General features: G+C 34.7%; 1 non-coding gene across 1 annotated transcript; it reads left to right on the forward strand.

Annotated features, from left to right (window-relative positions):
• Positions 1-20,507: 20,507 nt before the first annotated feature.
• Positions 20,508-20,614, forward strand: LOC126804559 (small nucleolar RNA R71). The gene has a single exon (XR_007673456.1). It is a non-coding gene; the product is annotated as a small nucleolar RNA R71 (small nucleolar RNA).
• The last annotated feature ends 51,475 nt before the right edge of the window (positions 20,615-72,089 follow it).

The raw sequence follows: 72,089 nt of genomic DNA on the forward strand, positions 1-72,089 counted from the left end.
ACTTGCAAAACTCTCAAATTCAATAGAAACTCGCATCAGAAAGCCTTACAGAAAGATACTCAAACGAGAAATGAAAAGATACTCAATTGAAATTGTAAAGATACGCAAATGATGTAAAGATACACAATTGGAATAGTAAAGATACGCAAACGATGTAAAGATACTCAGTTTGAAAGAAACACACTCCCACACTTGCAAAACTCTCAAATACAATAGAAACTCGCATCAGAAGCCTTACATAAAGATACTCAAACGAGAAATCAAAAGATACACAATTGGAATAGTAAAGATACGCAAACGATGTAAAGATACACAATTGGAATAGTAAAGATACGCAAACGATGTAAAGATACTCAGTTTGAAAGAAACACACTCCCACACTTGCAAAACTCTCAAATTCAATAGAAACTCGCATCAGAAAGCCTTACAGAAAGATACTCAAACAAGAAATGAAAAGATACACAATTGGAATAGTAAAGATACGCAAACGATGTAAAGATACAAAATTGGAATAGTAAACATACGCAAACGATGTAAAGATACTCAGTTTGAAAGAAACACACTCCCACACTTGCAAAACTCTCAAATTCAATAGAAACTCGCATCAGAAAGCCTTACAGAAAGATACTCAAACGAGAAATGAAAAGATACTCAATTGAAATTGTAAAGATACGCAAATGATGTAAAGATACACAATTGGAATAGTAAAGATACGCAAACGATGTAAAGATACTCAGTTTGAAAGAAACACACTCCCACACTTGCAAAACTCTCAAATATAATAGAAACTCGCATCAGAAGCCTTACATAAAGATACTCAAACGAGAAATCAAAAGATACACAATTGGAATAGTAAAGATACGCAAACGATGTAAAGATACACAATTGGAATAGTAAAGATACGCAAACGATGTAAAGATACTCAGTTTGAAAGAAACACACTCCCACACTTGCAAAACTCTCAAATACAATAGAAACTCGCATCAGAAGCCTTACATAAAGATACTCAAACGAGAAATGAAAAGATACACAATTGGAATAGTAACGATACGCAAACGATGTAAAGATACACAATTGGAATAGTAAACATACGCAAACGATGTAAAGATACTCAGTTTGAAAGAAACACACTCCCACACTTGCAAAACTCTCAAATTCAATAGAAACTCGCATCAGAAAGCCTTACAGAAAGATACTCAAACGAGAAATGAAAAGATACACAGTTGGAATAGTAAAGATACGCAACCGATGTAAAGATACACAATTGGAATAGTAAAGATACGCAAACGATGTAAAGATACTCAGTTTGAAAGAAACACACTCGCCCACTTGCAAAACTCTCAAATACAATAGAAACTCGCATCAGAAGCCTTACAGAAAGATACTCAAACGAGAAATGAAAAGATACACAATTGGACTAGTAAAGATACGCAAAGGATGTAAAGATACACAATTGGAATAGTAAACATACGCAAACGATGTAAAGATACTCAGTTTGAAAGAAACACACTCCCACACTTGCAAAACTCTCAAATTCAATAGAAACTCGCATCAGAAGCCTTACAGAAAGATACTTAAACGAGAAATGAAAAGATACACAATTGGAATAGTAAAGATACGCAAACGATGTAAAGATACTCAGTTTGAAAGAAACACACTCCCACACTTGCAAAACTCTCAAATTCAATAGAAACTCGCATCAGAAAGCCTTACAGAAAGATACTCAAACAAGAAATGAAAAGATACACAATTGGAATAGTAAAGATACGCAAACGATGTAAAGATACAAAATTGGAATAGTAAACATACGCAAACGATGTAAAGATACTCAGTTTGAAAGAAACACACTCCCACACTTGCAAAACTCTCAAATTCAATAGAAACTCGCATCAGAAAGCCTTACAGAAAGATACTCAAACGAGAAATGAAAAGATACTCAATTGAAATTGTAAAGATACGCAAATGATGTAAAGATACACAATTGGAATAGTAAAGATACGCAAACGATGTAAAGATACTCAGTTTGAAAGAAACACACTCCCACACTTGCAAAACTCTCAAATACAATAGAAACTCGCATCAGAAGCCTTACATAAAGATACTCAAACGAGAAATCAAAAGATACACAATTGGAATAGTAAAGATACGCAAACGATGTAAAGATACACAATTGGAATAGTAAAGATACGCAAACGATGTAAAGATACTCAGTTTGAAAGAAACACACTCCCACACTTGCAAAACTCTCAAATTCAATAGAAACTCGCATCAGAAAGCTTTACAGAAAGATACTCAAACGAGAAATGAAAAGATACTCAATTGAAATTGTAAAGATACGCAAATGATGTAAAGATACACAATTGGAATAGTAAAGATACGCAAACGATGTAAAGATACTCAGTTTGAAAGAAACACACTCCCACACTTGCAAAACTCTCAAATATAATAGAAACTCGCATCAGAAGCCTTACATAAAGATACTCAAACGAGAAATCAAAAGATACACAATTGGAATAGTAAAGATACGCAAACGATGTAAAGATACACAATTGGAATAGTAAAGATACGCAAACGATGTAAAGATACTCAGTTTGAAAGAAACACACTCCCACACTTGCAAAACTCTCAAATACAATAGAAACTCGCATCAGAAGCCTTACAGAAAGATACTCAAACGAGAAATGAAAAGATACACAGTTGGAATAGTAAAGATACGCAACCGATGTAAAGATACACAATTGGAATAGTAAAGATACGCAAACGATGTAAAGATACTTAGTTTGAAAGAAACACACTCGCCCACTTGCAAAACTCTCAAATACAATAGAAACTCGCATCAGAAGCCTTACAGAAAGATACTCAAACGAGAAATGAAAAGATACACAATTGGACTAGTAAAGATACGCAAAGGATGTAAAGATACACAATTGGAATAGTAAACATACGCAAACGATGTAAAGATACTCAGTTTGAAAGAAACACACTCCCACACTTGCAAAACTCTCAAATTCAATAGAAACTCGCATCAGAAGCCTTACAGAAAGATACTTAAACGAGAAATGAAAAGATACACAATTGGAATAGTAAAGATACGCAAACGATGTAAAGATACTCAGTTTGAAAGAAACACACTCCCACACTTGCAAAACTCTCAAATTCAATAGAAACTCGCATCAGAAAGCCTTACAGAAAGATACTCAAACAAGAAATGAAAAGATACACAATTGGAATAGTAAAGATACGCAAACGATGTAAAGATACAAAATTGGAATAGTAAACATACGCAAACGATGTAAAGATACTCAGTTTGAAAGAAACACACTCCCACACTTGCAAAACTCTCAAATTCAATAGAAACTCGCATCAGAAAGCCTTACAGAAAGATACTCAAACGAGAAATGAAAAGATACTCAATTGGAATAGTAAAGATACGCAAACGATGTAAAGATACACAATTGGAATAGTAAAGATACGCAAACGATGTAAAGATACTCAGTTTGAAAGAAACACACTCCCACACTTGCAAAACTCTCAAAATACAATAGAAACTCGCATCAGAAGCCTTACAGAAAGATACTCAAACGAGAAATGAAAAGATACACAATTGGAATAGTAAAGATACGCACACGATGTAAAGATACACAATTGGAATAGTAAACATACGCAAACGATGTAAAGATACTCAGTTTGAAAGAAACACACTCCCACACTTGCAAAACTCTCAAATTCAATAGAAACTCGCATCAGAAAGCCTTACAGAAAGATACTCAAACGAGAAATGAAAAGATACTCAATTGGAATTGTAAAGATACGCAAATGATGTAAAGATACACAATTGGAATAGTAAAGATACGCAAACGATGTAAAGATACTCAGTTTGAAAGAAACACACTCCTACACTTGCAAAACTCTCAAATACAATAGAAACTCGCATCAGAAGCCTTACATAAAGATACTCAAACGAGAAATGAAAAGATACACAATTGGAATAGTAAAGATACGCAAACGATGTAAAGATACACAATTGGAATAGTAAAGATACGCAAACGATGTAAAGATACTCAGTTTGAAAGAAACACACTCCCACACTTGCAAAACTCTCAAATTCAATAGAAACTCGCATCAGAAAGCCTTACAGAAAGATACTCAAACAAGAAATGAAAAGATACACAATTGGAATAGTAAAGATACGCAAACGATGTAAAGATACAAAATTGGAATAGTAAACATACGCAAACGATGTAAAGATACTCAGTTTGAAAGAAACACACTCCCACACTTGCAAAACTCTCAAATTCAATAGAAACTCGCATCAGAAAGCCTTACAGAAAGATACTCAAACGAGAAATGAAAAGATACTCAATTGGAATAGTAAAGATACGCAAACGATGTAATGATACACAATTAGAATAGTAAAGATACGCAAACGATGTAAAGATACTCAGTTTGAAAGAAACACACTCCCACACTTGCAACACTCTTAAATACAATAGAAACTCGCATCAGAAGCCTTACAGAAAGATACTCAAACGAGAAATGAAAAGATACACAATTGGAATAGTAAAGATACGCAAACGATGTAAAGATACACAATTGGAATAGTAAACATACGCAAACGATGTAAAGATACTCAGTTTGAAAGAAACACACTCCCACACTTGCAAAAGTCTCAAATTCAATAGAAACTCGCATCAGAACCCTTACAGAAAGATACTCAAACGAGAAATGAAAAGATACACAATTGGAATAGTAAAGATACGCAAACGATGTAAAGATACAAAATTGGAATAGTAAACATACGCAAACGATGTAAAGATACTCAGTTTGAAAGAAACACACTCCCACACTTGCAAAACTCTCAAATTCAATAGAAACTCGCATCAGAAAGCCTTACAGAAAGATACTCAAACGAGAAATGAAAAGATAGTCAATTGGAATTGTAAAGATACGCAAATGATGTAAAGATACACAATTGGAATAGTAAAGATACGCAAACGATGTAAAGATACTCAGTTTGAAAGAAACACACTCCTACACTTGCAAAACTCTCAAATACAATAGAAACTCGCATCAGAAGCCTTACATAAAGATACTCAAACGAGAAATGAAAAGATACACAATTGGAATAGTAAAGATACGCAAACGATGTAAAGATACACAATTGGAATAGTAAAGATACGCAAACGATGTAAAGATACTCAGTTTGAAAGAAACACACTCCCACACTTGCAAAACTCTCAAATTCAATAGAAACTCGCATCAGAAAGCCTTACAGAAAGATACTCAAACAAGAAATGAAAAGATACACAATTGGAATAGTAAAGATACGCAAACGATGTAAAGATACAAAATTGGAATAGTAAACATACGCAAACGATGTAAAGATACTCAGTTTGAAAGAAACACACTCCCACACTTGCAAAACTCTCAAATTCAATAGAAACTCGCATCAGAAAGCCTTACAGAAAGATACTCAAACGAGAAATGAAAAGATACTCAATTGGAATAGTAAAGATACGCAAACGATGTAATGATACACAATTAGAATAGTAAAGATACGCAAACGATGTAAAGATACTCAGTTTGAAAGAAACACACTCCCACACTTGCAACACTCTTAAATACAATAGAAACTCGCATCAGAAGCCTTACAGAAAGATACTCAAACGAGAAATGAAAAGATACACAATTGGAATAGTAAAGATACGCAAACGATGTAAAGATACACAATTGGAATAGTAAACATACGCAAACGATGTAAAGATACTCAGTTTGAAAGAAACACACTCCCACACTTGCAAAAGTCTCAAATTCAATAGAAACTCGCATCAGAAGCCTTACAGAAAGATACTCAAACGAGAAATGAAAAGATACACAATTGGAATAGTAAAGATACGCAAACGATGTAAAGATACAAAATTGGAATAGTAAACATACGCAAACGATGTAAAGATACTCAGTTTGAAAGAAACACACTCCCACACTTGCAAAACTCTCAAATTCAATAGAAACTCGCATCAGAAGCCTTACAGAAAGATACTCAAACGAGAAATGAAAAGATACTGAATTGGAATAGTAAAGATACGCAAACGATTTAAAGATACACAATTGGAATAGTAAAGATACGCAAACGATGTAAAGATACTCAGTTTGAAAGAAACACACTCCCACACTTGCAAAACTCTCAAATTCAATAGAAACTCGCATCAGAAGACTTACAGAAAGATACTGAAACGAGAAATGAAAAGATACACAATTGGAATAGTAAAGATACGCAAACGATGTAAAGATACACAATTGGAATAGTAAAGATACGCAAACGATGTAAAGATACTCAGTTTGAAAGAAACACACTCCCACACTTGCAAAACTCTCAAATTCAATAGAAACTCGCATCAGAAGACTTACAGAAAGATACTGAAACGAGAAATGAAAAGATACACAATTGGAATAGTAAAGATACGCAAACGATGTAAAGATACACAATTGGAATAGTAAAGATACGCAAACGATGTAAAGATACTCAGTTTGAAAGAAACACACTCCCACACTTGCAAAACTCTCAAATTCAATAGAAACTCGCATCAGAAGACTTACAGAAAGATACTGAAACGAGAAATGAAAAGATACACAATTGGAATAGTAAAGATACGCAAACGATGTAAAGATACACAATTGGAATAGTAAAGATACGCAAACGATGTAAAGATACAAAATTGGAATAGTAAACATACGCAAACGATGTAAAGATACTCAGTTTGAAAGAAACACACTCCCACACTTGCAAAACTCTCAAATTCAATAGAAACTCGCATCAGAAAGCCTTACAGAAAGATACTCAAACGAGAAATGAAAAGATACTCAATTGGAATAGTAAAGATGCGCAAACGATGTAAAGATACACAATTGGAATAGTAAACATACGCAAACGATGTAAAGATACTCAGTTTGAAAGAAACACACTCCCACACTTGCAAAACTCTCAAATACAATAGAAACTCGCATCAGAAGCCTTACAGAAAGATACTCAAACGAGAAATGAAAAGATACACAATTGGAATAGTAAAGATACGCACACGATGTAAAGATACACAATTGGAATAGTAAACATACGCAAACGATGTAAAGATACTCAGTTTGAAAGAAACACACTCCCACACTTGCAAAACTCTCAAATTCAATAGAAACTCGCATCAGAAAGCCTTACAGAAAGATACTCAAACGAGAAATGAAAAGATACTCAATTGGAATTGTAAAGATACGCAAATGATGTAAAGATACACAATTGGAATAGTAAAGATACGCAAACGATGTAAAGATACTCAGTTTGAAAGAAACACACTCCTACACTTGCAAAACTCTCAAATACAATAGAAACTCGCATCAGAAGCCTTACATAAAGATACTCAAACGAGAAATGAAAAGATACACAATTGGAATAGTAAAGATACGCAAACGATGTAAAGATACACAATTGGAATAGTAAAGATACGCAAACGATGTAAAGATACTCAGTTTGAAAGAAACACACTCCCACACTTGCAAAACTCTCAAATTCAATAGAAACTCGCATCAGAAAGCCTTACAGAAAGATACTCAAACAAGAAATGAAAAGATACACAATTGGAATAGTAAAGATACGCAAACGATGTAAAGATACAAAATTGGAATAGTAAACATACGCAAACGATGTAAAGATACTCAGTTTGAAAGAAACACACTCCCACACTTGCAAAACTCTCAAATTCAATAGAAACTCGCATCAGAAAGCCTTACAGAAAGATACTCAAACGAGAAATGAAAAGATACTCAATTGGAATAGTAAAGATACGCAAACGATGTAAAGATACACAATTGGAATAGTAAAGATACGCAAACGATGTAAAGATACACAATTGGAATAGTAAAGATACGCAAACGATGTAAAGATACTCAGTTTGAAAGAAACACACTCCCACACTTGCAACACTCTTAAATACAATAGAAACTCGCATCAGAAGCCTTACAGAAAGATACTCAAACGAGAAATGAAAAGATACACAATTGGAATAGTAAAGATACGCAAACGATGTAAAGATACACAATTGGAATAGTAAACATACGCAAACGATGTAAAGATACTCAGTTTGAAAGAAACACACTCCCACACTTGCAAAACTCTCAAATTCAATAGAAACTCGCATCAGAAGCCTTACAGAAAGATACTTAAACGAGAAATGAAAAGATACACAATTGGAATAGTAAAGATACGCAAACGATGTAAAGATACTCAGTTTGAAAGAAACACACTCCCACACTTGCAAAACTCTCAAATTCAATAGAAACTCGCATCAGAAAGCCTTACAGAAAGATACTCAAACAAGAAATGAAAAGATACACAATTGGAATAGTAAAGATACGCAAACGATGTAAAGATACAAAATTGGAATAGTAAACATACGCAAACGATGTAAAGATACTCAGTTTGAAAGAAACACACTCCCACACTTGCAAAACTCTCAAATTCAATAGAAACTCGCATCAGAAAGCCTTACAGAAAGATACTCAAACGAGAAATGAAAAGATACTCAATTGAAATTGTAAAGATACGCAAATGATGTAAAGATACACAATTGGAATAGTAAAGATACGCAAACGATGTAAAGATACTCAGTTTGAAAGAAACACACTCCCACACTTGCAAAACTCTCAAATACAATAGAAACTCGCATCAGAAGCCTTACATAAAGATACTCAAACGAGAAATCAAAAGATACACAATTGGAATAGTAAAGATACGCAAACGATGTAAAGATACACAATTGGAATAGTAAAGATACGCAAACGATGTAAAGATACTCAGTTTGAAAGAAACACACTCCCACACTTGCAAAACTCTCAAATTCAATAGAAACTCGCATCAGAAAGCCTTACAGAAAGATACTCAAACGAGAAATGAAAAGATACTCAATTGGAATAGTACAGATACGCAAACGATGTAAAGATACACAATTGGAATAGTAAAGATACGCAAACGATGTAAAGATACACAATTGGAATAGTAAAGATACGCAAACGATGTAAAGATACTCAGTTTGAAAGAAACACACTCCCACACTTGCAAAACTCTCAAATACAATAGAAACTCGCATCAGAAGCCTTACAGAAAGATACTCAAACGAGAAATGAAAAGATACACAATTGGAATAGTAACGATACGCAAACGATGTAAAGATACACAATTGGAATAGTAAACATACGCAAACGATGTAAAGATACTCAGTTTGAAAGAAACACACTCCCACACTTGCAAAACTCTCAAATTCAATAGAAACTCGCATCAGAAAGCCTTACAGAAAGATACTCAAACGAGAAATGAAAAGATACACAGTTGGAATAGTAAAGATACGCAACCGATGTAAAGATACACAATTGGAATAGTAAAGATACGCAAACGATGTAAAGATACTTAGTTTGAAAGAAACACACTCGCCCACTTGCAAAACTCTCAAATACAATAGAAACTCGCATCAGAAGCCTTACAGAAAGATACTCAAACGAGAAATGAAAAGATACACAATTGGACTAGTAAAGATACGCAAAGGATGTAAAGATACACAATTGGAATAGTAAACATACGCAAACGATGTAAAGATACTCAGTTTGAAAGAAACACACTCCCACACTTGCAAAACTCTCAAATTCAATAGAAACTCGCATCAGAAGCCTTACAGAAAGATACTTAAACGAGAAATGAAAAGATACACAATTGGAATAGTAAAGATACGCAAACGATGTAAAGATACTCAGTTTGAAAGAAACACACTCCCACACTTGCAAAACTCTCAAATTCAATAGAAACTCGCATCAGAAAGCCTTACAGAAAGATACTCAAACAAGAAATGAAAAGATACACAATTGGAATAGTAAAGATACGCAAACGATGTAAAGATACAAAATTGGAATAGTAAACATACGCAAACGATGTAAAGATACTCAGTTTGAAAGAAACACACTCCCACACTTGCAAAACTCTCAAATTCAATAGAAACTCGCATCAGAAAGCCTTACAGAAAGATACTCAAACGAGAAATGAAAAGATACTCAATTGGAATAGTAAAGATACGCAAACGATGTAAAGATACACAATTGGAATAGTAAAGATACGCAAACGATGTAAAGATACTCAGTATGAAAGAAACACACTCCCACACTTGCAAAACTCTCAAAATACAATAGAAACTCGCATCAGAAGCCTTACAGAAAGATACTCAAACGAGAAATGAAAAGATACACAATTGGAATAGTAAAGATACGCACACGATGTAAAGATACACAATTGGAATAGTAAACATACGCAAACGATGTAAAGATACTCAGTTTGAAAGAAACACACTCCCACACTTGCAAAACTCTCAAATTCAATAGAAACTCGCATCAGAAAGCCTTACAGAAAGATACTCAAACGAGAAATGAAAAGATACTCAATTGGAATTGTAAAGATACGCAAATGATGTAAAGATACACAATTGGAATAGTAAAGATACGCAAACGATGTAAAGATACTCAGTTTGAAAGAAACACACTCCTACACTTGCAAAACTCTCAAATACAATAGAAACTCGCATCAGAAGCCTTACATAAAGATACTCAAACGAGAAATGAAAAGATACACAATTGGAATAGTAAAGATACGCAAACGATGTAAAGATACACAATTGGAATAGTAAAGATACGCAAACGATGTAAAGATACTCAGTTTGAAAGAAACACACTCCCACACTTGCAAAACTCTCAAATTCAATAGAAACTCGCATCAGAAAGCCTTACAGAAAGATACTCAAACAAGAAATGAAAAGATACACAATTGGAATAGTAAAGATACGCAAACGATGTAAAGATACAAAATTGGAATAGTAAACATACGCAAACGATGTAAAGATACTCAGTTTGAAAGAAACACACTCCCACACTTGCAAAACTCTCAAATTCAATAGAAACTCGCATCAGAAAGCCTTACAGAAAGATACTCAAACGAGAAATGAAAAGATACTCAATTGGAATAGTAAAGATACGCAAACGATGTAATGATACACAATTAGAATAGTAAAGATACGCAAACGATGTAAAGATACTCAGTTTGAAAGAAACACACTCCCACACTTGCAACACTCTTAAATACAATAGAAACTCGCATCAGAAGCCTTACATAAAGATACTCAAACGAGAAATGAAAAGATACACAATTGGAATAGTAACGATACGCAAACGATGTAAAGATACACAATTGGAATAGTAAAGATACGCAAACGATGTAAAGATACTCAGTTTGAAAGAAACACACTCCCACACTTGCAAAACTCTCAAATTCAATAGAAACTCGCATCAGAAGCCTTACAGAAAGATACTTAAACGAGAAATGAAAAGATACACAATTGGAATAGTAAAGATACGCAAACGATGTAAAGATACTCAGTTTGAAAGAAACACACTCCCACACTTGCAAAACTCTCAAATTCAATAGAAACTCGCATCAGAAAGCCTTACAGAAAGATACTCAAACAAGAAATGAAAAGATACACAATTGGAATAGTAAAGATACGCAAACGATGTAAAGATACAAAATTGGAATAGTAAACATACGCAAACGATGTAAAGATACTCAGTTTGAAAGAAACACACTCCCACACTTGCAAAACTCTCAAATTCAATAGAAACTCGCATCAGAAAGCCTTACAGAAAGATACTCAAACGAGAAATGAAAAGATACTCAATTGAAATTGTAAAGATACGCAAATGATGTAAAGATACACAATTGGAATAGTAAAGATACGCAAACGATGTAAAGATACTCAGTTTGAAAGAAACACACTCCCACACTTGCAAAACTCTCAAATACAATAGAAACTCGCATCAGAAGCCTTACATAAAGATACTCAAACGAGAAATCAAAAGATACACAATTGGAATAGTAAAGATACGCAAACGATGTAAAGATACACAATTGGAATAGTAAAGATACGCAAACGATGTAAAGATACTCAGTTTGAAAGAAACACACTCCCACACTTGCAAAACTCTCAAATTCAATAGAAACTCGCATCAGAAAGCCTTACAGAAAGATACTCAAACGAGAAATGAAAAGATACACAATTGGAATAGTACAGATACGCAAACGATGTAAAGATACACAATTGGAATAGTAAAGATACGCAAACGATGTAAAGATACACAATTGGAAAAGTAAAGATACGCAAACGATGTAAAGATACTCAGTTTGAAAGAAACACACTCCCACACTTGCAAAACTCTCAAATACAATAGAAACTCGCATCAGAAGCCTTACAGAAAGATACTCAAACGAGAAATGAAAAGATACACAATTGGAATAGTAACGATACGCAAACGATGTAAAGATACACAATTGGAATAGTAAACATACGCAAACGATGTAAAGATACTCAGTTTGAAAGAAACACACTCCCACACTTGCAAAACTCTCAAATTCAATAGAAACTCGCATCAGAAAGCCTTACAGAAAGATACTCAAACGAGAAATGAAAAGATACACAGTTGGAATAGTAAAGATACGCAACCGATGTAAAGATACACAATTGGAATAGTAAAGATACGCAAACGATGTAAAGATACTTAGTTTGAAAGAAACACACTCGCCCACTTGCAAAACTCTCAAATACAATAGAAACTCGCATCAGAAGCCTTACAGAAAGATACTCAAACGAGAAATGAAAAGATACACAATTGGACTAGTAAAGATACGCAAAGGATGTAAAGATACACAATTGGAATAGTAAACATACGCAAACGATGTAAAGATACTCAGTTTGAAAGAAACACACTCCCACACTTGCAAAACTCTCAAATTCAATAGAAACTCGCATCAGAAGCCTTACAGAAAGATACTTAAACGAGAAATGAAAAGATACACAATTGGAATAGTAAAGATACGCAAACGATGTAAAGATACTCAGTTTGAAAGAAACACACTCCCACACTTGCAAAACTCTCAAATTCAATAGAAACTCGCATCAGAAAGCCTTACAGAAAGATACTCAAACAAGAAATGAAAAGATACACAATTGGAATAGTAAAGATACGCAAACGATGTAAAGATACAAAATTGGAATAGTAAACATACGCAAACGATGTAAAGATACTCAGTTTGAAAGAAACACACTCCCACACTTGCAAAACTCTCAAATTCAATAGAAACTCGCATCAGAAAGCCTTACAGAAAGATACTCAAACGAGAAATGAAAAGATACTCAATTGGAATAGTAAAGATACGCAAACGATGTAAAGATACACAATTGGAATAGTAAAGATACGTAAACGATGTAAAGATACTCAGTTTGAAAGAAACACACTCCCACACTTGCAAAACTCTCAAAATACAATAGAAACTCGCATCAGAAGCCTTACAGAAAGATACTCAAACGAGAAATGAAAAGATACACAATTGGAATAGTAAAGATACGCACACGATGTAAAGATACACAATTGGAATAGTAAACATACGCAAACGATGTAAAGATACTCAGTTTGAAAGAAACACACTCCCACACTTGCAAAACTCTCAAATTCAATAGAAACTCGCATCAGAAAGCCTTACAGAAAGATACTCAAACGAGAAATGAAAAGATACTCAATTGGAATTGTAAAGATACGCAAATGATGTAAAGATACACAATTGGAATAGTAAAGATACGCAAACGATGTAAAGATACTCAGTTTGAAAGAAACACACTCCTACACTTGCAAAACTCTCAAATACAATAGAAACTCGCATCAGAAGCCTTACATAAAGATACTCAAACGAGAAATGAAAAGATACACAATTGGAATAGTAAAGATACGCAAACGATGTAAAGATACACAATTGGAATAGTAAAGATACGCAAACGATGTAAAGATACTCAGTTTGAAAGAAACACACTCCCACACTTGCAAAACTCTCAAATTCAATAGAAACTCGCATCAGAAAGCCTTACAGAAAGATACTCAAACAAGAAATGAAAAGATACACAATTGGAATAGTAAAGATACGCAAACGATGTAAAGATACAAAATTGGAATAGTAAACATACGCAAACGATGTAAAGATACTCAGTTTGAAAGAAACACACTCCCACACTTGCAAAACTCTCAAATTCAATAGAAACTCGCATCAGAAAGCCTTACAGAAAGATACTCAAACGAGAAATGAAAAGATACTCAATTGGAATAGTAAAGATACGCAAACGATGTAATGATACACAATTAGAATAGTAAAGATACGCAAACGATGTAAAGATACTCAGTTTGAAAGAAACACACTCCCACACTTGCAACACTCTTAAATACAATAGAAACTCGCATCAGAAGCCTTACAGAAAGATACTCAAACGAGAAATGAAAAGATACACAATTGGAATAGTAAAGATACGCAAACGATGTAAAGATACACAATTGGAATAGTAAACATACGCAAACGATGTAAAGATACTCAGTTTGAAAGAAACACACTCCCACACTTGCAAAACTCTCAAATTCAATAGAAACTCGCATCAGAAAGCCTTACAGAAAGATACTCAAACAAGAAATGAAAAGATACACAATTGGAATAGTAAAGATACGCAAACGATGTAAAGATACAAAATTGGAATAGTAAACATACGCAAACGATGTAAAGATACTCAGTTTGAAAGAAACACACTCCCACACTTGCAAAACTCTCAAATTCAATAGAAACTCGCATCAGAAAGCCTTACAGAAAGATACTCAAACGAGAAATGAAAAGATACTCAATTGGAATAGTAAAGATACGCAAACGATGTAATGATACACAATTAGAATAGTAAAGATACGCAAACGATGTAAAGATACTCAGTTTGAAAGAAACACACTCCCACACTTGCAACACTCTTAAATACAATAGAAACTCGCATCAGAAGCCTTACAGAAAGATACTCAAACGAGAAATGAAAAGATACACAATTGGAATAGTAAAGATACGCAAACGATGTAAAGATACACAATTGGAATAGTAAACATACGCAAACGATGTAAAGATACTCAGTTTGAAAGAAACACACTCCCACACTTGCAAAAGTCTCAAATTCAATAGAAACTCGCATCAGAAGCCTTACAGAAAGATACTCAAACGAGAAATGAAAAGATACACAATTGGAATAGTAAAGATACGCAAACGATGTAAAGATACAAAATTGGAATAGTAAACATACGCAAACGATGTAAAGATACTCAGTTTGAAAGAAACACACTCCCACACTTGCAAAACTCTCAAATTCAATAGAAACTCGCATCAGAAGCCTTACAGAAAGATACTCAAACGAGAAATGAAAAGATACTGAATTGGAATAGTAAAGATACGCAAACGATTTAAAGATACACAATTGGAATAGTAAAGATACGCAAACGATGTAAAGATACTCAGTTTGAAAGAAACACACTCCCACACTTGCAAAACTCTCAAATTCAATAGAAACTCGCATCAGAAGACTTACAGAAAGATACTGAAACGAGAAATGAAAAGATACACAATTGGAATAGTAAAGATACGCAAACGATGTAAAGATACACAATTGGAATAGTAAAGATACGCAAACGATGTAAAGATACTCAGTTTGAAAGAAACACACTCCCACACTTGCAAAACTCTCAAATTCAATAGAAACTCGCATCAGAAGACTTACAGAAAGATACTGAAACGAGAAATGAAAAGATACACAATTGGAATAGTAAAGATACGCAAACGATGTAAAGATACACAATTGGAATAGTAAAGATACGCAAACGATGTAAAGATACTCAGTTTGAAAGAAACACACTCCCACACTTGCAAAACTCTCAAATTCAATAGAAACTCGCATCAGAAGACTTACAGAAAGATACTGAAACGAGAAATGAAAAGATACACAATTGGAATAGTAAAGATACGCAAACGATGTAAAGATACACAATTGGAATAGTAAAGATACGCAAACGATGTAAAGATACAAAATTGGAATAGTAAACATACGCAAACGATGTAAAGATACTCAGTTTGAAAGAAACACACTCCCACACTTGCAAAACTCTCAAATTCAATAGAAACTCGCATCAGAAAGCCTTACAGAAAGATACTCAAACGAGAAATGAAAAGATACTCAATTGGAATAGTAAAGATGCGCAAACGATGTAAAGATACACAATTGGAATAGTAAACATACGCAAACGATGTAAAGATACTCAGTTTGAAAGAAACACACTCCCACACTTGCAAAACTCTCAAATACAATAGAAACTCGCATCAGAAGCCTTACAGAAAGATACTCAAACGAGAAATGAAAAGATACACAATTGGAATAGTAAAGATACGCACACGATGTAAAGATACACAATTGGAATAGTAAACATACGCAAACGATGTAAAGATACTCAGTTTGAAAGAAACACACTCCCACACTTGCAAAACTCTCAAATTCAATAGAAACTCGCATCAGAAAGCCTTACAGAAAGATACTCAAACGAGAAATGAAAAGATACTCAATTGGAATTGTAAAGATACGCAAATGATGTAAAGATACACAATTGGAATAGTAAAGATACGCAAACGATGTAAAGATACTCAGTTTGAAAGAAACACACTCCCACACTTGCAAAACTCTCAAATACAATAGAAACTCGCATCAGAAGCCTTACATAAAGATACTCAAACGAGAAATGAAAAGATACACAATTGGAATAGTAAAGATACGCAAACGATGTAAAGATACACAATTGGAATAGTAAAGATACGCAAACGATGTAAAGATACTCAGTTTGAAAGAAACACACTCCCACACTTGCAAAACTCTCAAATTCAATAGAAACTCGCATCAGAAAGCCTTACAGAAAGATACTCAAACAAGAAATGAAAAGATACACAATTGGAATAGTAAAGATACGCAAACGATGTAAAGATACAAAATTGGAATAGTAAACATACGCAAACGATGTAAAGATACTCAGTTTGAAAGAAACACACTCCCACACTTGCAAAACTCTCAAATTCAATAGAAACTCGCATCAGAAAGCCTTACAGAAAGATACTCAAACGAGAAATGAAAAGATACTCAATTGGAATAGTAAAGATACGCAAACGATGTAAAGATACACAATTGGAATAGTAAAGATACGCAAACGATGTAAAGATACACAATTGGAATAGTAAAGATACGCAAACGATGTAAAGATACTCAGTTTGAAAGAAACACACTCCCACACTTGCAACACTCTTAAATACAATAGAAACTCGCATCAGAAGCCTTACAGAAAGATACTCAAACGAGAAATGAAAAGATACACAATTGGAATAGTAAAGATACGCAAACGATGTAAAGATACACAATTGGAATAGTAAACATACGCAAACGATGTAAAGATACTCAGTTTGAAAGAAACACACTCCCACACTTGCAAAAGTCTCAAATTCAATAGAAACTCGCATCAGAAGCCTTACAGAAAGATACTCAAACGAGAAATGAAAAGATACACAATTGGAATAGTAAAGATACGCAAACGATGTAAAGATACTCAGTTTGAAAGAAACACACTCCCACACTTGCAAAACTCTCAAATACAATAGAAACTCGCATCAGAAGCCTTACAGAAAGATACTCAAACGAGAAATGAAAAGATACACAATTGGAATAGTAAAGATACGCAAACGATGTAAAGATACACAATTGGAATAGTAAACATACGCAAACGATGTAAAGATACTCAGTTTGAAAGAAACACACTCCCACACTTGCAAAACTCTCAAATTCAATAGAAACTCGCATCAGAAAGCCTTACAGAAAGATACTCAAACGAGAAATGAAAAGATACTCAATTGAAATTGTAAAGATACGCAAATGATGTAAAGATACACAATTGGAATAGTAAAGATACGCAAACGATGTAAAGATACTCAGTTTGAAAGAAACACACTCCCACTAATTTGATTGTATCCACTATATCCATCAAGGAAACAATAGAAAGAATGACCAGCTAACCTCTCAAGCATTTGATCAATGAATGGCAATGGCATATGGTCCTTCCTTGTTGTAGCATTGAGCTTCCTATAGTCGATACACACTCTATAACCGGTCACTGTCCTTTGAGGCACCAACTCGTTCTCTTTGTTCTTTACCACCGTGATTCCTGACTTCTTTGGCACAACTTGAATGGGAGAGATCCACCTACTATCCGAGATGGGGTAGATCACGCCACAATCGTGCAACTTAGTGATTTCATCCTTTACAACTTGCATCATTGGTGGGTGAAGGCGTCTTTGACATTCCTTGGTTGGTTTGGCACCATCTTCAAGCAAAATTCGGTGCACACACATGGTAGGGCTGATTCCTTTGATGTCGGCTAGGGTCCATCCTATTGCCGTCTTGTGTTTCTTTAACACTTCAATCAATCTCTCCTCTTGTTCCTCGTTGAGTGCAGATGAAATGATCACGGGCAATGTATCCTCATCTCCCAAAAATGCATACTTCAAGTGGTCCGGAAGAACCTTAAGATCAAGCTTTGGGGCTTGCACCACAGAAGGAAGATTCTTGTTAGTAGTTAAGAGAATTGGACTAGGAGAGACATAACTTACCTCACGTGGTGAAACCTCAAGAGAGGCCACATTCTCTAGTACAAATGATGGCACGGCATCATTGGCTTCCAACTCAGAAACGTTGGAGCCGTCACTTGCAAATCCGGCCCCTTGGGCAATGGTGAGTGCCAACTCGTCATGTGCCAAGGTATCTAGATAGTTATCTGCAAGGGAATCAAGAATGTCAACTGAAAAAGAATCACTTAATTCCGAAAGGGGATACCTCATAGCTTCAAAGATGTTGAAGCTAATCACTTCACCGTCGAACTCAAAGGTGAGTGATCCACTAAACACATCAATCTTCGTTCTTGCAGTCCTCATAAAGGGACGCCCCAACAGAATAGGGACCTCCTTGTCATCTCCTTCAGTTGGCTCCATGTCAAGGACATAGAAGTCCGCAGGGAATATCAAGCTCGAAACCTGCACAAGAACATCTTCAACATAGCCCAAAGGGACTTTGTTGGAACAATCTGCCAATCGAATCACAACATTATCTCGTTTCAAATCACCTAGACCTAGATCCTCATAAATATAGTAAGGCATTACATTTATCGATGCACCTAAGTCTAACATTATCTTTTCAAATGTCATGTTTCCGATTGTACAAGGGATAGAAAAACTCCCTGGATCCTTAAGCTTTGGTGGTAGCTTCCGTTGGAGCACGGCAGAAACCGTCTTACTCATTGTAACAACCTCCTTCTCTCGAGTCATCCTCTTATTGGTGCACAACTCCTTTAGAAACTTAGCGTACTTCGGGATTTGTTGAATGCATTCAATGAGAGGCATGTTCACTTCTACCCTTTTAAAGATGTCGAGCATGGCTTGATCAGAGTCATCCTTCTTCTTCTTTGCGAATCTATTGGGGAAGGGGACACGAGGAAGAGCATTAGTTGAAACTAAACCTCTAGAGTTAGGATCCTTACCTTTGTCATGCGCGTCATGATCACTTGTGGGAAGAGGAACGACATCATTAGCTTTAGAGGAGGCAGGGTCTTTCTCTATGTCATTAGCATTGAAACTCTCGGCCTCTTTTCCTTTAGAAGGCACGGCCTTCTTGTTTTGCTGCAATTGAGCATCCAAGATCCTCCCACTTCTTGTCATCATGGCCTTCACGTTAGGATTTGGCTCAGTTTGGCTCGGCAACTTACCTCCTTCATGAATCTTGCCCATGAAGTCGATCACTTGTCCCATTTGCTTCTTAAGCTCGGTTATGTCTTTAGAATGAGCTTGTTGACCTGTAACTAAAGCTTGAGTAGCAGAGTTTAAATTTTGTTGCCCTTGAGCAAGAGACTTCAAAAGTTCATCATAGTTAGGTGCAGGTGCATTATTTGAACCATGAACGTTAGAGTTAAAGGGAACAGAACCTTGAGGTACCTGAGGCCTCACAAACAAACCTGAAGGACGAGGTCCTTGACCTTGAGCATTGGACGGTTGAGCATTGTTGTTCCAACGAAAATTTGGATGATCTCTAAGTCCAGGGTTGTATGTGTTCGAGTATGGATCGTACCTAGGCCTTTGTTGCCCCATGAAGTTCAACTCCTCTTCAGTTATTGCACCATTTGGACAATTCTCGGTGGTGTGGTCCTTGAATGAACAAATGCCACACGCTTGAGTGTTGATGGTCGAACCATTGAATGCCTTAACTAGAACATCAAGCTTTCTTTCTAAAGTAGCCATTTGATTCCTTGTATCAACGTCATACACTCCACGGCTCTTGCTTCCTCTCTTTTCCTTAGAACTAAATTGGCGATTGTTGTCTGCCAAGTCATCAATCAAGGTGTAAGCTTCTTGACTGGTCTTGTTCATGAATGTGCAGCCACATGCCGAATCCACCATACTCTTGTTAATGGTGTCGAGTCCTTCATAGAAGAATTGCACCAAGTCATCCAACGAAATACCATGGTGAGGGCACTTTCTTTGTAGTTCTTGAAATTCCTCCCATGCCTCGTAGAGTGAATCACCATCCTTTTGAGTGAAGTTCTGAATCTCCCTCCTTAGTCTTTTCGTGAGTTGAGCAGGGAAGAATTGTTTCAAGAACTTCCTAGTCATTTCATCCCATGTGGTGATGATTCCCGGAGGCAGAGAGTACAACCAACGTTTAGCATCGTCCTTAAGGGTAAATGGAAACAAAAGCAACCTCAAGCCTTCTTGAGACAGATGATGAATCGATTGGAGCTTGCAAATGTCCAAGAACTCCCTAAGGTGAACATTAGGGTCTTCCATTGAGGAACCAGAATACTTAGGCAGCTGCCCAAGCAATTGAACCGGAATGGAGAAGTTGGCTTCATTAGGTGGAGTGAAAGCAATGCATGAAGGTGATTCAGGGGTGGTGGGGATGAAAGCATTCTTGAGTGCCATTGGAGCACCAACAGGAACTATATCACGGTCCGCAATTGTGTCTGTCTCTGAATTGAAGATGAAAGGAAAGAAAGGATCCTCCTCTTCTTCTGATCTAGGTGAAGAGTTCAAGATTGAATTGCTTGGAGATGATTCGAAATCTAAGGGTCCACTCCTGAAAGAGTTGTTTAAATCTCGAAGTGCTTGAATTCGATCTTTGAGCTCTTGTGTTCTCTTAGATATTTCGGACATGCATAATTCCTGTAATACAAAAGTTAAAGGGTTAGTATTGAAGGATACAAAATGAAGACATGAATCGTGCCCTTCCTTGGTCATATACGCAGCACACTTATGGAAGAGGCACGACAACTATGTTGTCATGTTACAAAGTTAGTTCTTTACGTTTACAAAGTTCATACAATTCAAAAGTTCTTTTTGCTATTTCAATGATTGAATGATCAATTGATTCTAAGTTGTAAACCGAGGTGGACGTGCGGCCTAAGTATGGATGTCTAGACACAAGATCAAGTCTTTGTTTCAGAAGGCCGTATAGCTCAATTAGAGATAGTGAACATGGTAGGACTCATTTGTTGAACTACGGAGAGCGAACTCCCTATCGACTCCATCACCGAGATGTATGTCAGTCAATAGTTCTCTGAGATCCAATTTTGGTCCCATGCACCAGGGTAATAAAAGAGCGTGCCCCTTACTCAGCTGGATTGAAACTTGGGTGTTAGACAAATCTCCAAGTGTTAATAAAAGCCGCCCTCATCCTCATGCAAAAACTTTGGAAGAAAACATGGGGGGTTAAGGCTAATATTAACAAAAGGGACTTTACCTATTCCGTTCGATTTACAACCTACAACAATCATTCACTCAATCACCAAAACAACAACCTAAGATATATTTACTATATGTTACAAAAAGAAAAAAAAATATATATAAATATATATATATACAAATTTACAATATGAACAGTGAATTCGAAATTAAAAGATTAGAGATCCATAAAGATGGATCCCCGGCAACGGCGCCATTTGATCGCTTCGATTACTCGAGATCAATATTAACCCTGTAAGCATCGTTAGTAGTATAAAGCAAGAGGGTATCGTTCACAAACCGGGGATCCAACCAGGGTAAAGAATCACAAACATTTAACAACGAATTCATAAGAGTTTGAGGATTTTGGAATATATTTCGGATCAAACATAAAATAAACCTAAACTAATATATACATGTGATCAACCAACCAACACATAAGAAATTACCAAACAAATAACATAAGAACAAAGGTAACAAAATCTACTCTCAATCTTGTTCATGCCGTAAGTATCATAGTTCATCTTAAATTCGATCATGCATCAAGTTCCTACTTGGTTCCTAATACATAGATATTATTGAGCTCAACTACTTGTCTTGCTACGAAATCTAACATACCAATTCATCATGCAATTACGTATCACAAAGAGAAATCAATATGTTTAAAGCACTTATCCAATGTCGAACTTAAGATCATAATCGGTGGAGAAACACAAAGGGGACAAACAATTAATCAACTACTTGTATCAAAATTGTTTTTAACTTTGAATGATTAACATATGCGACATCAACTACTTGTCTTAATCACACATGCAATGTAAGAACACACCGAAAATGAATTAAGAACATAAATAAACAGAAACTCATGGCATAAAACCTAAAATCATTGAATAAAAATCGAAAACCTTAATTCATCATGTCATTCGAAAATTACAAATATCTCATAGACAAGAATAAAAATAACTTTAACAAAACCTAAACATAAATCATCCAAGAACAAGAACATAAAAACCCGAAAACTTAACATGAAGATCAAAGAGTTACACTTTATAATTCTCCTCCCAAGGTTCCTTAGAGATGTAGCAAGAGATCTTCAAGAGTATGGTATCCTAGGCTCCCAAGCTTTGGACAGAAAATATGGTGAAGGGTGGTGAATTCGGATTCAATGATGCTTGGTGAATGAAAGTGTTTGGGCAGAGCTTTGGCAAGTCTTGTGAGCAAGGTTGATGATATGTTTCTGTGGAATTGAGGTGCTATATATAGAGGAAGAAACCCAAGGGAGGATGGCCACAAAGTCCACAAAGTTGAAACCAAATTGGTTGAGGTTTCCTAGATTCGGCAGATTTGACCTTTGTCCCTTGTTGTGGCCATAACTTTCTCTAGAAAATAGATATTGAGATGATTCCAACTGGCAATTTCAACTAGACTTCCGTGGCTTTTCATCCATATAAGGTACATTTTCTCAATCATTTTGAGCTGTCCAGGGGAGCCCGTCAAAGATGGATGATCTGCACTGCCAGAATTCTGATTTCTATAAGGATTGCATATCTTTTGCATTAATTACATATCTTCTTCCTCCTTTATTGCTGATTTCTTTTGCACAAATTTCTTCCTTTGAATTAGGGAGGCAGCAAAAGTCTTAATTGTTGCAGCCATGTTTGATTTTTCTTACCTCTCCTCATTAAATTTGCTGCATGCCTTCTTTGACTTTCTTGCCTCTTCTCATTTAATTTGCTGCATGCCTTCTTTGACATTCTTTGGTGCTGGGATTTATGGACATTCTGATACATATTTGTGCTCTATTTGCAGGAGGAATAAAGTCCCAAGTTTCCCTCATAGCCCTTGGATCAAAAGCAAATCAATGGCTGAGATAATTCCGCCGAGTTCACTGGACCTCCGATCAATGATTCAGTCATATCTCTCTGTAGGAATAAGATATTGATTTGATTCCAAATCCTACAGAAACTAGACTCAAATACCTTTATTTCCATATAAAGTAGGTATTCTAACTCGATCGGAGCTATCCAGGGGAGCCCGTCGAAGTTGGACTACGAATATTGACAGCATTTTGATTCTTGAATGGATTGGGCTTTTAAGTGTATTTTCTTCTCTTTCCTTGTGGAACTAGGATTGCTTTCCTTCTCCAACATGGATTTGTATTTCCTAATAAGAATAAGTATGTTAGAAACAAAGAAATACACAAGGATGAATCCTACTCGAACAAGGAAGCATATCTCAACAAGGATTCTTAACACTTAGCACGATTTGATCATCAATTCATTCATAATTGATATAAGCTCTACCTAGACACTTATTCATACAAAAGAAACTAAAATATACTATATAAGCGGTAACAAAGAGTAAGAATAGGGCATAAACACATTAAGAACGTCACACTTTGTGCTCCTATCAGAAACACACTCCCACACTTGCAAAACTCTCAAATACAATAGAAACTCGCATCACAAGCCTTACAGAAAGATACTCAAACGAGAAATGAAAAGATACACAATTGGAATAGTAAAGATACGCAAACGATGTAAAGATACACAATTGGAATAGTAAAGATACGCAAACGATGTAAAGATACTCAGTTTGAAAGAAACACACTCCCACACTTGCAAAACTCTCAAATTCAATAGAAACTCGCATCAGAAGACTTACAGAAAGATACTGAAACGAGAAATGAAAAGATACACAATTGGAATAGTAAAGATACGCAAACGATGTAAAGATACACAATTGGAATAGTAAAGATACGCAAACGATGTAAAGATACACAATTGGAATAGTAAAGATACGCAAACGATGTAAAGATACTCAGTTTGAAAGAAACACACTCCCACACTTGCAAAACTCTTAAATTCAATAGAAACTCGCATCAGAAAGCCTTACAGAAAGATACTCAAACGGGAAATGAAAAGATACTGAATTGGAATAGTAAAGATACGCAAACGATGTAAAGATACACAATTGGAATAGTAAAGATACGCAAACGATGTAAAGATACACAATTGGAATAGTAAAGATACGGAAACGATGTAAAGATACACAATTGGAATAGTAAAGATACGCAAACGATGTAAAGATACTCAGTTTGAAAGAAACACACTCCCACACTTGCAAAACTCTCAAATTCAATAGAAACTCGCATCAGAAGCCTTACAGAAAGATACTCAAACGAGAAATGAAAAGATACTGAATTGGAATAGTAAAGATACGCAAACGATTTAAAGATACACAATTGGAATAGTAAAGATACGCAAACGATGTAAAGATACTCAGTTTGAAAGAAACACACTCCCACACTTGCAAAACTCTCAAATTCAATAGAAACTCGCATCAGAAGACTTACAGAAAGATACTGAAACGAGAAATGAAAAGATACACAATTGGAATAGTAAAGATACGCAAACGATGTAAAGATACACAATTGGAATAGTAAAGATACGCAAACGATGTAAAGATACTCAGTTTGAAAGAAACACACTCCCACACTTGCAAAACTCTTAAATTCAATAGAAACTCGCATCAGAAAGCCTTACAGAAAGATACTCAAACGAGAAATGAAAAGATACTGAATTGGAATAGTAAAGATACGCAAACGATGTAAAGATACACAATTGGAATAGTAAAGATACGGAAACGATGTAAAGATACACAATTGGAATAGTAAAGATACGCAAACGATGTAAAGATACTCAGTTTGAAAGAAACACACTCCCACACTTGCAAAACTCTCAAATTCAATAGAAACTCGCATCAGAAGCCTTACAGAAAGATACTCAAACGAGAAATGAAAAGATACTGAATTGGAATAGTAAAGATACGCAAACGATTTAAAGATACACAATTGGAATAGTAAAGATACGCAAACGATGTAAAGATACTCAGTTTGAAAGAAACACACTCCCACACTTGCAAAACTCTCAAATACAATAGAAACTCGCATAACAAGCCTTACAGAAAGATACTCAAACGAGAAATGAAAAGATACACAATTGGAATAGTAAAGATACGCAAACGATGTAAAGATACACAATTGGAATAGTAAACATACGCAAACGATGTAAAGATACTCAGTTTGAAAGAAACACACTCCCACACTTGCAAAACTCTCAAATACAATAGAAACTCGCATCAGAAAGCCTTACAGAAAGATACTCAAACGAGAAATGAAAAGATACACAATTGGAATAGTAACGATACGCAAACGATGTAAAGATACACAATTGGAATAGTAAAGATACGCAAACGATGTAAAGATACTCAGTTTGAAAGAAACACACTCCCACACTTGCAAAACTCTCAAATTCAATAGAAACTCTCATCAGAAGCCTTACAGAAAGATACTCAAACGAGAAATGAAAAGATACATGATCGGTTCGATTACTCGAGATCAATATTAACCCTGTAAGCATCGTTAGTAGTATAAAGCAATAGGGTATCGTTCACAAACCGGGGATCCAACCAGGGTAAAGAATCACAAACATTTATCAACGAATTCATGAGTGTTTCAAAGATTTGAGATATATTTCGGATCAAACATAAAATAAACCTAAACTAATATATACATGTGATCAACCAACCAACACATAAGAAATTACCAAACAAATAACATAAGAACAAAGGTAACAAAATCTACTCTCAATCTTGTTCATGCCGTAAGTATCATAGTTCATCTTAAATTCGATCATGCATCAAGTTCCTACTTGGTTCCTAATACATAGATATTATTGAGCTCAACTACTTGTCTTGCTACGAAATCTAACATACCAATTCATCATGCAATTACGTATCACAAAGAGAAATCAATATGTTTAAAGCACTTATCCAATGTCGAACTTAAGATCATAATCGGTGGAGGAACACAAAGGGGACAAACAATTAATCAACTACTTGTATTAAAATCGTTTTTAACTTTGAATGATTAACATATGCGACATCAACTACTTGTCTTAATCACACATGCAATATAAGAACACACCGAAAATGAATTAAGAACATAAATAAACAGAAACTCATGGCATAAAACCTAAAATCATTGAATTAAAATCGAAAACCTTAATTCATCATGTCATTCAAAAGTTACAAATATCTCATAGACAAGAATAAAAATAACTTTAACAAAACCTAAACATAAATCATCCAAGAACAAGAACATAAAAACCCGAAAACTTAACATGAAGATCAAAGAGTTACACTTTATAATTCTCCTCCCAAGGTTCCTTACAGAGGTAGCACGAGATCTTCAAGAGTATGGTATCCTAGGCTCCCAAGCTTTGGACAGAAAATATGATGAAGGGTGGTGAATTCGGATTCTATGATGCTTGGTGAATGAAAGTGTTTGGGCAGAGCTTTGGCAAGTCTTGTGAGCAAGGTTGATGATCATTTTATGTGGAAATGAGGTGCTATATATAGAGGAAGAAACCCAAGGGAGGATGGCCACAAAGTCCACAAAGTTGAAACCAAATTGGTTGAGGTTTCCTAGATTCGGCAGATCTGACCTTTGTCCCTTGTTGTGGCCATAACTTTCTCTAGAAAATAGATATTGAGATGATTCCAACTGGTAATTTCAACTAGACTTTCGTGGCTTTTCATCCATATATCATGAATTTTCTCAATCATTCTGAGCTGTCCAGGGGAGCTCGTCAAAGTTGCTGATCTGCAGTGCCAAAATTCTGATTTCTATAAGGATTGCATATCTTTTGCATTAATTGCATATCTTCTTCCTCCTTTAATGCTGATTTCTTTTGCACAAATTTCTTCCTTTGAATTAGGGAGGCAGCAAAAGTCTTAATTGTTGCAGCCATGTTTGATTTTTCTTAGCTCTCCTCATTAAATTTGCTGCATGCCTTCTTTGACTTTCTTGCCTCTTCTCATTTAATTTGCTGCATGTCTTCTTTGACATTCTTTGGTGCAGGGATTTATGGAGATTCTGATCATATTTGTGCTCTATATGCAGGAAAAACAAGGTCCCAAGTTTCCCTCATAACCCTTGGATCAAAAGCAAATCAATGGCTGAGATAATTCCGCCGAGCTCACCTGACCTCCGAGTAATGATTTGGTCATATCTCCCTGTATGAATAAGATATTGATTTGATTCCAAATCCTACAGAAACTAGACTCAAAATCCTTTTTATCCATATAAGGTACATCTTCTAATGCAATCGGAGCTATCCAGGAGAGCCCGTCGAAGTTGGACTACAAATCTTGACAGCATTTTCATTCTTGCATGGATTGGGCTTTTAAGTGTATATTCTTCTCTTTCCTTGTGGAACTAGGATTGCTTTCCTTCTCCAACATGGATTTGTATTTCCTAATAAGAATAAGTATATTAGAAATAAAGAAATACGAAAGGATGAATCCTACTCGAACAAGGAATCATATCTCAACAAGGATTATTAACACTTAGCACGATTTCATCATCAATTTACTTATAATTGATATAAACTCTACATAAACAATTATTCATACAAAAGAAACTAAAACATACTAAATAAGAGGTAACAAAGAGTAAGAATAGGGCATAAACGCATTAAGAACGTCACAATTTGTGCTCCTATCAATACACAATTGGAATAGTAAAGATACGCAAACGATGTAAAGATACACAATTGGAATAGTAAACATACGCAAACGATGTAAAGATACTCAGTTTGAAAGAAACACACTCCCACACTTGCAAAACTCTCAAATTCAATAGAAACTCGCATCAGAAAGCCTTACAGAAAGATACTCAAACGAGAAATGAAAAGATACACAGTTGGAATAGTAAAGATACGCAAACGATGTAAAGATACACAATTGGAATAGTAAAGATACGCAAACGATGTAAAGATACACAATTGGAATAGTAAAGATACGGAAACGATGTAAAGATACACAATTGGAATAGTAAAGATACGCAAACGATGTAAAGATACTCAGTTTGAAAGAAACACACTCCCACACTTGCAAAACTCTCAAATACAATAGAAACTCGCATCAGAAGCCTTACAGAAAGATACTCAAACGAGAAATGAAAAGATACACAATTGGAATAGTAAAGATACGCAAACGATGTAAAGATACTCAGTTTGAAAGAAACACACTCCCACACTTGCAAAACTCTCAAATACAATAGAAACTCACATCAGAAAGCCTTAAAGAAAGATACTCAAACGAGAAATGAAAAGATACACAATTGGAATAGTAAAGATACGCACACGAGAAATGAAAAGATACACAATTGGAATAGTAAAGATACGCAAACGATGTAAAGATACTCAGTTTGAAAGAAACACACTCCCACACTTGCAAAACTCTCAAATACAATAGAAACTCGCATCAGAAGCCTTACAGAAAGATACTCAAACGAGAAATGAAAAGATACTCAATTGGAATTGTAAAGATACGCAAATGATGTAAAGATACACAATTGGAATAGTAAAGATACGCAAACGATGTAAAGATACTCAGTTTGAGAGAAACACACTCCCACACTTGCAAAACTCTCAAATACAATAGAAACTCGCATCAGAAGCCTTACATAAAGATACTCAAACGAGAAATGAAAAGATACACAATTGGAATAGTAAAGATACGCAAACGATATAAAGATACACAATTGGAATAGTAAAGATACGCAAACGATGTAAAGATACTCAGTTTGAAAGAAACACACTCCCACACTTGCAAAACTCTCAAATACAATAGAAACTCGCATCAGAAGCCTTACATAAAGATACTCAAACGAGAAATGAAAAGATACACAATTGGAATAGTAAAGATACGCAAACAATGTAAAGATACAAAATTGGAATAGTAAACATACGCAAACGATGTAAAGATACTCAGTTTGAAAGAAACACACTCCCACACTTGCAAAACTCTCAAATTCAAAAGAAACTCGCATCAGAAAGCCTTACAGAAAGATACTCAAACGAGAAATGAAAAGATACACAGTTGGAATAGTAAAGATACGCAAACGATGTAAAGATACACAATTGGAATAGTAAAGATACGCAAACGATGTAAAGATACACAATTGGAATAGTAAAGATACGGAAACGATGTAAAGATACACATTTGGAATAGTAAAGATACGCAAACGATGTAAAGATACTCAGTTTGAAAGAAACACACTCCCACACTTGCAAAACTCTCAAATACAATAGAAACTCGCATCAGAAGCCTTACAGAAAGATACTCAAACGAGAAATGAAAAGATACACAATTGGAATAGTAAAGATACGCAAACGATGTAAAGATACTCAGTTTGAAAGAAACACACTCCCACACTTGCAAAACTCTCAAATACAATAGAAACTCACATCAGAAAGCCTTAAAGAAAGATACTCAAACGAGAAATGAAAAGATACACAATTGGAATAGTAAAGATACGCACACGAGAAATGAAAAGATACACAATTGGAATAGTAAAGATACGCAAACGATGTAAAGATACTCAGTTTGAAAGAAACACACTCCCACACTTGCAAAACTCTCAAATACAATAGAAACTCGCATCAGAAGCCTTACAGAAAGATACTCAAACGAGAAATGAAAAGATACTCAATTGGAATTGTAAAGATACGCAAATGATGTAAAGATACACAATTGGAATAGTAAAGATACGCAAACGATGTAAAGATACTCAGTTTGAGAGAAACACACTCCCACACTTGCAAAACTCTCAAATACAATAGAAACTCGCATCAGAAGCCTTACATAAAGATACTCAAACGAGAAATGAAAAGATACACAATTGGAATAGTAAAGATACGCAAACGATATAAAGATACACAATTGGAATAGTAAAGATACGCAAACGATGTAAAGATACTCAGTTTGAAAGAAACACACTCCCACACTTGCAAAACTCTCAAATACAATAGAAACTCGCATCAGAAGCCTTACATAAAGATACTCAAACGAGAAATGAAAAGATACACAATTGGAATAGTAAAGATACGCAAACAATGTAAAGATACAAAATTGGAATAGTAAACATACGCAAACGATGTAAAGATACTCAGTTTGAAAGAAACACACTCCCACACTTGCAAAACTCTCAAATTCAAAAGAAACTCGCATCAGAAAGCCTTACAGAAAGATACTCAAACGAGAAATGAAAAGATACTCAATTGGAATAGTAAAGATACGCAAACGATGTAAAGATACACAATTGGAATAGTAAAGATACGCAAACGATTTAAAGATACTCAGTTTGAAAGAAACACACTCCCACACTTGCAAAACTCTCAAATACAATAGAAACTCGCATCAGAAGCCTTACATAAAGATACTCAAACGAGAAATGAAAAGATACACAATTGGAATAGTAACGATACGCAAACGATGTAAAGATACACAATTGGAATAGTAAACATACGCAAACGATGTAAAGATACTCAGTTTGAAAGAAACACACTCCCACACTTGCAAAAGTCTCAAATTCAATAGAAACTCGCATCAGAAGCCTTACAGAAAGATACTCAAACGAGAAATGAAAAGATACACAATTGGAATAGTAAAGATACGCAAACGATGTAAAGATACTCAGTTTGAAAGAAACACACTCCCACACTTGCAAAACTCTCAAATACAATAGAAACTCGCATCAGAAGCCTTACAGAAAGATACTCAAACGAGAAATGAAAAGATACACAATTGGAATAGTAAAGATACGCAAACGATGTAAAGATACACAATTGGAATAGTAAAGATACGCAAACGATGTAAAGATACTCAGTTTGAAAGAAACACACTCCCACACTTGCAAAACTCTCAAATACAATAGAAACTCGCATCAGAAGCCTTACACAAAGATACTCAAACGAGAAATGAAAAGATACACAATTGGAATAGTAAAGATACGCAAGCGATGTAAAGATACTCAGTTTGAAAGAAACACACTCCCACACTTGCAAAACTCTCAAATACAATAGAAACTCGCATCAGAAGCCTTACAGAAAGATACTCAAACGAGAAATGAAAAGATACACAATTGGAATAGTAAAGATACGCAAACGATGTAAAGATACACAATTGGAATAGTAAAGATACGCAAACGATGTAAAGATACTCAGTTTGAAAGAAACACACTCCCACACTTGCAAAACTCTCAAATACAATAGAAACTCGCATCAGAAGCCTTACAGAAAGATACTCAAACGAGAAATGAAAAGATACTCAATTGGAATTGTAAAGATACGCAAATGATGTAAAGATACACAATTGGAATAGTAAAGATACGCAAACGATGTAAAGATACTCAGTTTGAGAGAAACACACTCCCACACTTGCAAAACTCTCAAATACAATAGAAACTCGCATCAGAAGCCTTACATAAAGATACTCAAACGAGAAATGAAAAGATACACAATTGGAATAGTAACGATACGCAAACGATGTAAAGATACACAATTGGAATAGTAAACATACGCAAACGATGTAAAGATACTCAGTTTGAAAGAAACACACTCCCACACTTGCAAAAGTCTCAAATTCAATAGAAACTCGCATCAGAAGCCTTACAGAAAGATACTCAAACGAGAAATGAAAAGATACACAATTGGAATAGTAAAGATACGCAAACGATGTAAAGATACTCAGTTTGAAAGAAACACACTCCCACACTTGCAAAACTCTCAAATACAATAGAAACTCGCATCAGAAGCCTTACAGAAAGATACTCAAACGAGAAATGAAAAGATACACAATTGGAATAGTAAAGATACGCAAACGATGTAAAGATACACAATTGGAATAGTAAAGATACGCAAACGATGTAAAGATACTCAGTTTGAAAGAAACACACTCCCACACTTGCAAAACTCTCAAATACAATAGAAACTCGCATCAGAAGCCTTACACAAAGATACTCAAACGAGAAATGAAAAGATACACAATTGGAATAGTAAAGATACGCAAGCGATGTAAAGATACTCAGTTTGAAAGAAACACACTCCCACACTTGCAAAACTCTCAAATACAATAGAAACTCGCATCAGAAGCCTTACAGAAAGATACTCAAACAAGAAATGAAAAGATACTCAATTGGAATTGTAAAGATACGCAAATGATGTAAAGATACACAATTGGAATAGTAAAGATACGCAAACGATGTAAAGATACTCAGTTTGAGAGAAACACACTCCCACACTTGCAAAACTCTCAAATACAATAGAAACTCGCATCAGAAGCCTTACATAAAGATACTCAAACGAGAAATGAAAAGATACACAATTGGAATAGTAAAGATACGCAAACGATATAAAGATACACAATTGGAATAGTAAAGATACGCAAACGATGTAAAGATACTCAGTTTGAAAGAAACACACTCCCACACTTGCAAAACTCTCAAATACAATAGAAACTCGCATCAGAAGCCTTACATAAAGATACTCAAACGAGAAATGAAAAGATACACAATTGGAATAGTAAAGATACGCAAACAATGTAAAGATACAAAATTGGAATAGTAAACATACGCAAACGATGTAAAGATACTCAGTTTGAAAGAAACACACTCCCAGACTTGCAAAACTCTCAAATTCAAAAGAAACTCGCATCAGAAAGCCTTACAGAAAGATACTCAAACGAGAAATGAAAAGATACTCAATTGGAATAGTAAAGATACGCAAACGATGTAAAGATACACAATTGGAATAGTAAAGATACGCAAACGATTTAAAGATACTCAGTTTGAAAGAAACACACTCCCACACTTGCAAAACTCTCAAATACAATAGAAACTCGCATCAGAAGCCTTACATAAAGATACTCAAACGAGAAATGAAAAGATACACAATTGGAATAGTAACGATACGCAAACGATGTAAAGATACACAATTGGAATAGTAAAGATACGCAAACGATGTAAAGATACTCAGTTTGAAAGAAACACACTCCCACACTTGCAAAACTCTCAAATACAATAGAAACTCGCATCAGAAAGCCTTACAGAAAGATACTCAAACGAGAAATGAAAAGATACTCAATTGAAATTGTAAAGATACGCAAATGATGTAAAGATACACAATTGGAATAGTAAAGATACGCAAACGATGTAAAGATACTCAGTTTGAAAGAAACACACTCCCACACTTGCAAAACTCTCAAATACAATAGAAACTCGCATCAGAAGCCTTACACAAAGATACTCAAACGAGAAATGAAAAGATACACAATTGGAATAGTAAAGATACGCAAACGATGTAAAGATACTCAGTTTGAAAGAAACACACTCCCACACTTGCAAAACTCTCAAATACAATAGAAACTCACATCAGAAAGCCTTAAAGAAAGATACTCAAATGAGAAATGAAAAGATACACAATTGGAATAGTAAAGATACGCACACGAGAAATGAAAAGATACACAATTGGAATAGTAAAGATACGCAAACGATGTAAAGATACTCAGTTTGAAAGAAACACACTCCCACACTTGCAAAACTCTCAAATACAATAGAAACTCGCATCAGAAGCCTTACAGAAAGATACTCAAACGAGAAATGAAAAGATACTCAATTGCAATTGTAAAGATACGAATATGATGTAAAGATACACAATTGGAATAGTAAAGATACGCAAACGATGTAAAGATACTCAGTTTGAAAGAAACACACTCCCACACTTGCAAAACTCTCAAATACAATAGAAACTCGCATCAGAAGCCTTACATAAAGATACTCAAACGAGAAATGAAAAGATACTCAATTGGAATAGTAAAGATACGCAAACGATGTAAAGATACACAATTGGAATAGTAAAGATACGCAAACGATGTAAAGATACTCAGTTTGAAAGAAACACACTCCCACACTTGCAAAACTCTCAAATTCAATAGAAACTCGCATCAGAAAGCCTTACAGAAAGATACTCAAACGAGAAATGAAAAGATACTCAATTGGAATAGTAAAGATACGCAAACGATGTAAAGATACACAATTGGAATAGTAAACATACGCAAACGATGTAAAGATACACAATTGGAATAGTAAAGATACGCAAACGATGTAAAGATACACAATTGGAATAGTAAACATACGCAAACGATGTAAAGATACTCAGTTTGAAAGAAACACACTCCCACACTTGCAAAAGTCTCAAATTCAATAGAAACTCGCATCAGAAGCCTTACAGAAAGATACTCAAACGAGAAATGAAAAGATACACAATTGGAATAGTAAAGATACGCAAACGATGTAAAGATACACAATTGGAATAGTAAAGATACGCAAACGATGTAAAGATACTCAGTTTGAAAGAAACACACTCCCACACTTGCAAAACTCTCAAATACAATAGAAACTCGCATCAGAAGCCTTACACAAAGATACTCAAACGAGAAATGAAAAGATACACAATTGGAATAGTAAAGATACGCAAGCGATGTAAAGATACCCAGTTTGAAAGAAACACACTCCCACACTTGCAAAACTCTCAAATACAATAGAAACTCGCATCAGAAGCCTTACAGAAAGATACTCAAACAAGAAATGAAATGATACTCAATTGGAATTGTAAAGATACGCAAATGATGTAAAGATACACAATTGGAATAGTAAAGATACGCAAACGATGTAAAGATACTCAGTTTGAGAGAAACACACTCCCACACTTGCAAAACTCTCAAATACAATAGAAACTCGCATCAGAAGCCTTACATAAAGATACTCAAACGAGAAATGAAAAGATACACAATTGGAATAGTAAAGATACGCAAACGATATAAAGATACACAATTGGAATAGTAAAGATACGCAAACGATGTAAAGATACTCAGTTTGAAAGAAACACACTCCCACACTTGCAAAACTCTCAAATACAATAGAAACTCGCATCAGAAGCCTTACATAAAGATACTCAAACGAGAAATGAAAAGATACACAATTGGAATAGTAAAGATACGCAAACAATGTAAAGATACAAAATTGGAATAGTAAACATACGCAAACGATGTAAAGATACTCAGTTTGAAAGAAACACACTCCCACACTTGCAAAACTCTCAAATTCAAAAGAAACTCGCATCAGAAAGCCTTACAGAAAGATACTCAAACGAGAAATGAAAAGATACTCAATTGGAATAGTAAAGATACGCAAACGATGTAAAGATACACAATTGGAATAGTAAAGATACGCAAACGATTTAAAGATACTCAGTTTGAAAGAAACACACTCCCACACTTGCAAAACTCTCAAATACAATAGAAACTCGCATCAGAAGCCTTACATAAAGATACTCAAACGAGAAATGAAAAGATACACAATTGGAATAGTAACGATACGCAAACGATGTAAAGATACACAATTGGAATAGTAAAGATACGCAAACGATGTAAAGATACTCAGTTTGAAAGAAACACACTCCCACACTTGCAAAACTCTCAAATACAATAGAAACTCGCATCAGAAAGCCTTACAGAAAGATACTCAAACGAGAAATGAAAAGATACTCAATTGAAATTGTAAAGATACGCAAATGATGTAAAGATACACAATTGGAATAGTAAAGATACGCAAACGATGTAAAGATACTCAGTTTGAAAGAAACACACTCCCACACTTGCAAAACTCTCAAATACAATAGAAACTCGCATCAGAAGCCTTACACAAAGATACTCAAACGAGAAATGAAAAGATACACAATTGGAATAGTAAAGATACGCAAACGATGTAAAGATACTCAGTTTGAAAGAAACACACTCCCACACTTGCAAAACTCTCAAATACAATAGAAACTCACATCAGAAAGCCTTAAAGAAAGATACTCAAACGAGAAATGAAAAGATACACAATTGGAATAGTAAAGATACGCACACGAGAAATGAAAAGATACACAATTGGAATAGTAAAGATACGCAAACGATGTAAAGATACTCAGTTTGAAAGAAACACACTCCCACACTTGCAAAACTCTCAAATACAATAGAAACTCGCATCAGAAGCCTTACAGAAAGATACTCAAACGAGAAATGAAAAGATACTCAATTGCAATTGTAAAGATACGAATATGATGTAAAGATACACAATTGGAATAGTAAAGATACGCAAACGATGTAAAGATACTCAGTTTGAAAGAAACACACTCCCACACTTGCAAAACTCTCAAATACAATAGAAACTCGCATCAGAAGCCTTACATAAAGATACTCAAACGAGAAATGAAAAGATACACAATTGGAATAGTAAAGATACGCAAACGATGTAAAGATACACAATTGGAATAGTAAAGATACGCAAACGATGTAAAGATACTCAGTTTGAAAGAAACACACTCCCACACTTGCAAAACTCTCAAATTCAATAGAAACTCGCATCAGAAAGCCTTACAGAAAGATACTCAAACGAGAAATGAAAAGATACTCAATTGGAATAGTAAAGATACGCAAACGATGTAAAGATACACAATTGGAATAGTAAACATACGCAAACGATGTAAAGATACACAATTGGAATAGTAAAGATACGCAAACGATGTAAAGATACTCAGTTTGAAAGAAACACACTCCCACACTTGCAAAACTCTCAAATACAATAGAAACTCGCATCAGAAGCCTTACAGAAAGATACTCAAACGAGAAATGAAAAGATACACAATTGGAATAGTAAAGATACGGAAACGATGTAAAGATACACAATTGGAATAGTAAAGATACGCAAACGATGTAAAGATACTCAGTTTGAAAGAAACACACTCCCACACTTGCAAAACTCTCAAATACAATAGAAACTCGCATCAGAAGCCTTACAGAAAGATACTCAAACGAGAAATGAAAAGATACACAATTGGAATAGTAAAGATACGCAAACGATGTAAAGATACTCAGTTTGAAAGAAACACACTCCCACACTTGCAAAACTCTCAAATACAATAGAAACTCACATCAGAAAGCCTTAAAGAAAGATACTCAAACGAGAAATGAAAAGATACACAATTGGAATAGTAAAGATACGCACACGAGAAATGAAAAGATACACAATTGGAATAGTAAAGATACGCAAACGATGTAAAGATACTCAGTTTGAAAGAAACACACTCCCACACTTGCAAAACTCTCAAATACAATAGAAACTCGCATCAGAAGCCTTACAGAAAGATACTCAAACGAGAAATGAAAAGATACTCAATTGGAATTGTAAAGATACGCAAATGATGTAAAGATACACAATTGGAATAGTAAAGATACGCAAACGATGTAAAGATACTCAGTTTGAGAGAAACACACTCCCACACTTGCAAAACTCTCAAATACAATAGAAACTCGCATCAGAAGCCTTACATAAAGATACTCAAACGAGAAATGAAAAGATACACAATTGGAATAGTAAAGATACGCAAACGATATAAAGATACACAATTGGAATAGTAAAGATACGCAAACGATGTAAAGATACTCAGTTTGAAAGAAACACACTCCCACACTTGCAAAACTCTCAAATACAATAGAAACTCGCATCAGAAGCCTTACATAAAGATACTCAAACGAGAAATGAAAAGATACACAATTGGAATAGTAAAGATACGCAAACAATGTAAAGATACAAAATTGGAATAGTAAACATACGCAAACGATGTAAAGATACTCAGTTTGAAAGAAACACACTCCCACACTTGCAAAACTCTCAAATTCAAAAGAAACTCGCATCAGAAAGCCTTACAGAAAGATACTCAAACGAGAAATGAAAAGATACTCAATTGGAATAGTAAAGATACGCAAACGATGTAAAGATACACAATTGGAATAGTAAAGATACGCAAACGATTTAAAGATACTCAGTTTGAAAGAAACACACTCCCACACTTGCAAAACTCTCAAATACAATAGAAACTCGCATCAGAAGCCTTACATAAAGATACTCAAACGAGAAATGAAAAGATACACAATTGGAATAGTAACGATACGCAAACGATGTAAAGATACACAATTGGAATAGTAAACATACGCAAACGATGTAAAGATACTCAGTTTGAAAGAAACACACTCCCACACTTGCAAAAGTCTCAAATTCAATAGAAACTCGCATCAGAAGCCTTACAGAAAGATACTCAAACGAGAAATGAAAAGATACACAATTGGAATAGTAAAGATACGCAAACGATGTAAAGATACTCAGTTTGAAAGAAACACACTCGCACACTTGCAAAACTCTCAAATACAATAGAAACTCGCATCAGAAGCCTTACAGAAAGATACTCAAACGAGAAATGAAAAGATACACAATTGGAATAGTAAAGATACGCAAACGATGTAAAGATACACAATTGGAATAGTAAAGATACGCAAACGATGTAAAGATACTCAGTTTGAAAGAAACACACTCCCACACTTGCAAAACTCTCAAATACAATAGAAACTCGCATCAGAAGCCTTACACAAAGATACTCAAACGAGAAATGAAAAGATACACAATTGGAATAGTAAAGATACGCAAGCGATGTAAAGATACTCAGTTTGAAAGAAACACACTCCCACACTTGCAAAACTCTCAAATACAATAGAAACTCGCATCAGAAGCCTTACAGAAAGATACTCAAACGAGAAATGAAAAGATACACAATTGGAATAGTAACGATACGCAAACGATGTAAAGATACACAATTGGAATAGTAAAGATACGCAAACGATGTAAAGATACTCAGTTTGAAAGAAACACACTCCCACACTTGCAAAACTCTCAAATACAATAGAAACTCGCATCAGAAGCCTTACAGAAAGATACTCAAACGAGAAATGAAAAGATACTCAATTGGAATTGTAAAGATACGCAAATGATGTAAAGATACACAATTGGAATAGTAAAGATACGCAAACGATGTAAAGATACTCAGTTTGAGAGAAACACACTCCCACACTTGCAAAACTCTCAAATACAATAGAAACTCGCATCAGAAGCCTTACATAAAGATACTCAAACGAGAAATGAAAAGATACACAATTGGAATAGTAACGATACGCAAACGATGTAAAGATACACAATTGGAATAGTAAACATACGCAAACGATGTAAAGATACTCAGTTTGAAAGAAACACACTCCCACACTTGCAAAAGTCTCAAATTCAATAGAAACTCGCATCAGAAGCCTTACAGAAAGATACTCAAACGAGAAATGAAAAGATACACAATTGGAATAGTAAAGATACGCAAACGATGTAAAGATACTCAGTTTGAAAGAAACACACTCCCACACTTGCAAAACTCTCAAATACAATAGAAACTCGCATCAGAAGCCTTACAGAAAGATACTCAAACGAGAAATGAAAAGATACACAATTGGAATAGTAAAGATACGCAAACGATGTAAAGATACACAATTGGAATAGTAAAGATACGCAAACGATGTAAAGATACTCAGTTTGAAAGAAACACACTCCCACACTTGCAAAACTCTCAAATACAATAGAAACTCGCATCAGAAGCCTTACACAAAGATACTCAAACGAGAAATGAAAAGATACACAATTGGAATAGTAAAGATACGCAAGCGATGTAAAGATACTCAGTTTGAAAGAAACACACTCCCACACTTGCAAAACTCTCAAATACAATAGAAACTCGCATCAGAAGCCTTACAGAAAGATACTCAAACAAGAACTGAAAAGATACTCAATTGGAATTGTAAAGATACGCAAATGATGTAAAGATACACAATTGGAATAGTAAAGATACGCAAACGATGTAAAGATACTCAGTTTGAGAGAAACACACTCCCACACTTGCAAAACTCTCAAATACAATAGAAACTCGCATCAGAAGCCTTACATAAAGATACTCAAACGAGAAATGAAAAGATACACAATTGGAATAGTAAAGATACGCAAACGATATAAAGATACACAATTGGAATAGTAAAGATACGCAAACGATGTAAAGATACTCAGTTTGAAAGAAACACACTCCCACACTTGCAAAACTCTCAAATACAATAGAAACTCGCATCAGAAGCCTTACATAAAGATACTCAAACGAGAAATGAAAAGATACACAATTGGAATAGTAAAGATACGCAAACAATGTAAAGATACAAAATTGGAATAGTAAACATACGCAAACGATGTAAAGATACTCAGTTTGAAAGAAACACACTCCCAGACTTGCAAAACTCTCAAATTCAAAAGAAACTCGCATCAGAAAGCCTTACAGAAAGATACTCAAACGAGAAATGAAAAGATACTCAATTGGAATAGTAAAGATACGCAAACGATGTAAAGATACACAATTGGAATAGTAAAGATACGCAAACGATTTAAAGATACTCAGTTTGAAAGAAACACACTCCCACACTTGCAAAACTCTCAAATACAATAGAAACTCGCATCAGAAGCCTTACATAAAGATACTCAAACGAGAAATGAAAAGATACACAATTGGAATAGTAACGATACGCAAACGATGTAAAGATACACAATTGGAATAGTAAAGATACGCAAACGATGTAAAGATACTCAGTTTGAAAGAAACACACTCCCACACTTGCAAAACTCTCAAATACAATAGAAACTCGCATCAGAAAGCCTTACAGAAAGATACTCAAACGAGAAATGAAAAGATATTCAATTGAAATTGTAAAGATACGCAAATGATGTAAAGATACACAATTGGAATAGTAAAGATACGCAAACGATGTAAAGATACTCAGTTTGAAAGAAACACACTCCCACACTTGCAAAACTCTCAAATACAATAGAAACTCGCATCAGAAGCCTTACACAAAGATACTCAAACGAGAAATGAAAAGATACACAATTGGAATAGTAAAGATACGCAAACGATGTAAAGATACTCAGTTTGAAAGAAACACACTCCCACACTTGCAAAACTCTCAAATACAATAGAAACTCACATCAGAAAGCCTTAAAGAAAGATACTCAAATGAGAAATGAAAAGATACACAATTGGAATAGTAAAGATACGCACACGAGAAATGAAAAGATACACAATTGGAATAGTAAAGATACGCAAACGATGTAAAGATACTCAGTTTGAAAGAAACACACTCCCACACTTGCAAAACTCTCAAATACAATAGAAACTCGCATCAGAAGCCTTACAGAAAGATACTCAAACGAGAAATGAAAAGATACTCAATTGCAATTGTAAAGATACGAATATGATGTAAAGATACACAATTGGAATAGTAAAGATACGCAAACGATGTAAAGATACTCAGTTTGAAAGAAACACACTCCCACACTTGCAAAACTCTCAAATACAATAGAAACTCGCATCAGAAGCCTTACATAAAGATACTCAAACGAGAAATGAAAAGATACACAATTGGAATAGTAAAGATACGCAAACGATGTAAAGATACACAATTGGAATAGTAAAGATACGCAAACGATGTAAAGATACTCAGTTTGAAAGAAACACACTCCCACACTTGCAAAACTCTCAAATTCAATAGAAACTCGCATCAGAAAGCCTTACAGAAAGATACTCAAACGAGAAATGAAAAGATACTCAATTGGAATAGTAAAGATACGCAAACGATGTAAAGATACACAATTGGAATAGTAAACATACGCAAACGATGTAAAGATACACAATTGGAATAGTAAAGATACGCAAACGATGTAAAGATACACAATTGGAATAGTAAACATACGCAAACGATGTAAAGATACTCAGTTTGAAAGAAACACACTCCCACACTTGCAAAAGTCTCAAATTCAATAGAAACTCGCATCAGAAGCCTTACAGAAAGGTACTCAAACGAGAAATGAAAAGATACACAATTGGAATAGTAAAGATACGCAAACGATGTAAAGATACACAATTGGAATAGTAAAGATACGCAAACGATGTAAAGATACTCAGTTTGAAAGAAACACACTCCCACACTTGCAAAACTCTCAAATACAATAGAAACTCGCATCAGAAGCCTTACACAAAGATACTCAAACGAGAAATGAAAAGATACACAATTGGAATAGTAAAGATACGCAAGCGATGTAAAGATACTCAGTTTGAAAGAAACACACTCCCACACTTGCAAAACTCTCAAATACAATAGAAACTCGCATCAGAAGCCTTACAGAAAGATACTCAAACAAGAAATGAAATGATACTCAATTGGAATTGTAAAGATACGCAAATGATGTAAAGATACACAATTGGAATAGTAAAGATACGCAAACGATGTAAAGATACTCAGTTTGAGAGAAACACACTCCCACACTTGCAAAACTCTCAAATACAATAGAAACTCGCATCAGAAGCCTTACATAAAGATACTCAAACGAGAAATGAAAAGATACACAATTGGAATAGTAAAGATACGCAAACGATATAAAGATACACAATTGGAATAGTAAAGATACGCAAACGATGTAAAGATACTCAGTTTGAAAGAAACACACTCCCACACTTGCAAAACTCTCAAATACAATAGAAACTCGCATCAGAAGCCTTACATAAAGATACTCAAACGAGAAATGAAAAGATACACAATTGGAATAGTAAAGATACGCAAACAATGTAAAGATACAAAATTGGAATAGTAAACATACGCAAACGATGTAAAGATACTCAGTTTGAAAGAAACACACTCCCACACTTGCAAAACTCTCAAATTCAAAAGAAACTCGCATCAGAAAGCCTTACAGAAAGATACTCAAACGAGAAATGAAAAGATACTCAATTGGAATAGTAAAGATACGCAAACGATGTAAAGATACACAATTGGAATAGTAAAGATACGCAAACGATTTAAAGATACTCAGTTTGAAAGAAACACACTCCCACACTTGCAAAACTCTCAAATACAATAGAAACTCGCATCAGAAGCCTTACATAAAGATACTCAAACGAGAAATGAAAAGATACACAATTGGAATAGTAACGATACGCAAACGATGTAAAGATACACAATTGGAATAGTAAAGATACGCAAACGATGTAAAGATACTCAGTTTGAAAGAAACACACTCCCACACTTGCAAAACTCTCAAATACAATAGAAACTCGCATCAGAAAGCCTTACAGAAAGATACTCAAACGAGAAATGAAAAGATACTCAATTGAAATTGTAAAGATACGCAAATGATGTAAAGATACACAATTGGAATAGTAAAGATACGCAAACGATGTAAAGATACTCAGTTTGAAAGAAACACACTCCCACACTTGCAAAACTCTCAAATACAATAGAAACTCGCATCAGAAGCCTTACACAAAGATACTCAAACGAGAAATGAAAAGATACACAATTGGAATAGTAAAGATACGCAAACGATGTAAAGATACTCAGTTTGAAAGAAACACACTCCCACACTTGCAAAACTCTCAAATACAATAGAAACTCACATCAGAAAGCCTTAAAGAAAGATACTCAAACGAGAAATGAAAAGATACACAATTGGAATAGTAAAGATACGCACACGAGAAATGAAAAGATACACAATTGGAATAGTAAAGATACGCAAACGATGTAAAGATACTCAGTTTGAAAGAAACACACTCCCACACTTGCAAAACTCTCAAATACAATAGAAACTCGCATCAGAAGCCTTACAGAAAGATACTCAAACGAGAAATGAAAAGATACTCAATTGCAATTGTAAAGATACGAATATGATGTAAAGATACACAATTGGAATAGTAAAGATACGCAAACGATGTAAAGATACTCAGTTTGAAAGAAACACACTCCCACACTTGCAAAACTCTCAAATACAATAGAAACTCGCATCAGAAGCCTTACATAAAGATACTCAAACGAGAAATGAAAAGATACACAATTGGAATAGTAAAGATACGCAAACGATGTAAAGATACACAATTGGAATAGTAAAGATACGCAAACGATGTAAAGATACTCAGTTTGAAAGAAACACACTCCCACACTTGCAAAACTCTCAAATTCAATAGAAACTCGCATCAGAAAGCCTTACAGAAAGATACTCAAACGAGAAATGAAAAGATACTCAATTGGAATAGTAAAGATACGCAAACGATGTAAAGATACACAATTGGAATAGTAAACATACGCAAACGATGTAAAGATACACAATTGGAATAGTAAAGATACGCAAACGATGTAAAGATACTCAGTTTGAAAGAAACACACTCCCACACTTGCAAAACTCTCAAATACAATAGAAACTCGCATCAGAAGCCTTACAGAAAGATACTCAAACGAGAAATGAAAAGATACACAATTGGAATAGTAACGATACGCAAACGATGTAAAGATACACAATTGGAATAGTAAACATACGCAAACGATGTAAAGATACTCAGTTTGAAAGAAACACACTCCCACACTTGCAAAACTCTCAAATTCAATAGAAACTCGCATCAGAAAGCCTTACAGAAAGATACTCAAACGAGAAATGAAAAGATACACAGTTGGAATAGTAAAGATACGCAAACGATGTAAAGATACACAATTGGAATAGTAAAGATACGCAAACGATGTAAAGATACTCAGTTTGAAAGAAACACACTCCCACACTTGCAAAACTCTCAAATACAATAGAAACTCGCATCAGAAGCCTTACAGAAAGATACTCAAACGAGAAATGAAAAGATACACAATTGGACTAGTAAAGATACGCAAACGATGTAAAGATACACAATTGGAATAGTAAAGATACGCAAACGATGTAAAGATACTCAGTTTGAAAGAAACACACTCCCACACATGCAAAACTCTCAAATACAATAGAAACTCGCATCAGAAGCCTTACAGAAAGATACTCAAACGAGAAATGAAAAGATACACAATTGGAATAGTAAAGATACGCAAACGATGTAATGATACTCAGTTTGAAAGAAACACACTCCCACACTTGCAAAACTCTCAAATACAATAGAAACTCACATCAGAAAGCCTTAAAGAAAGATACTCAAACGAGAAATGAAAAGATACACAATTGGAATAGTAAAGATACGCACACGAGAAATGAAAAGATACACAATTGGAATAGTAAAGATACGCAAACGATGTAAAGATACTCAGTTTGAAAGAAACACACTCCCACACTTGCAAAACTCTCAAATACAATAGAAACTCGCATCAGAAGCCTTACAGAAAGATACTCAAACGAGAAATGAAAAGATACTCAATTGGAATTGTAAAGATACGCAAATGATGTAAAGATACACAATTGGAATAGTAAAGATACGCAAACGATGTAAAGATACTCAGTTTGAAAGAAACACACTCCCACACTTGCAAAACTCTCAAATACAATAGAAACTCGCATCAGAAGCCTTACATAAAGATACTCAAACGAGAAATGAAAAGATACACAATTGGAATAGTAAAGATACGCAAACGATGTAAAGATACACAATTGGAATAGTAAAGATACGCAAACGATGTAAAGATACTCAGTTTGAAAGAAACACACTCCCACACTTGCAAAACTCTCAAATACAATAGAAACTCGCATCAGAAGCCTTACACAAAGATACTCAAACGAGAAATGAAAAGATACACAATTGGAATAGTAAAGATACGCAAACGATGTAAAGATACAAAATTGGAATAGTAAACATACGCAAACGATGTAAAGATACTCAGTTTGAAAGAAACACACTCCCACACTTGCAAAACTCTCAAATTCAATAGAAACTCGCATCAGGAAGCCTTACAGAAAGATACTCAAACGAGAAATGAAAAGATACACAGTTGGAATAGTAAAGATACGCAAACGATGTAAAGATACACAATTGGAATAGTAAAGATACGCAAACGATGTAAAGATACTCAGTTTGAAAGAAACACACTCCCACACTTGCAAAACTCTCAAATACAATAGAAACTCGCATCAGAAGCCTTACAGAAAGATACTCAAACGAGAAATGAAAAGATACACAATTGGACTAGTAAAGATACGCAAACGATGTAAAGATACACAATTGGAATAGTAAAGATACGCAAACGATGTAAAGATACTCAGTTTGAAAGAAACACACTCCCACACTTGCAAAACTCTCAAATTCAATAGAAACTCGCATCAGAAGCCTTACAGAAAGATACTCAAACGAGAAATGAAAATATACACAATTGGAATAGTAAAGATACGCAAACGATGTAAAGATACACAATTGGAATAGTAAAGATACGCAAACGATGTAAAGATACTCAGTTTGAAAGAAACACACTCCCACACTTGCAAAACTCTCAAATTTAATAGAAACTCGCATCAGCAAGCCTCAGAAAGATACTCAAACGAGAAATGAAAAGATACTCAATTGGAATAGTAAAGATACGTAAACGATGTAAAGAAACACAATTGGAATAGTAAAGATACGCAAACGATGTAAAGATACACAATTGGAATAGTAAAGATACGGAAACGATGTAAAGATACACAATTGATAGAGCGTTCGGTTAGAACGTCTATAAAATACCCTGAAAAACATCATCGTTAGTATAGAATAAGCAGGGATCGTTCAGTCCGGGGAATCAAAAGGGCCTCAACACTTATCATGTTATTGGGGGATTTGATTTGGATTCTAAAACTACAACGTAAAATAAATCCTAAATTACTTTTATACAATTGATCAACCATTCATCACATAACCAAAACACGAATTCTACTCAAGAAACATGTATGACACGTATAGAACAACATATAGGCAGCAAGTATTTTCGATTATTTCTAAGTCCATTTCAATTCCAATTCTAATTAGAGTCCGAAGCGGTTCATCTAATCGTTAAGACTTCTTAATTATTTAGAATCAACGAAGCGTTCAATCCTAAACATATGCTAAAGAGAGTTCAACATAACAAAGCGTTCTAGTTAAACAACAAAGTAGCACATAAGCACATTAAGTCGAATTGGAGACATGTTACACAAGCATGGCGTCACTCATCTTGATTAAACATGCAAATTCCTAGAACTATCACAGCCCTATATAAGTATCCATAATTGAAACACGAAGCGCATATTCAATCGATGAACACTTTGGTGAATTAAATCTCAACCTTAGGAGAACCATGGCCTTGGCTTCCTCAAGCATTGATTTAGATGTACAAATTCAAGGAATTAATTGAAATAAAACCTAAATTAATTTCGAAATCCTACTGCCCATAGATGCTACACACGACATACAAACATATTTCATGAGTTCATGCAATCAAAACATAAAACCAAAGAAGTCTGAATTTATGTTGTTCATATATGAAACCAAAAATAACATCCAATGATTCATACAATGAATTCGAAATTTGCAGAAAATAAAAAGAAAGATTACAAGTCATGGATGAATCACACATTAGAAACCTTCTAGGATGGAGCAAGGATGAATTCGAATTGGTGGAGGAGGAAGATGAGGACGGCTTGGTGATGATGGATGAAGGTTTTTGACTTGAATTTTCTGGATGTTTTTGGGCAGCAATTCAGCTTTGTTTGTGAGAGAATGGAGATCGATTTTCTGAAGGGAGGCCGAGCTATATATAGAGGAACCAAGGGAGGAGGCTGCTAGGGTTTAGGATGGGCTGATCCATGTATGCACGGCTGGGATTTCTTCTTTTTAATTGGATCCAATGGCTGCCCTTGCTTTCCTTGTAGAAGAAGCTCTTATCTCCTTGTTTCTCTAGGGTTAGCATGGCATGGGCTGGGCTCTCTCCTTTGCTGATTGGAAGGCACGGAAAAGCTTCCTTCACAAGCTGAATAGATAGGGCACGGCTCTCTTTGATTGAATGGAAGGATAGCACGACTGAAACTCCTTCTTTTTCTCTAGATATTATCTCCAAAATTCTGAAATTAATCTCCCTTTAAAACCTGAATGGTAGCTCGGCATAGGACTCCTTCTCCATGTAGTACACGGCCTCCTTAATTCCCTCCTTGAATTATCTCTTCAAATCTGAAAATAGGAAAAGAATAACATAAGTAAAAGATAATTCATTCGAAATTCATGTCTTAATCTAGACAATAGTTGTCTTAAAAAGACATATGAAATAGATGAGCTCAACTAGATTAGGAAAGTTTCTAATTTGCAAAAAGGAAACTTACTAGAATAAGAAAGTTACTAGAACAAGGAAGTTCATTTAGGAAAGTTTCGTAATAAGAGTTTGAGTTCAAGTAGGACTTTCCAAAATGGTACGTTTCCTAGTCTAACAAGGATTCCTAATGCAAACATGACTCTCAAGATATCGCCAATGCGACCAAAACGTCGAAAGATGAAGACTCCTAATTCAACTAGGTTTCCTAGTCCTATAAGGATTCCTACTCAAACTAGGACTCTAGACCAATTCTTCGTTTTTAACTCGTGTAAGCACAAAAACACATCCATAACCATCCAAGACTCCTATTGTGACTCAATGACTCGATATTACAACAATAAGGGTTAAGCAAAGTACAAATGGAGGTAAAAACATATTAAGAACGTAGCACAAAGTGCTCCTATCAATACACAATTGGAATAGTAAAGATACGCAAACGATGTAAAGATACTCAGTTTGAAAGAAACACACTCCCACACTTGCAAAACTCTCAAATTTAATAGAAACTCGCATCAGCAAGCCTCAGAAAGATACTCAAACGAGAAATGAAAAGATACTCAATTGGAATAGTAAAGATACGTAAACGATGTAAAGAAACACAATTGGAATAGTAAAGATACGCAAACGATGTAAAGATACACAATTGGAATAGTAAAGATACGGAAACGATGTAAAGATACACAATTGGAATAGTAAAGATACGCAAACGATGTAAAGATACTCAGTTTGAAAGAAACACACTCCCACACTTGCAAAACTCTCAAATACAATAGAAACTCGCATCAGAAGCCTTACAGAAAGATACTCAAACGAGAAATGAAAAGATACACAATTGGAATAGTAAAGATACGCAAATGATGTAAAGATACTCAGTTTGAAAGAAACACACTCCCACACTTGCAAAACTCTCAAATACAATAGAAACTCACATCAGAAAGCCTTAAAGAAAGATACTCAAACGAGAAATGAAAAGATACACAATTGGAATAGTAAAGATACGCACACGAGAAATGAAAAGATACACAATTGGAATAGTAAAGATACGCAAACGATGTAAAGATACTCAGTTTGAAAGAAACACACTCCCACACTTGCAAAACTCTCAAATACAATAGAAACTCGCATCAGAAGCCTTACAGAAAGATACTCAAACGAGAAATGAAAAGATACTCAATTGGAATTGTAAAGATACGCAAATGATGTAAAGATACACAATTGGAATAGTAAAGATACGCAAACGATGTAAAGATACTCAGTTTGAGAGAAACACACTCCCACACTTGCAAAACTCTCAAATACAATAGAAACTCGCATCAGAAGCCTTACATAAAGATACTCAAACGAGAAATGAAAAGATACACAATTGGAATAGTAAAGATACGCAAACGATATAAAGATACACAATTGGAATAGTAAAGATACGCAAACGATGTAAAGATACTCAGTTTGAAAGAAACACACTCCCACACTTGCAAAACTCTCAAATACAATAGAAACTCGCATCAGAAGCCTTACACAAAGATACTCAAACGAGAAATGAAAAGATACACAATTGGAATAGTAAAGATACGCAAACGATGTAAAGATACAAAATTGGAATAGTAAACATACGCAAACGATGTAAAGATACTCAGTTTGAAAGAAACACACTCCCACACTTGCAAAACTCTCAAATTCAATAGAAACTCGCATCAGAAAGCCTTACAGAAAGATACTCAAACGAGAAATGAAAAGATACACAGTTGGAATAGTAAAGATACGCAAACGATGTAAAGATACACAATTGGAATAGTAAAGATACGCAAACGATGTAAAGATACTCAGTTTGAAAGAAACACACTCCCACACTTGCAAAACTCTCAAATACAATAGAAACTCGCATCAGAAGCCTTACAGAAAGATACTCAAACGAGAAATGAAAAGATACACAATTGGACTAGTAAAGATACGCAAACGATGTAAAGATACACAATTGGAATAGTAAAGATACGCAAACGATGTAAAGATACTCAGTTTGAAAGAAACACACTCCCACACTTGCAAAACTCTCAAATACAATAGAAACTCGCATCAGAAGCCTTACAGAAAGATACTCAAACGAGAAATGAAAAGATACACAATTGGAATAGTAAAGATACGCAAACGATGTAAAGATACTCAGTTTGAAAGAAACACACTCCCACACTTGCAAAACTCTCAAATACAATAGAAACTCGCATCAGAAGCCTTACAGAAAGATACTCAAACGAGAAATGAAAAGATACACAATTGGACTAGTAAAGATACGCAAACGATGTAAAGATACACAATTGGAATAGTAAAGATACGCAAACGATGTAAAGATACTCAGTTTGAAAGAAACACACTCCCACACTTGCAAAACTCTCAAATTCAATAGAAACTCGCATCAGAAGCCTTACAGAAAGATACTCAAACGAGAAATGAAAAGATACACAATTGGACTAGTAAAGATACGCAAACGATGTAAAGATACACAAGTGGAATAGTAAAGATACGCAAACGATGTAAAGATACTCAGTTTGAAAGAAACACACTCCCACACTTGCAAAACTCTCAAATTTAATAGAAACTCGCATCAGCAAGCCTCAGAAAGATACTCAAACGAGAAATGAAAAGATACTCAATTGGAATAGTAAAGATACGTAAACGATGTAAAGAAACACAATTGGAATAGTAAAGATACGCAAACGATGTAAAGATACACAATTGGAATAGTAAAGATACGGAAACGATGTAAAGATACACAATTGGAATAGTAAAGATACGCAAACGATGTAAAGATACTCAGTTTGAAAGAAACACACTCCCACACTTGCAAAACTCTCAAATACAATAGAAACTCGCATCAGAAGCCTTACAGAAAGATACTCAAACGAGAAATGAAAAGATACACAATTAGACTAGTAAAGATACGCAAACGATGTAAAGATACACAATTGGAATAGTAAAGATACGCAAACGATGTAAAGATACTCAGTTTGAAAGAAACACACTCCCACACTTGCAAAACTCTCAAATTCAATAGAAACTCGCATCAGAAGCCTTACAGAAAGATACTCAAACGAGAAATGAAAAGATACACAATTGGACTAGTAAAGATACGCAAACGATGTAAAGATACACAATTGGAATAGTAAAGATACGCAAACGATGTAAAGATACTCAGTTTGAAAGAAACACACTCCCACACTTGCAAAACTCTCAAATTTAATAGAAACTCGCATCAGCAAGCCTCAGAAAGATACTCAAACGAGAAATGAAAAGATACTCAATTGGAATAGTAAAGATACGTAAACGATGTAAAGAAACACAATTGGAATAGTAAAGATACGCAAACGATGTAAAGATACACAATTGGAATAGTAAAGATACGGAAACGATGTAAAGATACACAATTGGAATAGTAAAGATACGCAAACGATGTAAAGATACTCAGTTTGAAAGAAACACACTCCCATACTTGCAAAACTCTCAAATACAATAGAAACTCGCATCAGAAGCCTTACAGAAAGATACTCAAACGAGAAATGAAAAGATACACAATTGGAATAGTAAAGATACGCAAATGATGTAAAGATACTCAGTTTGAAAGAAACACACTCCCACACTTGCAAAACTCTCAAATACAATAGAAACTCACATCAGAAAGCCTTAAAGAAAGATACTCAAACGAGAAATGAAAAGATACACAATTGGAATAGTAAAGATACGCACACGAGAAATGAAAAGATACACAATTGGAATAGTAAAGATACGCAAACGATGTAAAGATACTCAGTTTGAAAGAAACACACTCCCACACTTGCAAAACTCTCAAATACAATAGAAACTCGCATCAGAAGCCTTACAGAAAGATACTCAAACGAGAAATGAAAAGATACTCAATTGGAATTGTAAAGATACGCAAATGATGTAAAGATACACAATTGGAATAGTAAAGATACGCAAACGATGTAAAGATACTCAGTTTGAGAGAAACACACTCCCACACTTGCAAAACTCTCAAATACAATAGAAACTCGCATCAGAAGCCTTACATAAAGATACTCAAACGAGAAATGAAAAGATACACAATTGGAATAGTAAAGATACGCAAACGATATAAAGATACACAATTGGAATAGTAAAGATACGCAAACGATGTAAAGATACTCAGTTTGAAAGAAACACACTCCCACACTTGCAAAACTCTCAAATACAATAGAAACTCGCATCAGAAGCCTTACACAAAGATACTCAAACGAGAAATGAAAAGATACACAATTGGAATAGTAAAGATACGCAAACGATGTAAAGATACAAAATTGGAATAGTAAACATACGCAAACGATGTAAAGATACTCAGTTTGAAAGAAACACACTCCCACACTTGCAAAACTCTCAAATTCAATAGAAACTCGCATCAGAAAGCCTTACAGAAAGATACTCAAACGAGAAATGAAAAGATACACAGTTGGAATAGTAAAGATACGCAAACGATGTAAAGATACACAATTGGAATAGTAAAGATACGCAAACGATGTAAAGATACACAATTGGAATAGTAAAGATACGGAAACGATGTAAAGATACACAATTGGAATAGTAAAGATACGCAAACGATGTAAAGATACTCAGTTTGAAAGAAACACACTCCCACACTTGCAAAACTCTCAAATACAATAGAAACTCGCATCAGAAGCCTTACAGAAAGATACTCAAACGAGAAATGAAAAGATACACAATTGGACTAGTAAAGATACGCAAACGATGTAAAGATACACAATTGGAATAGTAAAGATACGCAAACGATGTAAAGATACTCAGTTTGAAAGAAACACACTCCCACACTTGCAAAACTCTCAAATACAATAGAAACTCGCATCAGAAGCCTTACAGAAAGATACTCAAACGAGAAATGAAAAGATACACAATTGGAATAGTAAAGATACGCAAACGATGTAAAGATACACAATTGGAATAGTAAAGATACGCAAACGATGTAAAGATACTCAGTTTGAAAGAAACACACTCCCACACTTGCAAAACTCTCAAATACAATAGAAACTCGCATCAGAAGCCTTACAGAAAGATACTCAAACGAGAAATGAAAAGATACACAATTGGAATAGTAAAGATACGCAAACGATGTAAAGATACTCAGTTTGAAAGAAACACACTCCCACACTTGCAAAACTCTCAAATACAATAGAAACTCGCATCAGAAGCCTTACAGAAAGATACTCAAACGAGAAATGAAAAGATACACAATTGGACTAGTAAAGATACGCAAACGATGTAAAGATACACAATTGGAATAATAAAGATACGCAAACGATGTAAAGATACTCAGTTTGAAAGAAACACACTCCCACACTTGCAAAACTCTCAAATTCAATAGAAACTCGCATCAGAAGCCTTACAGAAAGATACTCAAACGAGAAATGAAAAGATACACAATTGGAATAGTAAAGATACGCAAACGATGTAAAGATACTCAGTTTGAAAGAAACACACTCCCACACTTGCAAAACTCTCAAATACAATAGAAACTCACATCAGAAAGCCTTAAAGAAAGATACTCAAACGAGAAATGAAAAGATACACAATTGGAATAGTAAAGATACGCACACGAGACATGAAAAGATACACACTTGGAATAGTAAAGATACGCAAACGATGTAAAGATACTCAGTTTGAAAGAAACACACTCCCACACTTGCAAAACTCTCAAATACAATAGAAACTCGCATCAGAAGCCTTACAGAAAGATACTCAAACGAGAAATGAAAAGATACTCAATTGGAATTGTAAAGATACGCAAATGATGTAAAGATACACAATTGGAATAGTAAAGATACGCAAACGATGTAAAGATACTCAGTTTGAAAGAAACACACTCCCACACTTGCAAAACTCTCAAATACAATAGAAACTCGCATCAGAAGCCTTACATAAAGATACTCAAACGAGAAATGAAAAGATACACAATTGGAATAGTAAAGATACGCAAACGATGTAAAGATACACAATTGGAATAGTAAAGATACGCAAACGATGTAAAGATACTCAGTTTGAAAGAAACACACTCCCACACTTGCAAAACTCTCAAATACAATAGAAACTCGCATCAGAAGCCTTACACAAAGATACTCAAACGAGAAATGAAAAGATACACAATTGGAATAGTAAAGATACGCAAACGATGTAAAGATACAAAATTGGAATAGTAAACATACGCAAACGATGTAAAGATACTCAGTTTGAAAGAAACACACTCCCACACTTGCAAAACTCTCAAATTCAATAGAAACTCGCATCAGAAAGCCTTACAGAAAGATACTCAAACGAGAAATGAAAAGATACACAGTTGGAATAGTAAAGATACGCAAACGATGTAAAGATACACAATTGGAATAGTAAAGATACGCAAACGATGTAAAGATACTCAGTTTGAAAGAAACACACTCCCACACTTGCAAAACTCTCAAATACAATAGAAACTCGCATCAGAAGCCTTACAGAAAGATACTCAAACGAGAAATGAAAAGATACACAATTGGACTAGTAAAGATACGCAAACGATGTAAAGATACACAATTGGAATAGTAAAGATACGCAAACGATGTAAAGATACTCAGTTTGAAAGAAACACACTCCCACACTTGCAAAACTCTCAAATTCAATAGAAACTCGCATCAGAAGCCTTACAGAAAGATACTCAAACGAGAAATGAAAAGATACACAATTGGACTAGTAAAGATACGCAAACGATGTAAAGATACACAATTGGAATAGTAAAGATACGCAAACGATGTAAAGATACTCAGTTTGAAAGAAACACACTCCCACACTTGCAAAACTCTCAAATTTAATAGAAACTCGCATCAGCAAGCCTCAGAAAGATACTCAAACGAGAAATGAAAAGATACTCAATTGGAATAGTAAAGATACGTAAACGATGTAAAGAAACACAATTGGAATAGTAAAGATACGCAAACGATGTAAAGATACACAATTGGAATAGTAAAGATACGGAAACGATGTAAAGATACACAATTGGAATTGTAAAGATACGCAAACGATGTAAAGATACTCAGTTTGAAAGAAACACACTCCCACACTTGCAAAACTCTCAAATACAATAGAAACTCGCATCAGAAGCCTTACAGAAAGATACTCAAACGAGAAATGAAAAGATACACAATTGGAATAGTAAAGATACGCAAACGATGTAAAGATACTCAGTTTGAAAGAAACACACTCCCACACTTGCAAAACTCTCAAATACAATAGAAACTCACATCAGAAAGCCTTAAAGAAAGATACTCAAACGAGAAATGAAAAGATACACAATTGGAATAGTAAAGATACGCACACGAGAAATGAAAAGATACACAATTGGAATAGTAAAGATACGCAAACGATGTAAAGATACTCAGTTTGAAAGAAACACACTCCCACACTTGCAAAACTCTCAAATACAATAGAAACTCGCATCAGAAGCCTTACAGAAAGATACTCAAACGAGAAATGAAAAGATACTCAATTGGAATTGTAAAGATACGCAAATGATGTAAAGATACACAATTGGAATAGTAAAGATACGCAAACGATGTAAAGATACTCAGTTTGAGAGAAACACACTCCCACACTTGCAAAACTCTCAAATACAATAGAAACTCGCATCAGAAGCCTTACATAAAGATACTCAAACGAGAAATGAAAAGATACACAATTGGAATAGTAAAGATACGCAAACGATATAAAGATACACAATTGGAATAGTAAAGATACGCAAACGATGTAAAGATACTCAGTTTGAAAGAAACACACTCCCACACTTGCAAAACTCTCAAATACAATAGAAACTCGCATCAGAAGCCTTACACAAAGATACTCAAACGAGAAATGAAAAGATACACAATTGGAATAGTAAAGATACGCAAACGATGTAAAGATACAAAATTGGAATAGTAAACATACGCAAACGATGTAAAGATACTCAGTTTGAAAGAAACACACTCCCACACTTGCAAAACTCTCAAATTCAATAGAAACTCGCATCAGAAAGCCTTACAGAAAGATACTCAAACGAGAAATGAAAAGATACACAGTTGGAATAGTAAAGATACGCAAACGATGTAAAGATACACAATTGGAATAGTAAAGATACGCAAACGATGTAAAGATACTCAGTTTGAAAGAAACACACTCCCACACTTGCAAAACTCTCAAATACAATAGAAACTCGCATCAGAAGCCTTACAGAAAGATACTCAAACGAGAAATGAAAAGATACACAATTGGACTAGTAAAGATACGCAAACGATGTAAAGATACACAATTGGAATAGTAAAGATACGCAAACGATGTAAAGATACTCAGTTTGAAAGAAACACACTCCCACACTTGCAAAACTCTCAAATACAATAGAAACTCGCATCAGAAGCCTTACAGAAAGATACTCAAACGAGAAATGAAAAGATACACAATTGGAATAGTAAAGATACGCAAACGATGTAAAGATACTCAGTTTGAAAGAAACACACTCCCACACTTGCAAAACTCTCAAATACAATAGAAACTCACATCAGAAAGCCTTAAAGAAAGATACTCAAACGAGAAATGAAAAGATACACAATTGGAATAGTAAAGATACGCACACGAGAAATGAAAAGATACACACTTGGAATAGTAAAGATACGCAAACGATGTAAAGATACTCAGTTTGAAAGAAACACACTCCCACACTTGCAAAACTCTCAAATACAATAGAAACTCGCATCAGAAGCCTTACAGAAAGATACTCAAACGAGAAATGAAAAGATACTCAATTGGAATTGTAAAGATACGCAAATGATGTAAAGATACACAATTGGAATAGTAAAGATACGCAAACGATGTAAAGATACTCAGTTTGAAAGAAACACACTCCCACACTTGCAAAACTCTCAAATACAATAGAAACTCGCATCAGAAGCCTTACATAAAGATACTCAAACGAGAAATGAAAAGATACACAATTGGAATAGTAAAGATACGCAAACGATGTAAAGATACACAATTGGAATAGTAAAGATACGCAAACGATGTAAAGATACTCAGTTTGAAAGAAACACACTCCCACACTTGCAAAACTCTCAAATACAATAGAAACTCGCATCAGAAGCCTTACAGAAAGATACTCAAACGAGAAATGAAAAGATACACAATTGGAATAGTAAAGATACGCAAACGATGTAAAGATACTCAGTTTGAAAGAAACACACTCCCACACTTGCAAAACTCTCAAATACAATAGAAACTCGCATCAGAAGCCTTACATAAAGATACTCAAACGAGAAATGAAAAGATACACAATTGGAATAGTAAAGATACGCAAACGATGTAAAGATACACAATTGGAATAGTAAAGATACGCAAACGATGTAAAGATACTCAGTTTGAAAGAAACACACTCCCACACTTGCAAAACTCTCAAATACAATAGAAACTCGCATCAGAAGCCTTACAGAAAGATACTCAAACGAGAAATGAAAAGATACACAATTGGAATAGTAAAGATACGCAAACGATGTAAAGATACAAAATTGGAATAGTAAACATACGCAAACGATGTAAAGATACTCAGTTTGAAAGAAACACACTCCCACACTTGCAAAACTCTCAAATTCAATAGAAACTCGCATCAGAAAGCCTTACAGAAAGATACTCAAACGAGAAATGAAAAGATACACAGTTGGAATAGTAAAGATACGCAAACGATGTAAAGATACACAATTGGAATAGTAAAGATACGCAAACGATGTAAAGATACTCAGTTTGAAAGAAACACACTCCCACACTTGCAAAACTCTCAAATACAATAGAAACTCGCATCAGAAGCCTTACAGAAAGATACTCAAACGAGAAATGAAAAGATACACAATTGGACTAGTAAAGATACGCAAACGATGTAAAGATACACAATTGGAATAGTAAAGATACGCAAACGATGTAAAGATACTCAGTTTGAAAGAAACACACTCCCACACTTGCAAAACTCTCAAATACAATAGAAACTCGCATCAGAAGCCTTACAGAAAGATACTCAAACGAGAAATGAAAAGATACACAATTGGAATAGTAAAGATACGCAAACGATGTAAAGATACTCAGTTTGAAAGAAACACACTCCCACACTTGCAAAACTCTCAAATACAATAGAAACTCACATCAGAAAGCCTTAAAGAAAGATACTCAAACGAGAAATGAAAAGATACACAATTGGAATAGTAAAGATACGCACACCAGAAATGAAAAGATACACACTTGGAATAGTAAAGATACGCAAACGATGTAAAGATACTCAGTTTGAAAGAAACACACTCCCACACTTGCAAAACTCTCAAATACAATAGAAACTCGCATCAGAAGCCTTACAGAAAGATACTCAAATGAGAAATGAAAAGATACTCAATTGGAATTGTAAAGATACGCAAATGATGTAAAGATACACAATTGGAATAGTAAAGATACGCAAACGATGTAAAGATACTCAGTTTGAAAGAAACACACTCCCACACTTGCAAAACTCTCAAATACAATAGAAACTCGCATCAGAAGCCTTACATAAAGATACTCAAACGAGAAATGAAAAGATACACAATTGGAATAGTAAAGATACGCAAACGATGTAAAGATACACAATTGGAATAGTAAAGATACGCAAACGATGTAAAGATACTCAGTTTGAAAGAAACACACTCCCACACTTGCAAAACTCTCAAATACAATAGAAACTCGCATCAGAAGCCTTACACAAAGATACTCAAACGAGAAATGAAAAGATACACAATTGGAATAGTAAAGATACGCAAACGATGTAAAGATACAAAATTGGAATAGTAAAGATACGCAAACGATGTAAAGATACTCAGTTTGAAAGAAACACACTCCCACACTTGCAAAACTCTCAAATTCAATAGAAACTCGCATCAGAAAGCCTTACAGAAAGATACTCAAACGAGAAATGAAAAGATACTCAATTGGAATAGTAAAGATACGCAAACGATGTAAAGATACACAATTGGAATAGTAAACATACGCAAACGATGTAAAGATACACAATTGGAATAGTAAAGATACGCAAACGATGTAAAGATACTCAGTTTGAAAGAAACACACTCCCACACTTGCAAAACTCTCAAATACAATAGAAACTCGCATCAGAAGCCTTACAGAAAGATACTCAAACGAGAAATGAAAAGATACACAATTGGAATAGTAACGATACGCAAACGATGTAAAGATACACAATTGGAATAGTAAACATACGCAAACGATGTAAAGATACTCAGTTTGAAAGAAACACACTCCCACACTTGCAAAACTCTCAAATACAATAGAAACTCGCATCAGAAGCCTTACATAAAGATACTCAAACGAGAAATGAAAAGATACACAATTGGAATAGTAAAGATACGCAAACGATGTAAAGATACACAATTGGAATAGTAAAGATACGCAAACGATGTAAAGATACTCAGTTTGAAAGAAACACACTCCCACACTTGCAAAACTCTCAAATACAATAGAAACTCGCATCAGAAGCCTTACAGAAAGATACTCAAACGAGAAATGAAAAGATACACAATTGGAATAGTAAAGATACGCAAACGATGTAAAGATACTCAGTTTGAAAGAAACACACTCCCACACTTGCAAAACTCTCAAATACAATAGAAACTCGCATCAGAAGCCTTACATAAAGATACTCAAACGAGAAATGAAAAGATACACAATTGGAATAGTAAAGATACGCAAACGATGTAAAGATACACAATTGGAATAGTAAAGATACGCAAACGATGTAAAGATACTCAGTTTGAAAGAAACACACTCCCACACTTGCAAAACTCTCAAATACAATAGAAACTCGCATCAGAAGCCTTACACAAAGATACTCAAACGAGAAATGAAAAGATACACAATTGGAATAGTAAAGATACGCAAACGATGTAAAGATACAAAATTGGAATAGTAAACATACGCAAACGATGTAAAGATACTCAGTTTGAAAGAAACACACTCCCACACTTGCAAAACTCTCAAATTCAATAGAAACTCGCATCAGAAAGCCTTACAGAAAGATACTCAAACGAGAAATGAAAAGATACACAGTTGGAATAGTAAAGATACGCAAACGATGTAAAGATACACAATTGGAATAGTAAAGATACGCAAACGATGTAAAGATACTCAGTTTGAAAGAAACACACTCCCACACTTGCAAAACTCTCAAATACAATAGAAACTCGCATCAGAAGCCTTACAGAAAGATACTCAAACGAGAAATGAAAAGATACACAATTGGACTAGTAAAGATACGCAAACGATGTAAAGATACACAATTGGAATAGTAAAGATACGCAAACGATGTAAAGATACTCAGTTTGAAAGAAACACACTCCCACACTTGCAAAACTCTCAAATACAATAGAAACTCGCATCAGAAGCCTTACAGAAAGATACTCAAACGAGAAATGAAAAGATACACAATTGGAATAGTAAAGATACGCAAACGATGTAAAGATACTCAGTTTGAAAGAAACACACTCCCACACTTGCAAAACTCTCAAATACAATAGAAACTCACATCAGAAAGCCTTAAAGAAAGATACTCAAACGAGAAATGAAAAGATACACAATTGGAATAGTAAAGATACGCACACGAGAAATGAAAAGATACACACTTGGAATAGTAAAGATACGCAAACGATGTAAAGATACTCAGTTTGAAAGAAACACACTCCCACACTTGCAAAACTCTCAAATACAATAGAAACTCGCATCAGAAGCCTTACAGAAAGATACTCAAATGAGAAATGAAAAGATACTCAATTGGAATTGTAAAGATACGCAAATGATGTAAAGATACACAATTGGAATAGTAAAGATACGCAAACGATGTAAAGATACTCAGTTTGAAAGAAACACACTCCCACACTTGCAAAACTCTCAAATACAATAGAAACTCGCATCAGAAGCCTTACATAAAGATACTCAAACGAGAAATGAAAAGATACACAATTGGAATAGTAAAGATACGCAAACGATGTAAAGATACACAATTGGAATAGTAAAGATACGCAAACGATGTAAAGATACTCAGTTTGAAAGAAACACACTCCCACACTTGCAAAACTCTCAAATACAATAGAAACTCGCATCAGAAGCCTTACACAAAGATACTCAAACGAGAAATGAAAAGATACACAATTGGAATAGTAAAGATACGCAAACGATGTAAAGATACAAAATTGGAATAGTAAAGATACGCAAACGATGTAAAGATACTCAGTTTGAAAGAAACACACTCCCACACTTGCAAAACTCTCAAATTCAATAGAAACTCGCATCAGAAAGCCTTACAGAAAGATACTCAAACGAGAAATGAAAAGATACTCAATTGGAATAGTAAAGATACGCAAACGATGTAAAGATACACAATTGGAATAGTAAACATACGCAAACGATGTAAAGATACACAATTGGAATAGTAAAGATACGCAAACGATGTAAAGATACTCAGTTTGAAAGAAACACACTCCCACACTTGCAAAACTCTCAAATACAATAGAAACTCGCATCAGAAGCCTTACAGAAAGATACTCAAACGAGAAATGAAAAGATACACAATTGGAATAGTAACGATACGCAAACGATGTAAAGATACACAATTGGAATAGTAAACATACGCAAACGATGTAAAGATACTCAGTTTGAAAGAAACACACTCCCACACTTGCAAAACTCTCAAATTCAATAGAAACTCGCATCAGAAAGCCTTACAGAAAGATACTCAAACGAGAAATGAAAAGATACACAGTTGGAATAGTAAAGATACGCAAACGATGTAAAGATACACAATTGGAATAGTAAAGATACGCAAACGATGTAAAGATACTCAGTTTGAAAGAAACACACTCCCACACTTGCAAAACTCTCAAATACAATAGAAACTCGCATCAGAAGCCTTACAGAAAGATACTCAAACGAGAAATGAAAAGATACACAATTGGACTAGTAAAGATACGCAAACGATGTAAAGATACACAATTGGAATAGTAAAGATACGCAAACGATGTAAAGATACTCAGTTTGAAAGAAACACACTCCCACACTTGCAAAACTCTCAAATACAATAGAAACTCGCATCAGAAGCCTTACAGAAAGATACTCAAACGAGAAATGAAAAGATACACAATTGGAATAGTAAAGATACGCAAACGATGTAAAGATACTCAGTTTGAAAGAAACACACTCCCACACTTGCAAAACTCTCAAATACAATAGAAACTCACATCAGAAAGCCTTAAAGAAAGATACTCAAACGAGAAATGAAAAGATACACAATTGGAATAGTAAAGATACGCACACGAGAAATGAAAAGATACACAATTGGAATAGTAAAGATACGCAAACGATGTAAAGATACTCAGTTTGAAAGAAACACACTCCCACACTTGCAAAACTCTCAAATACAATAGAAACTCGCATCAGAAGCCTTACAGAAAGATACTCAAACGAGAAATGAAAAGATACTCAATTGGAATTGTAAAGATACGCAAATGATGTAAAGATACACAATTGGAATAGTAAAGATACGCAAACGATGTAAAGATACTCAGTTTGAAAGAAACACACTCCCACACTTGCAAAACTCTCAAATACAATAGAAACTCGCATCAGAAGCCTTACATAAAGATACTCAAACGAGAAATGAAAAGATACACAATTGGAATAGTAAAGATACGCAAACGATGTAAAGATACACAATTGGAATAGTAAAGATACGCAAACGATGTAAAGATACTCAGTTTGAAAGAAACACACTCCCACACTTGCAAAACTCTCAAATACAATAGAAACTCGCATCAGAAGCCTTACACAAAGATACTCAAACGAGAAATGAAAAGATACACAATTGGAATAGTAAAGATACGCAAACGATGTAAAGATACAAAATTGGAATAGTAAACATACGCAAACGATGTAAAGATACTCAGTTTGAAAGAAACACACTCCCACACTTGCAAAACTCTCAAATACAATAGAAACTCGCATCAGAAAGCCTTACAGAAAGATACTCAAACGAGAAATGAAAAGATACACAGTTGGAATAGTAAAGATACGCAAACGATGTAAAGATACACAATTGGAATAGTAAAGATACGCAAACGATGTAAAGATACTCAGTTTGAAAGAAACACACTCCCACACTTGCAAAACTCTCAAATACAATAGAAACTCGCATCAGAAGCCTTACATAAAGATACTCAAACGAGAAATGAAAAGATACACAATTGGAATAGTAAAGATACGCAAACGATGTAAAGATACACAATTGGAATAGTAAAGATACGCAAACGATGTAAAGATACTCAGTTTGAAAGAAACACACTCCCACACTTGCAAAACTCTCAAATACAATAGAAACTCGCATCAGAAGCCTTACACAAAGATACTCAAACGAGAAATGAAAAGATACACAATTGGAATAGTAAAGATACGCAAACGATGTAAAGATACACAATTGGAATAGTAAAGATACGCAAACGATGTAAAGATACTCAGTTTGAAAGAAACACACTCCCACACTTGCAAAACTCTCAAATACAATAGAAACTCGCATCAGAAGCCTTACAGAAAGATACTCAAACGATAAATGAAAAGATACACAATTGGAGTAGTAAAGATACGCAAACGATGTAAAGATACACAATTGGAATAGTAAACATACGCAAACGATGTAAAGATACTCAGTTTGAAAGAAACACACTCCCACACTTGCAAAACTCTCAAATTCAATAGAAACTCGCATCAGAAAGCCTTACATAAAGATACTCAAACGAGAAATCAAAAGATACACAATTGGAATAGTAAAGATACGCAAACGATGTAAAGATACACAATTGGAATAGTAAAGATACGCAAACGATGTAAAGATACTCAGTTTGAAAGAAACACACTCCCACACTTGCAAAACTCTCAAATTCAATAGAAACTCGCATCAGAAAGCCTTACAGAAAGATACTCAAACGAGAAATGAAAAGATACTCAATTGGAATAGTAAAGATACGCAAACGATGTAAAGATACACAATTGGAATAGTAAACATACGCAAACGATGTAAAGATACTCAGTTTGAAAGAAACACACTCCCACACTTGCAAAACTCTCAAATACAATAGAAACTCGCATCAGAAGCCTTACACAAAGATACTCAAACGAGAAATGAAAAGATACACAATTGGACTAGTAAAGATACGCAAACGATGTAAAGATACACAATTGGAATAGTAAACATACGCAAACGATGTAAAGATACTCAGTTTGAAAGAAACACACTCCCACACTTGCAAAACTCTCAAATTCAAAAGAAACTCGCATCAGAAAGCCTTACAGAAAGATACTCAAACGAGAAATGAAAAGATACTCAATTGGAATAGTAAAGATACGCAAACGATGTAAAGATACACAATTGGAATAGTAAAGATACGGAAACGATGTAAAGATACACAATTGGAATTGTAAAGATACGCAAACGATTTAAAGATACTCAGTTTGAAAGAAACACACTCCCACACTTGCAAAACTCTCAAATACAATAGAAACTCGCATCAGAAGCCTTACATAAAGATACTCAAACGAGAAATGAAAAGATACACAATTGGAATAGTAAAGATACGCAAACGATGTAAAGATACTCAGTTTGAAAGAAACACACTCCCACACTTGCAAAACTCTCAAATACAATAGAAACTCGCATCAGAAGCCTTACAGAAAGATACTCAAACGAGAAATGAAAAGATACACAATTGGACTAGTAAAGATACGCAAAGGATGTAAAGATACACAATTGGAATAGTAAACATACGCAAACGATGTAAAGATACTCAGTTTGAAAGAAACACACTCCCACACTTGCAAAACTCTCAAATTCAATAGAAACTCGCATCAGAAGCCTTACAGAAAGATACTTAAACGAGAAATGAAAAGATACACAATTGGAATAGTAAAGATACGCAAACGATGTAAAGATACTCAGTTTGAAAGAAACACACTCCCACACTTGCAAAACTCTCAAATTCAATAGACTCTCGCATCAGAAAGCCTTACAGAAAGATACTCAAACAAGAAATGAAAAGATACACAATTGGAATAGTAAAGATACGCAAACGATGTAAAGATACAAAATTGGAATAGTAAACATACGCAAACGATGTAAAGATACTCAGTTTGAAAGAAACACACTCCCACACTTGCAAAACTCTCAAATTCAATAGAAACTCGCATCAGAAAGCCTTACAGAAAGATACTCAAACGAGAAATGAAAAGATACTCAATTGGAATAGTAAAGATACGCAAACGATGTAAAGATACACAATTGGAATAGTAAACATACGCAAACGATGTAAAGATACTCAGTTTGAAAGAAACACACTCCCACACTTGCAAAACTCTCAAATACAATAGAAACTCGCATCAGAAGCCTTACTGAAAGATACTCAAACGAGAAATGAAAAGATACACAATTGGAATAGTAAAGATACGCACACGTTGTAAAGATACACAATTGGAATAGTAAACATACGCAAACGATGTAAAGATACTCAGTTTGAAAGAAACACACTCCCACACTTGCAAAACTCTCAAATTCAATAGAAACTCGCATCAGAAAGCCTTACAGAAAGATACTCAAACGAGAAATGAAAAGATACTCAATTGGAATTGTAAAGATACGCAAATGATGTAAAGATACACAATTGGAATAGTAAAGATACGCAAACGATGTAAAGATACTCAGTTTGAAAGAAACACACTCCTACACTTGCAAAACTCTCAAATACAATAGAAACTCGCATCAGAAGCCTTACATAAAGATACTCAAACGAGAAATGAAAAGATACACAATTGGAATAGTAAAGATACGCAAACGATGTAAAGATACACAATTGGAATAGTAAACATACGCAAACGATGTAAAGATACTCAGTTTGAAAGAAACACACTCCCACACTTGCAAAACTTTCAAATTTAATAGAAACTCGCATCAGAAAGCCTTACAGAAAGATACTCAAACAAGAAATGAAAAGATACACAATTGGAATAGTAAAGATACGCAAACGATGTAAAGATACAAAATTGGAATAGTAAACATACGCAAACGATGTAAAGATACTCAGTTTGAAAGAAACACACTCCCACACTTGCAAAACTCTCAAATTCAATAGAAACTCGCATCAGAAAGCCTTACAGAAAGATACTCAAACGAGAAATGAAAAGATACTCAATTGGAATAGTAAAGATACGCAAACGATGTAAAGATACACAATTGGAATAGTAAAGATACGCAAACGATGTAAAGATACTCAGTTTGAAAGAAACACACTCCCACACTTGCAAAACTCTTAAATACAATAGAAACTCGCATCAGAAGCCTTACAGAAAGATACTCAAACGAGAAATGAAAAGATACACAATTGGAATAGTAAAGATACGCAAACGATGTAAAGATACTCAGTTTGAAAGAAACACACTCCCACACTTGCAAAAGTCTCAAATTCAATAGAAACTCGCATCAGAAGCCTTACAGAAAGATACTCAAACGAGAAATGAAAAGATACACAATTGGAATAGTAAAGATACGCAAACGATGTAAAGATACTCAGTTTGAAAGAAACACACTCCCACACTGGCAAAACTCTCAAATAAAATAGAAACTCGCATCAGAAGCCTTACAGAAAGATACTCAAACGAGAAATGAAAAGATACACAATTGGAATAGTAAATATACGCAAACGATGTAAATATACACAATTGGAATAGTAAACATACGCAAACGATGTAAAGATACTCAGTTTGAAAGAAACACACTCCCACACTTGCAAAACTCTCAAATACAATAGAAACTCACATCAGAAAGCCTTAAAGAAAGATACTCAAACGAGAAATGAAAAGATACACAGTTGGAATAGTAAAGATACGCAAACGATGTAAAGATACACAATTGGAATAGTAAAGATACGCAAACGATGTAAAGATACTCAGTTTGAAAGAAACACACTCCCACACTTGCAAAACTCTCAAATACAATAGAAACTCGCATCAGAAGCCTTACAAAAAGATACTCAAACGAGAAATGAAAAGATACACAATTGGACTAGTAAAGATACGCAAACGATGTAAAGATACACAATTGGAATAGTAAAGATACGCAAACGATGTAAAGATACTCAGTTTGAAAGAAACACACTCCCACACTTGCAAAACTCTCAAATTCAATAGAAACTCGCATCAGAAGCCTTACAGAAAGATACTCAAACGAGAAATGAAAAGATACACAATTGGACTAGTAAAGATACGCAAACGATGTAAAGATACACAATTGGAATAGTAAACATACGCAAACGATGTAAAGATACTCAGTTTGAAAGAAACACACTCCCACACTTGCAAAACTCTCAAATACAATAGAAACTCGCATCAGAAGCCTTACAGAAAGATACTCAAACGAGAAATGAAAAGATACACAATTGGACTAGTAAAGATACGCAAACGATGTAAAGATACACAATTGGAATAGTAAACATACGCAAACGATGTAAAGATACTCAGTTTGAAAGAAACACACTCCCACACTTGCAAAACTCTCAAATTCAATAAAAACTCGCATCAGAAGCCTTACAGAAAGATACTTAAACGAGAAATGAAAAGATACTCAATTGGAATAGTAAAGATACGCAAACGATGTAAAGATACACAATTGGAATAGTAAAGATACGCAAACGATGTAAAGATACACAATTGGAATAATAAAGATACGCAAACGATGTAAAGATACTCAGTTTGAAAGAAACACACTCCCACACTTGCAAAACTCTCAAATTCAATAGAAACTCGCATCAGAAGCCTTACAGAAAGATACTCAAACGAGAAATGAAAAGATACACAATTGGAATAGTAAAGATACGCAAACGATGTAAAGATACACAATTGGAATAGTAAACATACGCAAACGATGTAAAGATACTCAGTTTGAAAGAAACACACTCCCACATGATCGGTTCGATTACTCGAGATCAATATTAACCCTGTAAGCATCGTTAGTAGTATAAAGCAAGAGGGTATCGTTCACAAACCGGGGATCCAACCAGGGTAAAGAATCACAAACATTTAACAACGAATTCATGAGTGTTTAAAAGAGTTTGATATATAGGATCGGGTTGAAAGATAAAAACAGAAAATAAAACCTAAACTAATATATACATGTGATCAACCAACCAACACATAATATATTACCAAAACAAATCATACAAAGCTAACGAAAATCAGATTCTAGTCCTCCTTTAACAGTCTTGCCGAGACACTATCATGAATAACTAAGGTTGGATCATGCAATTAGGGTCCTAAGCAGTAACCTAAACACATAGACACTTAACACATTCGATTCATTCCAAGCGGTCTTAATCGAAATCTAACATACTTATCCTACTATGAAACTTCAAAGCCACGCATATTGAATTCATTAAGCATGTCACCTACTTAACCCCCAATCATGCAATTCCGAAAATCACATAGAAAAGATAAACATATTCATAGTACAAGTCATAAATCCAACAACCTAAATATCATGCTACAAGCGTATACATAACACATAGATACTCTCGAAATCACACAAAGACATGTCACGGCATAAACTAAAATCATAGAACTACAAACCTAAAATCGAAACTTTATATAATTTGAAACAAGTAACTATCTTATAGACAAAATTGAAACAAGTTTACAATGACCAAAACACATACACAACCAAGAACAAGAAAAACCAAAAACCGAAATAAACATAGAGAGAATCATGGTTACACTTTATCAATCAAGCGATCTCACAAGGTGTAGCCGTGGCTTTCCAAGGGGATGAAACCTCTTCACAAGCGTGCTTGAAGGCTAAGGATTGGTGGAGAATGGTGGAATCGGTTTTAGGATTTCTTGGATGGGTGAGTATGAAATTTGGTAGAGCTTTGGTTAGTATGTGCACAAGGTTGATGATCATTTTATGTGGAAATTGGGTGCTATATATAGAGGAAGAAACCCAAAGGAGGATGGCCACAAAGTCCACAAAGTTGAAACCAAATTGGTTGAGGTTTCCTAGATTCGGCAGATCTAACCTTTGTCCCTTGTTGTGGCCATAACTTTCTCTAGAAAATAGATATTGAGATGATTCCAACTGGTAATTTCAACTAGACTTCCGTGGCTTTTCATCCATATATCATGCACTTTCTCAATCATTCTGAGCTGTCCAGGGGAGCTCGTCAAAGTTGGATGATATGCAGTGCCAGAATTCGGATTTCTATAAGGATTGCATATCTTTTGCATTAATTGCATATCTTCTTCCTCCTTTAATGCTGATTTCTTTTGCACAAATTTCTTCCTTTGAATTAGGGAGGCAGCAAAAGTCTTAATTGTTGCAGCCACGTTTGATTTTTCTTAGCTCTCCTCATTAAATTTGCTGCATGCCTTCTTTGACTTTCTTGCCTCTTCTCATTTAATTTGCTGCATGCCTTCTTTGACATTCTTTGGTGCAGGGATTTTTGGAGATTCTGATCATATTTGTGCTCTATATGCAGGACAAACAAGGTCCCAAGTTTCCCTCATAACCCTTGGATCAAAAGCAAATCAATGGCTGAGATAATTCCGCCGAGCTCACCTGACCTCCGAGTAATGATTTGGTCATATCTCCCTGTAGGAATACGATATTGATTTGATTCCAAATCCTACAGAAACTAGACTCAAAACCCTTTTTATCCATATAAGGTACGTCTTCTAACGCAATTGGAGCTATCCAGGGGAGCCCGTCGAAGTTGGACTACGAATCTTGACAGCATTTTGATTCTTGCATTGATTGGGCTTTTAAGTGCATCTTCTTTCCTTGTGGAACTAGGATTGCTTTCCTTCTCCAACATGGATTTGTATTTCCTAATAAGAATAAGTACGTTAGAAACAAAGAAATACGAAAGGATGAATCCTACTCGAACAAGGAATCATATCTCAACAAGGATTATTAACACTTAGCACGATTTCATCATCAATTCACTCATAATTGATATAAGCTCTACCTAGACACTTATTCTTACAAAAGAAACTAAAACATAATAAATAAGAGGTAACAAAGAGTAAGAATAAGGCATAATCACATTAAGAACGTCACACTTTGTGCTCCTATCACCACACTTGCAAAACTCTCAAATACAATAGAAACTCGCATCAGAAGCCTTACATAAAGATACTCAAACGAGAAATGAAAAGATACACAATTGGAATAGTAAAGATACGCAAACGATGTAAAGATACTCAGTTTGAAAGAAACACACTCCCACACTTGCAAAACTCTCAAATTCAATAGAAACTCGCATCAGAAAGCCTTACAGAAAGATACTCAAACAAGAAATGAAAAGATACACAATTGGAATAGTAAAGATACGCAAACGATGTAAAGATACAAAATTGGAATAGTAAACATACGAAAACGATGTAAAGATACTCAGTTTGAAAGAAACACACTCCCACACTTGCAAAACTCTCAAATTCAATAGAAACTCGCATCAGAAAGCCTTACAGAAAGATACTCAAACGAGAAATGAAAAGATACTCAATTGGAATAGTAAAGATACGCAAACGATGTAAAGATACACAATTGGAATAGTAAAGATACGCAAACGATGTAAAGATACACAATCGGAATAGTAAAGATACGGAAACGATGTAAAGATACACAATTGGAATAGTAAAGATACGCAAACGATGTAAAGATACTCAGTTTGAAAGAAACACACTCCCACACTTGCAAAACTCTCAAATACAATAGAAACTCGCATCAGAAGCCTTACAGAAAGATACTCAAACGAGAAATGAAAAGATACACAATTGGAATAGTAACGATACGCAAACGATGTAAAGATACACAATTGGAATAGTAAACATACGCAAACGATGTAAAGATACTCAGTTTAAAAGAAACACACTCCCACACTTGCAAAACTCTCAAATTCAATAGAAACTCGCATCAGAAAGCCTTACAGAAAGATACTCAAACGAGAAAGGAAAAGATACACAGTTGGAATAGTAAAGATACGCAAACGATGTAAAGATACACAATTGGAATAGTAAAGATACGCAAACGATGTAAAGATACTCAGTTTGAAAGAAACACACTCCCACACTTGCAAAACTCTCAAATACAAAAGAAACACGCATCAGAAGCCTTACAGAAAGATACTCAAACGAGAAATGAAAAGATACACAATTGGACTAG

The sequence above is a fragment of the Argentina anserina genome, unplaced genomic scaffold, assembly GCF_933775445.1.
Source record: "Argentina anserina unplaced genomic scaffold, drPotAnse1.1, whole genome shotgun sequence".
NCBI lineage: Eukaryota > Viridiplantae > Streptophyta > Magnoliopsida > Rosales > Rosaceae > Argentina > Argentina anserina.